The sequence below is a fragment of the Ammodytes marinus genome (genome assembly GCF_949987685.1).
Source record: "Ammodytes marinus genome assembly, chromosome: 13".
Taxonomy (NCBI): domain Eukaryota; kingdom Metazoa; phylum Chordata; class Actinopteri; order Uranoscopiformes; family Ammodytidae; genus Ammodytes; species Ammodytes marinus.
In genome coordinates, this window is record NC_137217.1 from 15,207,466 (window position 1) to 15,264,442 (window position 56,977).

The 56,977-nt window shown below is 43.1% G+C and overlaps 7 protein-coding genes across 13 annotated transcripts; 6 read left to right on the forward strand and 1 right to left on the reverse strand.

Annotated features, from left to right (window-relative positions):
• The first annotated feature begins 1,059 nt into the window (after positions 1–1,059).
• On the forward strand, positions 1,060–5,007 carry kdf1a (keratinocyte differentiation factor 1a). The gene is made up of 4 exons (XM_080040095.1): positions 1,060–1,376; positions 1,787–2,851; positions 3,256–3,330; positions 4,181–5,007. The coding sequence occupies exons 2-4, from the start codon at positions 1,807–1,809 to the stop codon at positions 4,264–4,266; spliced, it is 1,206 nt and encodes a 401-aa protein (XP_079896221.1). The 5' UTR covers positions 1,060–1,376; positions 1,787–1,806; the 3' UTR covers positions 4,267–5,007.
• Positions 5,008–7,254: 2,247 nt separating this feature from the next.
• Positions 7,255–8,154, reverse strand: nr0b2a (nuclear receptor subfamily 0, group B, member 2a; the record flags this gene model as incomplete). Its single annotated transcript, XM_080039541.1, has 2 exons — positions 7,255–7,496; positions 7,620–8,154. 2 exons carry the CDS (start codon positions 8,152–8,154, stop codon positions 7,255–7,257), a joined length of 777 nt encoding a protein of 258 aa, XP_079895667.1.
• Positions 8,155–12,809: 4,655 nt separating this feature from the next.
• Positions 12,810–15,690, forward strand: gpatch3 (G patch domain containing 3; the record flags this gene model as incomplete). The annotated part of the gene is made up of 7 exons (XM_080040026.1): positions 12,810–13,251; positions 13,731–14,185; positions 14,351–14,525; positions 14,804–14,863; positions 14,977–15,098; positions 15,192–15,319; positions 15,434–15,690. 7 exons carry the CDS (start codon positions 12,810–12,812, stop codon positions 15,615–15,617), a joined length of 1,566 nt encoding a protein of 521 aa, XP_079896152.1. The 3' UTR covers positions 15,618–15,690.
• A 314-nt stretch (positions 15,691–16,004) lies between these two features.
• Positions 16,005–19,927, forward strand: gpn2 (GPN-loop GTPase 2). 2 transcript variants are annotated; one of them, XM_080039332.1, is made up of 6 exons: positions 16,005–16,054; positions 16,384–16,951; positions 17,062–17,218; positions 17,366–17,526; positions 19,034–19,164; positions 19,353–19,927. In XM_080039332.1, exons 2-6 carry the CDS (start codon positions 16,532–16,534, stop codon positions 19,423–19,425), a joined length of 942 nt encoding a protein of 313 aa, XP_079895458.1. In that variant the 5' UTR covers positions 16,005–16,054; positions 16,384–16,531; the 3' UTR covers positions 19,426–19,927. The 2 variants fall into 2 exon arrangements, with proteins under 2 accessions (XP_079895458.1, XP_079895459.1); XM_080039333.1 differs by lacking the exon at positions 16,005–16,054 and adding an exon at positions 16,095–16,246.
• A 2,667-nt stretch (positions 19,928–22,594) lies between these two features.
• On the forward strand, positions 22,595–39,624 carry arid1aa (AT-rich interaction domain 1Aa). 6 transcript variants are annotated; one of them, XM_080038920.1, is made up of 20 exons: positions 22,595–23,771; positions 26,284–26,502; positions 26,627–27,244; positions 27,365–27,460; positions 28,137–28,377; positions 29,075–29,164; positions 29,259–29,429; positions 29,987–30,344; positions 31,164–31,309; positions 31,400–31,485; positions 31,608–31,817; positions 31,924–32,128; positions 32,297–32,450; positions 32,596–32,765; positions 32,877–33,090; positions 33,911–34,036; positions 34,541–34,637; positions 35,234–36,080; positions 36,232–36,362; positions 36,456–39,624. In XM_080038920.1, exons 1-20 carry the CDS (start codon positions 22,851–22,853, stop codon positions 38,343–38,345), a joined length of 6,990 nt encoding a protein of 2,329 aa, XP_079895046.1. In that variant the 5' UTR covers positions 22,595–22,850; the 3' UTR covers positions 38,346–39,624. The 6 variants fall into 6 exon arrangements, with proteins under 6 accessions (XP_079895046.1, XP_079895047.1, XP_079895048.1 ...); XM_080038921.1 differs by having other exon boundaries at positions 32,602–32,765; XM_080038922.1 differs by having other exon boundaries at positions 32,315–32,450.
• A 1,851-nt stretch (positions 39,625–41,475) lies between these two features.
• Positions 41,476–45,414, forward strand: pigv (phosphatidylinositol glycan anchor biosynthesis, class V). Its single transcript, XM_080039004.1, has 3 exons — positions 41,476–41,801; positions 42,520–43,683; positions 44,155–45,414. The coding sequence occupies exons 1-3, from the start codon at positions 41,733–41,735 to the stop codon at positions 44,440–44,442; spliced, it is 1,521 nt and encodes a 506-aa protein (XP_079895130.1). The 5' UTR covers positions 41,476–41,732; the 3' UTR covers positions 44,443–45,414.
• An 878-nt stretch (positions 45,415–46,292) lies between these two features.
• On the forward strand, positions 46,293–54,826 carry zdhhc18a (zDHHC palmitoyltransferase 18a). Its single transcript, XM_080039277.1, has 9 exons — positions 46,293–46,913; positions 47,141–47,301; positions 47,548–47,697; positions 49,503–49,640; positions 49,784–49,835; positions 50,753–50,855; positions 50,951–51,063; positions 51,166–51,271; positions 53,168–54,826. Exons 1-9 carry the CDS (start codon positions 46,681–46,683, stop codon positions 53,504–53,506), a joined length of 1,395 nt encoding a protein of 464 aa, XP_079895403.1. The 5' UTR covers positions 46,293–46,680; the 3' UTR covers positions 53,507–54,826.
• Positions 54,827–56,977: the final 2,151 nt, after the last annotated feature.

Below are 56,977 nucleotides of genomic sequence, written 5' to 3' on the forward strand. Positions count from 1 at the left end.
CCTAATTTGCGCGTGCTTACAGCATGTGTATGAATAAAGGGGAAAAGTCCCCTTATGAGAGTGTGTGTGTATTACAAGAATTTCACCTGCAGTTGCCGTGTTGCATCACACAGTACCAAGTTACACTTTGACTATTGAGAAATGAAAGTTTGTTTTTCCTGATCGGATTAACATCCATTTTCTCTCTTTCCTTCCTCTTCTATTACATGTAATCCTGTGTTGTTTTTATTCCCCTCTTCATTCCCTACCTTTCTCTTTCCTTAATTTTTCTTTATTGATATTACTCTTAACAATACAATGACTTATGCAGACAATAACAATGTACATAACCGTAGCCTACAATATATTGAGTAATATACAGTGTAATAAACCTTGCCTCTGGGTTAGAGAATATAGAGAGCACCTTAACAATTATGTAGAGGAAACAAAAAGAGGACACTGAAGAATCATTAGCCACACACACACACACACACACACACACACACACACACACACACACACACACATATGTTGACAAGTAAATAAAATTATTAACCGTAAGTAAGACAATTACAGCCAAAGTAAACTAAAAATAAACTAAAATAGACTAGAACAAAATATGCCAGGGGTCAACAAATAAATAGAAAGAGGTTTAAGTGAAGACATTCAAATGGAGCCTCACTTCTTAGCTTTTTTGCTATTTGCTGAGGATGTTATCTTAACACAAAGTTCAATTTATTTCTTAAATGCAAGGAAATTAGGTAGGCCTGTAACAAAATTGGCAAATTTACATTTGTAGATATACACCCAATTGCTACCAGTATAAATATTTTCTATTATGCCTACACAGCCAAAGACAAGTTTTGCAGTAGGCCTTATAGTTCAGAATAAGACATAGGCCTACTTTGTTCCAAGATAAATCGACAAATATCTTTCCATAATTTACAGGTGTGTAGGCCTACAATTCCCAGAAAAGATGGGCAATAGTTTCCGCATGGGCTCTCTTTCTGTGCTTATATCCGCCTCGCGTGACGTCACGACTCACCTGTGGGTGGGTGAAGTAGGATCTGGGATTAGCTGTAGCCGCAGGTAATAGCCAAACATTGGGAGACTTCTCGGCTACAGCGGGCTGAGTTTAACAAGAAAAAAAGGAGGAGACGATATACGAGTGAGTCGAGTTGTGTTCTTCGGTCGAGCCCCGGGACTTTAGCTCTGCAAAGTTTGTTGTTTCGTGGAAGTAAGTCAACTTTTAAAAGTCTGTGGGCGTTCGTACTCGAAGTCTTTCTTCCTCGGTTCGAAGCGCTAACAGGCTGTTTTTCTGTCCGAGACTTCCGCGGTCCGCTCCCTGAACGAGTCACCTGGGATAGAACACAACCACAAGTGTTTTCTCTTATGCGGTAAGTGGACGTTTTGTTTGTTAATATCAAAAACGGTGTAATGTTGAATGAGTTTTGGTCTGAACTGTCTTCATGCAAATTTTGCCTACTGTAGACCAAACAAGGGCGAGACGAAATGTGCCAAATGACTATCAGGCAAAGCAATCAATGCACTTATTTCTATTTACATTCTAAGTTTCAGTGTGGGGTGGGGGCACTGGAAGTTAAGTGCTTTCTTCATAGCCTACTTAAGGTGTGTGTGTGTGTGTGTGTGTGTGCGCGTGTGTGCGCGTGTGTGCGCGTGCGTGCGCGTGTGTGTGCGCGCGTGTGTGTGTGTGTGTGCGTCTACTGCTGCAAAGCCTGTGTGACAACATGCAAGTGTAGTCTTCCACCTGGTTGTCTTGTAAACATGCCTCTCCCACACACACCAGGTCCCAGGGGTTTTAGAGCCATGCCTGGCCACAGCACAGGGGCTCCTCAGACGTCCCGCCACCACAAACACCACAGCTCCAGAGCAGAGAGGTACCGACCCGCTCGGACTATATCCAGGGAGAGCACGGCCAGCCAAGACTCCTACAAGGACCCCCATGGCAAACAGCTCCACGAGCCCCACGCTGAACACCCCCGCTATTCTGAGAACAAGTACGGACGCAGCAAGGGCCACCCACGGAATGGCACAGGGACCCGGGGCTCGGAGACAATAGGATTTATCCCTGGCTCGGCGGACGTCCCGTCTGCCGGCAGACATGCTTGTGGCTCCTGTGCCTCCGTGGGCTGGAGCGGCTGCAAGGCTCTTATTTGCTGCGTACTGACCTGTGGATTTTATGGCAGTCGAGAGCCCTGCCTGCCCGTTAACGAGAGCTCCACAGACCATCCCCCCAAAACTAGCAGTGAGCCTCACCCTCCTAACGGCATGGCCTTGAACAACCCCACCTCCGGCGTCCCTTTGGAGTCCAGTAAGTCTCCCAAAGTCACCAAGTTGCCGGCGAGCGACAGCTTCCGCTATCCGGACGTGCGCATCGCAGGTCAGACAGTGAAGTACCCGGCTCCAGCCCCTAAGAGGACCCGTGTGCCGGGCAAAGGGGAGAGCCAGCGTCCCGTCAGCAACACCAGCCTGCTGTCCCGAGACGACTACGACCTGGACGACCTGAGCGACACCAGCACAGACATTGACTCGCTCATCACTAAGAAGCTGCTGGAGCTCTATGCCCTGCACCAGATTGACCAGCTGGCCAAGTGCACCTCCGACTCCTCCTTCTCCCGCAAGACCAACGAGATCAGCGAGCTCATCTACAGCATCGCCCAGGACTACAACCTGGAGGAGCAGGAGGCCGAGTGCAAGCTGGTGCACGGCGTCATCCGCATTAGCACGCGCAAGGGCAAGAGGAACAAGAGCCACCAGCCGGCGGGACAACATCGGCCCAATGGGAAAAACGATGGCACTCTCCCTGACAGCGGCAACGAGACCATGACCAACACTTTCATGAGCAGTGACTGTAAGAATATCATGCAACATTTCTTTAAATAACAATTCACATTTATAATTTCAGCAGTTATAAATATTAATAAGACACCAAGTTGAAGACTGCTTTCACCGCCACACAACATCCAAAATATAGCAATCATCTGATGTGTCTTCCCTTAAATGACTCATAGGCTTCTGAAGCTCTTTTGTTTGGCTCACAGTTTTAGGCCCTAATACACCAGGCATTCTACAGGCGGCAGTGACCTAATAATCACCGGTTAATCTTTGACAAGTTGATACAGGCGCACGCCGTCGTCTAAAACATATTGCACAATAGCAGTAGTGATGACCGGATTAACTTTGAAAGTGACAGTGTGTGTGTTAAAGTGTGCTTGCTTGTTTAAACTTTTCCCGTCTCTCTGTTCCCCGCCACAGATCCCGAGGTGAAGGTGTCGGAGCAGACGCAGTCAGACGAGCTGGCGAGGAAAATGAGACACTACAGCGGAAAATGTGAGTACATACCAGGATTATGGTTTGGGCCTTCGTTTTGGGTCCGTGTATATGCACGTACATACAAGGAATTAGGAGTTCAATTAGACCGGGGATCAATCAGGGCCAAAGCGTGCTAGCACATGATTAGCGGTTAAAAAGAATTGCACAATTTAATAATTTTTAATTTGCTCTGATAAAGCTCCAGTCCGCCTGGTCATTGAGGTGTAATTACTACCCCTGGCGAATCAGTGAACATGTGAGGCTCAGTCTTTGCAATCCATTGTACCTGCAGCAGCTGCAGGCATTTTCTCACCTAGTGCTCTGCTTGCCAGTAACATACCAGTGCTAAAACAGTGAAAGGCCTGCATTCCTGTCCTTTTCTCTGCATATTAAGCTCATTATTAGCTGCCTCCTCCTCCCCTCATTCACCACCTTACACCCACCTATCAATCCGCCTCCAGCTCAGCGCTCATGCCACACCACCTGCTCCAGCAGCAGATCTAGTCACATTAAATACATGCCTCATAATGTCCCGTGGTAGATTATGTCATTCGGGCAAACAACTTGGGTTACGCATGGACTTTTTCTTTCTTCTTCTTTTCCTTGTTGTTCGGCTCAGAGGCTGTGAAAAGGAGGGGTGTCCTGTTACATGTCTTTGAATGAGTGTACACCACATTGTGTTTCCACATCGCTCACTTTTCGGCCCTGGGAAAGTGTCCCGAGTCCCCGGGATTAAACTTTTACGTTCCCCGGTGATGTGCGTTAAAATATATATAGCATTTACTGCATTTCTTGTTATTTTCTCCCTCTTCAGTAATGCTCTGTGTTTTGGTTTTCAGTGCATTAAATAAAGGTCTTTGTCCCGCAGCGTACTCTTCCAGCAACGTCACAGCCTACTCGGCCTACCATCATGACACCGAAACAGATTCCTCGGGAGCACCTCTGCTTCTCTGAAGGGCACCATGGCAAACAAAAGCACATACACTGACAAGTGATGTAGCCAACTACATGGACAATGTTATTTTTCTGCTGTCATTGATTTAGCTGTTACTGCGGTTACTGACCGGAGCACCTTTTCCCCCTGGGCGGTTGTACTTTGAGCGGTACAGCTGATTTTGCCATCGGAGTGTCATTGAGATTCACAGACTTTTTTTCTTCCAGCCAATGTCCCAATGAGGACACAAATGTTTATTTTTTGTTTACACAGGGAAAGACCATGTACATTTGTATGCAGTGTTGAAAGAAACATGAATACACTCCATGTTATCTTAGCAATCACGCCAGAGGATAGAGATTGATGGTGGACCATGACCGTCCTCATACTTCTCTCTCTCTCTGTGTGTGTGTGTGTGTGTGTGTGTGTGTGTGTGTGTGTGTGTGTGTGTGTGTGTGTGTGTGTGTGTGTGTGTGTGTGTGTGTGTGTGTGTGTGTGTGTGTGTGTGTGTGTGTGTGTGTGTGTGTGTGTGTGTGTGTGTGTGTGTGTGTGTGTGTGTGTGTGCGCATATGCGTGTGCTTCCTGCCATTTAGACTCCTTCAAAAGCATGTTTTTACCTGAAACCTGCATGGTCAAGCCATATTTTGATGTAAATATATGATTGAGTTGATGTTACTTTTCCAGGTTGTTAAAACCATTTTTTTATATTCACAACAAAGTCCTGTTTTGAACTAAATAAAAAAAAAAAAATCTCCATGCTTTTTTTTTTACTCGACGTCATTGTAAATGAGGGTCACCCCTCAATTGGTCTCTCGAGGATAAATAAAAGTTAAATGAAAAATGAAATGAAATTTTGTTAATCTGTATTTGAGAAGAATTTGTATTTTACATGAATATTAATGATGTTTAAGTCATCTATTCTTCATTTTAGCTTGCACAGAAAACGTTTTTCTGCTTTCTGTTTCAACACAAGCCATAATAATGTGTATGTATTTTAAATATTTGTAGTTCCATTTGTTTTTATTAGTTATCACTCTTGTACATCAACACGTTTTTCCACTGCATAATTCTCTGTCTCTTTAGCCTACTTTTCCTCTTTATCTATCGGATTATTGTTGTCAAGCTCATCTCCCCGAGGTCACCGTGTCGTACCAGGCAAGCTTATTCCGCCCTCAGCAAAAGAAGGAACTCGTTTGGCTGGTTATCACAAAGGGGAAATAAAATCCTGGGGTTTGTCTTTGTCATTTAATGCAAAGGGAAAGAAGCATTGCAGAAAATCTGCTGGATTTCAGGAATTTATTTCGAAGTCCTGCTTTGGTCCTACTTGCTGAATTAAGCTATATTTAACAATTATGTGTCATTTTAAAATCTGCACCAATCTTGAATCAAGAAGTCTGGCGTTCAGATGGCAGTTCTGTTTTGCTTGGGTGTGTTTTTATTAACAGTTGACGGCTTATTCTAAATTCTTCAGAAATGCTTTTATCAGGGCCTTGAAACAGCAATGAATAAGGCAGGTATAGTATCCAACTATGTTATTTGGACTGAAAATAGGTGAATAGATTGTTCACATATTTGTGAACAAAACTTTTTTTTACCTGAAGTCTTCAGTGCCAAATGTTGAGCTTAGACTTGCTTTTTCTGTTTGTGGTGTGTCGCAGTAGCCCTGTGTAACCCCGACCTCTGGCTCTCTGCCCCCACCAGCACATTCCTGTTTTACCTGTATGAGGTGTCATGCAAAGGCTCCACTGTTTCACAACTAACATGCCAGAGGCAAGCGTGAATCAAGAGGGCCTGCATGTAGCTGGAAAATTGTTTGCAGAACGGAGTACACTTCATTTAGAATTGAAACACGTCTCCCACTTACTTCTGCGCTTGGAAGATGTGATCATTGCTTTTGTTGCGCTTTTATTCAGTTATATGCTTGTGTGTGAGAGAAAGAAAAGTGGCAGGGCCCAGTTTAAGTCTACTTTCATGGTGTCTGCATGTGTATGTGTATTCCCCTATTATCCATAAGGGGGAGACAGTATCACCTAGCAAACAAAAACATAAAACACTGCAGTGCTTTAACATTTGTGGTCATGATAGAGAGCTGAACTAACCATAAAATGTCTCTACTTTGATGTTAAGTGGTTTAACCTCAGATGACTTATCAAGTCTACAGTCTGACACATTCATCATACCACTGACGGTTGACTGTGGTTTTAACACAATCTGGTTAAACAAGAAGGAGAACATAGCCTGCATGAATCATATTTGGTTTCTCAATATTTTACAAGTTTACTGAACAAGACTGACTGGTCGTCTACTGGGTTGTAACCTCTCAAACTTTATGCCAATATATTTTCTGCATATGTATGCTTGTTCTAATACTTCACTGAAGCCATAACACATACTGTATATTATGGAGCACATTTGCTATCTTTGGAAATTCTGGCGTCCTGACAAGAATTTGAGCTAAATAGGCTTGAGCAATACTTGGCTGCAAAACATGTCAATAATGACCGACCTGCCAAATCAGATGTAGGGATAAAGATGTTCAAAACAGAGCATCATCATCAGGTGCACTACCTGGCTCATAAAGCATATATTGTGGCAGGTTTAGCTCACTGTGGGTCTTTAGAAATGATTGAGACAGAACTTCACGTATAAGTTTGTTTACAAAAATATATTTGACATGTTCTGTAAATACAGACAAACACACTTATTTACAACTCTGTAGCACACTTGAAAGATCATCAGCACAAAATGCAGTCATTCAACAGCGGGTTAGGTCTGTCTTCGTGCAGAAAAAAATCCTTCCACTTGAGGGGATAAAATCTTCTCAGGCTAAATGACCTAAGCTTCATTGTACATGGTGGTAATTCAGTCCCATGTTCACAAAATCACATAGTTTATTTCCCTGTCATGCATTGAGGAAGCATTTCTAGGGAGAGTTCTGCATCACCACTGTCAAACACATCGAATTCATCATTGTCCAAAACGTTGGCGTGAAGTCCACCTGCCCTTTGCTAATTGCAGAACAGCATGTCGACTAGCAGCTCCAGCAGATCAGCCTGGCCTATCACAGGCCTAAAGAAGAGTTCACAGATCAGGCTGGGCGTGATGCTCTGCAGCATGGAGGCTGTGAGGAGGACTCTGGCAAAGCGCTCCCGGTCCCCTGGGTGAAGGAGCTGGACCACCCTGCTGAGGGCGTTCTGGGCCTCACGTTGTAAGCCTTCAACAAAATCAGCTGCCTGTAAATCTGGGACATCTGTTGAAATAAATTAAGAAAATAGAGTTACACACGTGTTATTGATATTTCTCCATGGTATTTTGTTCTGCAGTGATAGAAAAATGGACCCGTTTAGAAGATTTCTTTACGTTGAGAACATACCTGGATTAAATATTGTGGTCCCTTTGAGGTATGCATACTCCTTTGGACTGAGATCCAAGCTCCAAAACTTTTCCAGACAGGACTTGAGTTTGCTGACACCGGCCATGGTGGGCTGCTCCCTCTCCGTCTCAGGGTTCTCCTGACGGTTCAGGAGGATCTTTTTCAGCATGCTGTCAGCAGGCGTGTCCTTCACCTCAAAGTCCACATGCTCCTGGGCCAAACCCAAAACGAAAAGCGGTGCCCAGCAGCTTTTTAGAAGTGCGAACTGGTCATTTGGTGGCATCTGGTTAAAAGCCGGTAGGTTCTTCATGAAGTGGATGGTTTTCACCAAAACTGCAGAAGCTTCTTTGCAAACCTCCGATGGCCATTTCAGGCACACTGTCCTTCGCAGCTCACAGTTGCATCTGTGAGGATTTGAATTGTAGTTTGTGCTGTTTAGGCTCGGTTTGCAGTTTTCCATTTGGCTCAGGATGTTGTAGAGTATAGGATTGGAAAGCCTCTCACTGGTGGTTGAACAATGACAGCTGTTATCCATGTTAAAGCTTGTAGAGATCTATGTTGTTAAATGAGACCTCTCCCGAGGATGGGCTCTTCATGAGCTTGTGAGTACTGCTGCTGCTTGCTCCAGTGCCCCTGTATTTATAAGGCCAACCCACCCCGCTGAGTGGACCTTGACTTGTCAATACACTCTCTGTGAAAAACAACCATGCACTCTGCCAGGTGACTGATGGAATAACCCTGGGAAAGCGATAAGCTTTTCTCAATGAAAAAGGAGCTGGTGGAGTAACCTGGATATCAAGAGGGTTGGGCCTTATCTCTTAGCCGGTGTCATTAACCCAGGCAGTACCAAGCTACCAAGGACTGTGGAGTGTCCCTGCCCCTGCCAGCTCACACCTGCAGAGCTGGCAAGAGGCCAAAGCAGAGAGGGCATTGACCTGTAAGTTAAGTCTTCGTTAAGTTTTGCAAGTTCTTTTTATTTATTTTTTAATACATGTATCATATTGTAGTCCAAGAAAAGCACTGGATATTCGACAACTGGTATAAAACAACACAGTCAAACCTCCTTACTTTATATCAACAAATCTGAAGCCAACGACAATGTATCCAATAGTTGTGTAGATATTTCATCAGGACCAACGTGGTGGCCCAACCATCTGAAGAACTGACAAATTCAAAACTGATGTATGCAAAGAAAGAAAAAAGTGTAGGGTCTTGTTCCTGTCGGTTTCTTTTATGCATAATTTCGAACAGATGTACATTTTGTGTGTGTGTGTTTGCTTGATGGTATAATAATAAAAAACAAGATACAGTACACATAATGTTAGTTACATTTACCACTGGGTCATTAGGTGGATTTTAGTTGCACTGTTAGATAGCTTTAAAAGAAATATACAGTACTATGCAAAAGTTTTAGGAAGGTGTGAAAAAATGCTGTAAACTAAGAATGCTTTCTAAAACGGAAGTTTCAATGGTTTGTTTTAATAAATTAACAAAATGCAGTAAATGAACAAAAGATAAATCTGTATCCAGCAGTGCCATCAGCTCAGAACTGGCATAAACCAGTGGGACCCAGGTACATGTTCTCAGCATTTAGAACACCATTAATATTGACCACATTTCCAACTCCATTTGCAGAAACTTGCAAGAAACCTCCGTTGCCCGTTTCTTTGTGCTTCTTCAAAAGAGCAGCGTATCTTCAAACCCCAGTCTGCTTTGAAATATTTGTCTTGGAGGGACCTTGCTTATCCAGAGTAACTACCTTGTTCGCTCACTTAGCATTTTTTTAAATTGATAAAAATAAACCATTATTATTTATATTTTTTAAAGTATTCTTAGTTTACAGCATTTTTCACACCTGTCTAAACATTTTGCACAGTACTGTAAATATAAAGTCGGCTTTGAAAATGTAAGGAGTTCCAGTTTATGGTGTCTGTAACAGGTAGTGCAATGTACTTCTGCTTGTCATTTAAATAAGCTTTGTTATCTTCCCGGTGCCTGGCACAGAGGCTTCCAACTGATAAGCAAATTGCTTTATTATTGTCACAAATAAACAAGAAGCCTAATACATCACTGGATGGAAGTGTCCAGAGGCAGATGTGAACCACAGAGCCGTAGAGTCAAGGTCAGCCTATAAAGTGAGCAACGGCAATAAAGAGATTACAGGCCAGACACTAGTGGCAGCACCAGTCACCGAATGTTTGTTTTACTCCATCCGTCTATGAGCTCATTTCTTCAAAGAATACTCCAGAGTAGCTTCATAGCTACATTTATTTCTTGGGGTGGGGTGTAAGGAATCTGAATATGACAAAACACTGTGATGATTTATGTGAGATTTGACATGTCTGTGCTCCAAGGAAAATCAATCAACGGGTTGCAGCTTCAAATACAAAAATAAATGCATCATCTCCGAGATATAGATCCTTTCAGCAAAGTGACCTGTAATGCACTCTGCAGTTCGGGCTTCATGAAGCATGCTGACAGTTGTAAATGCTTGTGATAAGGCTTGTGTTTATAGATGTTAGGAGCAGGCAGAGACGGACACGGAGGACAAACGCTTATCTCAGACCAAGACAGTAAAAATCAAATGTCCTTCATTCTATAAATGGAACAGTTTCTGCATTTTAAGATCAAGCTAGTGGAGCAGACTAGGTCTGAAGCAGCATGAATTAATGATCCTGCAGAATGTCCAAGACATTTGTTTTCCTTTTTACTATTAATAAAATGCATGCAAACTCTAAAATTGTTTTAGGTGATAGCAATATAAAGTTAAACTGCAATAAATGGACAATCATTAGAATTTCTTTTAGAGAACTGTGTGAACATATACCTCATCCACAGTAACCCAGTTTGCTTTACTTTTTAGGTTTCCCCAAAATATTGACTGTCATTGAACTCACAGTGTGTGGTGGACACCATGTCTGGTACATGACACTTGACCTCGACCTACTGCTAATACAGCAGCGGTTCATTTGCCTGACCGTGTTCCACAAGGTCATCAACCCAAAGGTGATGGTCATTCTAGTGCTGTTGGGTCATTTTAACCCTTTGGAAAAATCACTTGATTCTCTCGTAATTCAAATTTCTGGAATTCTTTTAAGATTTTTATAAAAATAGTTTGTTTCAGGTTCACTATAACAATAACATATTATAAATGTACACAGCACCACAAATTCATATAAGGTGACACACTGCAGGTGAATAGTGTAACATTTTTGACTTATGGATATCATCATGACACTTTGCCAGTTAATTACTTAAATACATTTTTTTTTTAAATGTTTCAGAAATGTTTGAATACTTATGGAAATTTGGCAATATCTAACTAAATTTGAGATACATTTGCATCTTTTTAAAAATCCAAAAACTAGATGTTGGATTAAGCTACATTTAAAATGCATTTATTTAATTTTTACAACATTAGCGTCCACATTCTTTACAGAACAGATTTTTGGATAGAATTGAAATGTATTATGGGCATGTTTTTAAGAAGAAAATGTAATGTATATATCAGACAATTAACAATTTAGGAACACATCCTTATGTAATAACCATCAGAATAGTGCTGAAGAAAATCCCTGTTTTTGCCTGCAGTGTCTGCTCTTAAGCCAGATTCAGAATGCAGTTTTTAAACAATACAATTTCAATAATGTTTCTCAATTACATTTTCATTCCTACAATAAAATTAAAAAACTTAACCCCCCCCCCCCCCAAACTTGTACAATATATTACTTTGGAAATTAAAGTGTGAACAATTAAATGGTGCCTCCTTTCCCAGTCTTCAAAATGACCAAGTTTTGATCATCTCCTGTACATTTCAGGGATGTGTGGTGCAAATCATATCTTTAATTTTTTTTTAAATTAGATACTGTACTACTGAACCGTGCTCTGATGTTGACCTACCCAGTTCTTTGAAAGCATACATACTAAACTAACATATTGAGTAACGTCAATACTTTTTGGGCACTGACCAAAAGGTTTCTGTAGCAGAGAGTATTAAAAGTAAAACTGAGTAAGGAAAGCTGGCACTGTTTCATTTGGTAACATATTTCCTGATTTGAGTTATATTTTTTTGCTAAATGTACACCATATTTTATTCAGCACTTAATATATGGCTTTCAAATGTTATCTTTATATTCCCCAATGTAGGGTATAAAAAACGTTTTATTATTGACAGCAGTAATTTTTGGTGTGCCAATTTATGAGACATGTAAAAAAGTTTGATTCTTTCAGGATGTTACAAAGACTAATGTTATAGGATTTTTAACCTGGAATAATAATTGTTTGACTGATTTCCTGAATAATCATGTCAGTCAATTTCTATCAACATTAATTTCTTATTCTTCCAAACATATTTGATTCTGTCGAGGATCATCATGGGCTCCCGCAAGCCAGAGTGGCTATGACTAATGCACAGTAGTGTGTAGCATTATGTGTAGAGTGATGTCAGGGTCCAGACACCCAGGTCTGGTTTACAGCCTATTACAATCAAAACACAAGGATAAAAGCTGAGTTGAAGGCCAAGAGAAGAGTTAGCCTCTGGGTTAATGAACTCTGACTGAACACATATCTTGGTTGACTTTCTGAAAGAGGTTAAAAAGACATGGTAATGTGAAAGTTTAAATCATTTATTAAAATACCTAACATTTTGTCCTTGGTCTTTTTCAATTTGTCTTATACCAGACGTGTTGCCTTTTTGCTTAAATCCAAAATTGTTTTAGCTTTTAGCATGTTTGAGTGTCCTTGACTCATTTGAGCACCTGAATTCATTCATGAGCTTGCAATCTTTTCTCAAATTAAATAATGAAAATAATATAACACATATGTATGCATACACAGTACGTATACATTTGATGAATAATGATATCGTATAGAGAGAAAATGATGTATGATAAACTCCTCCAATCAGTGGGAATTTAGACAAACAATTATGACTCAATTTTCCTTCAGGGATGAATTAAGTAGGCCTATGTATCTATTAAAAAAAGATATATACATCTATTTTTATTAGCATGACAAATTAGACATCAATTTTGCCAAAACAATACATCGCAATGCAATATAATAGAGGTATTAATAATTATATATAATTATAATTTTCTTTTTTTTCTCTCATATTTTTAAACGGATGTGACGTCATTTACGAATGTCGTGCTGATGACGCTGGCTCGCCGTCCAGGAAAAAAAACAATCATGGCGGACCCCGAAGCTGTTGCTCCAGTGTATTTTGCCATTAGCAACATCCCGGTGGCCCTGCACTCGGCGGACCTGAGAAATTACTTCAGCCAGTTCATAGAAAGCGGCGGCTTCCACTATTTTCACTACCGTCATCGACCGGAGACCCTCAGAGAGTCCGAGGGGACCGAAAACAAAGCGTGTGGTGACCATGGACCTATAATAAGAAGTGGGGACGGCGAAGAGGGCAGCTCCAAGTCTCCCGAAACTGTCCAAGAAACAACAAACAACTCTGCGAAGAGGCCGACTGCGAAGACCTGCTGCTGTGTCGTCTCTGTTACCGGTAAAGACGCGGACAGGTTCGTCAGGATGTACGCGGGGAATCACTGGATCAATCCGAAGGGGAACTGGCTGGCTAAACGCTGTATTATCAAAAGAGTTAAGGTTTCAAATGACAAAGGTTAGTGAGACAATCTAAATGTGCCTGCTAAACTGTTAAGTCCACCTAACGTGTATCGGGTCACAAATAGCCTACAGCATCCTTCTTCGTCTGTTTGCATGTTCACATCTTTTTGTTTTGCTATATTAAAGGGACAGGCCGCCTATTTTACACAGAGGTCAATTTACACTTCTTCAAAATCTGACTCTTGTCAGTAAATAAAGTAAAAAACAACATGCACGTCACAGGTTTCAACTAATCTGCTCACTTATTTAGTTTCCTGTTATTACAGATCGTTTGTAATTGTAAGAACTGCTAATGTGTTTATGAAGTTAGCCAATTAATCATAACTGCATTTGTGTAATTGTCAGTTGATTGACTGATTCGAGTTGAATTTCAGTTGCAGTGTAGGAATTATTTAACCCACATCATGGCTTCTCCATGTAGCTGGTATTGTTGAATACTGACACGTACATCTAACTGTTTTTTTTTTTTTTTAGATGATGGCTCATTTCCCTTTAAAACAAAACACGAGAGGCGGCACCGGGTGTCCTTAACGGAATGTTTCACAGAAGCTGACCTTAAAAGCTTATCAGAGCTGAATCCACCTGCTCTGATGCCAAATGGAAACGTGGGCACATCGGTGAAAGTCTTCCTACAGCTCATCCAGTCCTGCCGAATGCCTCCGCGCCTCATCCGGAAACTGGGCCTTGTTTTTCCAAAGACCAGCTCCAATCGCCGCTATGGCAACGTACCTTTCCAGTATCAGGACAGTTGGACACTTCCAGCCACAGAGGAGACAGTATTTACGGCTTCTGGACATGAAATATCAGGACCAGGCACTTTGGCTGCTCCACATTCAAGATGGAGGCGGCTATATGAAGACACAGAAACGACAGAGACTGATGAGAAACAGAATAAAGAAGAGGAGGACACCCAGTCAAATGCAGATGATGTGGGTTTGAATATAGTCGTATTTATTAGTTTTATTGTTATTATTTCAAATATAAATGCATTAAAGTTATGTTATATTGTTGTTGTTAGAATAAGTTGCATGGGCCAGCTGAATTGTCACCAATCGTCCCCTTCACTTTGTCGTTTGTTCATTATTAATTCATAGGATGATGACGGCTGTGAGGAGTGGGAGCGCCACGAAGCTTTGCACGAGGACGTGACGAGCCAGGAGCGATGCAAAGAGCGGCTGTTTGAAGAGGAGATTGAGCTCAAGTGGGAGAAGGGCGGCTCAGGCCTGGTGTTCTACACAGACGCACAGTACTGGCAGGAGGAGGAAGGAGGTATGGAAGACCGAAACATGACTCGTACAGTTTTTCACACCTACCAGAAGAAGCTGGTGTATTGTGATATAAGTTTAGACATAAAGAATCACACATCCAGTTCTATAATTGATGTTAACCACGTTGGTTATGGGATTCAAATTGAAATGGTCGTTTAGCATTTCAGAAATCATTGGTGTGAATGCCGGAGCATCCAGCATTCAACTGCAACTTTAAATAAACTGTATATGCACGATGAAACATTAATTCCATTTGTGTCTCCTCCTGTCCTTTTTTAGATTTTGATGAACAGACGACAGACGACTGGGATGTTGACATGAGTGTGTACTATGATAAAGGTATGTGAAGTTGGTTTTATACCTACGATTACTCCCTTGATTCACGAAGGGAGAAAACTATGAGATATTTCTTGAGCGTCTGATTTTCTTTAACCCATTTTTTCCGTTCACAGATGGAGGTGACATGGATTCGCGTGACTATGTCCGAATGCGATATGAAAAAAGACTGAGGGATGGTCTTGAGGATGGAACCGGGCACAATCAATCCATTGGCAGCTTTGAGAGATTCACTAAGGTGAGGAAGTGGACTGTATTATTATTTTTTTTGTCTCCCATCTCCTCTGCCATAACTTATTAGAGAAATGTTTTAATGCATTTTTCTTTTTAGGGCTTTGGTCGTCGTGTGATGGAAAAACAGGGCTGGAAGGATGGTGAAGGGCTGGGACAGAGTCAGGTTGGGATTCCTGATGCCCTTGAGAGTGAAGGCCAACACCCTAACTGCAAAAGAGGCTTTGGGTGTGTATGAACAGAAAAACAGAATCAACTAAACATAGTAGCTTGCATGTTTTTGTCAACAATCAGAGGATTATGTCATGCTCTCCTGATCCTATTGTACTTTCTTTTCGGCAGGTATCATGGAGAGAGATTGCTGTTACATCCTGTAAAAAAGGCCAGAACAGATGTCCATATAACCACAGTGTATGATAAACCCAAAGACATTGATGGAGGTGACACCTTGCTGAGACGTCAACCAAACACTAGTATGAAGTACAGAGGCTGGCAGCCAGGTGGCATCATTGGACCAAAAAGATGAGATTTTTATTTTTATTTTATTTTTTACATTTTGTAGTTTTCTATGTCTGACTGACTGTGCTATTAAAACATTTTCAAACCCTTTATTCTATGTGTGCTGATTTCATATTTTAACTTGCAATGTCAAATTGCTGACTCACTATCATACAAAAACTTCTCTCTTCCAATGATAATGTTCATGCTTTTATGTCATGGTAAGGTAAGGTAAAGCTGAAACTGTAATTAAATATATAAAGTATTACCACAAAGGGGTTTCACTATTGAGGTTGGTGTAGTGCAGTGCCGTGTTCACTTGGCTGTGCGTAACATTGCACCATGTGAAATGGTAAACACGGCTTTTATTTTGATACCTTAGTTACGTAACCCGGATGTACTTGATATTAGCCCAGCCGCTTAGCAAGCAGACGTACGCATGCAAACAAACAACGGCGGGAGACGGTAATTATCCATTGCTAGTTAGTTATTGTATTTCCCAATTAAAAACCACAACGTTGTAACACAAATTGTAGCTATTGTTGGACTTCTCTTTTGTCAAACACAATTGTTAATTAGATACAGTTAGAAAGTTAATTTAATTCACTTGTTCATATTGGTCCTTCTCATATGTATTTACCTCTCTTAATTGACGTGGTGAGTTTTTGCTTGAGTAGAAAACATTTATAAGGACCATCTTTCCTATTGCCACCTTCATGCAAATATCTCACTCTGTGTGTTTTTATATACTATCTATGGTGTGTGTGTGTGTGTGTGTGATGTGACCCTGCCAGGTGACACCTGTGACACCCTGGATGCTGACGCCTTGCATAGGTCAACTCCATAGACTGTAAATAAGGTCAACACATGTGGGCCCTTTGACACCCCGGTCCCACCTCATGTGAACCTCTACAGCTCCTAAACCCTTTTTTCAAAGACACCATGTCCAGCCAGCCTGGAGCAACATCCCCTCTACGCTTTGGCCAGGTGGTCATCGGACCCCCAGGTTCAGGGAAAACCACGTACTGTAGAGGAATGCAGGAGTTCCTCACTCACCTGGGACGCAAGGTGGTGGTGGTGAACATGGACCCTGCCAACGAAGGACTGCCATATCCCTGTGCGGTAGATATCTCAGAGCTGGTCACTCTGGACGATGTGATGGAGAGCATGAAGCTGGGGCCCAACGGTGGGCTCCTCTACTGTATGGACTACGTAGAAGCAAATCTGGACTGGTTGGAGAGCAAGCTGAAGCAGCACAGCGACTGTTACTTCCTGTTTGACTGTCCCGGACAGGTGGAGCTCTACACCCACCAGAGTTCAGTCAAGAATATCTTTGCACAGCTGGCAAAGTGGAACTTCAGGGTGAGGTTCTCAATTAGGTTTTTCTCCCCTGATACTTTGTCTTCAAGTATGTGTACACTATTAACATAGAATAAGCTCTTATCACTGTTGTTTTCTCACACTTCTTTAAGCTGGCGTCAGTGCACCTCGTGGACTCTCACTACTGCGCCGACCCGGCCAAGTTCATCTCTGTGCTCTGTACCTCCCTGTCCACCATGCTGCATGTGGAGCTCCCCCACGTCAATGTCCTGTCCAAGATGGACTTGATTGAGCAGTATGGCAAACTGGGTGAGTTAAAGGGGCTGTTTTATTCATGCGGAAGGAAAAAACAAATATCACCAAATCATTACCAATGAGGACTTTCTTCTTACATAATTAATTTTTTCAGGAAAAATATAGAGAGATAACATCTTTCCTGTCTGTATTCTTTCGCAGCCTTCAACCTTGACTTCTACACGGAGGTCATGGATCTGACCTATCTTCTGGATCACCTGGCCGCAGACCCCTTCTTTAAAAAATTCCTCCGTCTAAATGAGAAGTTGGTCGAGGTCATTCAAGACTACAGTCTTGTGTCCTTTGTGCCCCTTAATGTACAGGTATGCACAGTTAGATGTTTATTTTATTTTGGTAAAAACTCTTGTTGCATGTGGCAATAAATGATTTTCTCAGTAACTCAATATGTTATATTGCCGCTACATTTCAGCCAATAGGACACTATTATAGTAGTATGTTTCAGTAAATTAAAAGTTAATCACTGGGGATTTTTCTGATTCAAGCATGGCTGTCATCAACCTTCGGGACTTTAAATCAATGGAACTAACTTAACTGTAATTCACATAGGTTATATGGTATACCAGGTAGTGGTTATTCCAGGTATGTGTAATGTAACGCATATCTTCGCAAACAGCTCAGTTTGTATTTGTGCTCTGTTGCCATTTTGTGGCAGACAAGAAAATGCATTCCTCGCTATCGGATAGTCTATCCATCTCTACGTATTTGCTTTCTTGCCACAGGAATTATGAACACTTATAAGTTCCCATTTTTTAATAGGTTCAGTGACTACTGGGCATCGAATGACTGGCTGAAAGTTTAAGGCATTTACCTAATGAAACTTCAATTATTAATTAATTCTTAAGTAATTGCTGTATCTAGGTTTTGTATCATGATGTATTTATTTTCTGTAGAGTGATATATGTTGGGTCCTTAATTATATTTTTGTAGCTAGGCCGTGACAGAGTTAAGCTCCCACAGAACATTCTTACCGAGTAAAAGTGGCCCGAAGCCCCGAACATGTTAAACCCCAACATTAGTTTTTCTATGCCGAAATGGCCAGAATTCCTTAAAATCACCCACCTCCACATTTCATCTCAACAGGTAAAACCATGAATAATTTTTAGCATTGGAGATTGAACAGTGGATCAATTTTGTGCAGATGGATTGGACTGTTAAAATGGAGTGCGGCTGTCAGCACACTATATTCGTTCCCTGACATTATGCCTTTATGGAGACTGATAGGATCATGTGTGTGTATCCAGAGACAGGAGTATAGACTGCTGTGCCATCACTGCATACTGGAATAGAAATGTATACAAATGGCAGGTTGGCGCTTCTCTTGTTTCCATAATGGTAAAAAACAACAACAAAAACGCAGCATTTCTGTTTTTCTACCCCATATAGGTTATTCATTAGCTGGTTTCTTTAGTTACAAATGTTACTAAGACAGCTAATTTAAAAGGTAAAAAACACTTTTAACCTGAATGAAGGAAGTTTGGGGATTTATGGCTTTGTATGCATGTGTAGCTTATCTGAAAAGACCAAACCTTGAGGACTACACCAAAAGCTGAGCTGGCTGCATTAACACATTTCCAAGAAGGTTTCCAAATCCTTTCAGTTGGAGAAGGCTGCTTGTAGGCTGTTCATGCAACAGAGACAAATTGTTTAGCTATTCTGAAATCAGATATACTATTGGATCTTAAGTGCACATTATTAGAGTTTCTGTGAGAGTTTTATCTTGAAATGTTTTGTCACTGGATAGTTTCAGGGAAATTTCTGTGGGGAAAAATCACTCCCTCTGATCAAATGCTTCTCTGTTTGGCTCTGCAGGACAAAGAGAGCATGATTCAGGTCTTACGAGCAGTGGACAAAGCCAACGGCTACTGCTTTGGAGACCTGGAGGAGAGGAATCTGCAAGCCATGATGTCAGCTGCTGTGGGGGCAGATTTCCAGTTCGACTCGTATCCTTTCCTTAGCACTACGGTGACTCACTGTGACTCATCTGGTTTAAATATCAAACTGTAAGTTTTCTGGGAGGTGGCTGAAAATACTCTGGAAGAATTGTGTGTGAAAAGTAACATTTACAACATACATGTGCACAAAATGGGTTTTGTTCTGGTTTTTGTAAGTTTCCTTAACCATACTTCAGTACTCTTGGAGTACAAGAGCGGTACGTTGAAGCCGGTGGAAAGACCGTGGAGGATGAAATGATGGACCTGTGAATTGGGAAGCCCAAATAAAAGGACAAAACTGGGTGCCTTTTTAGCAGCAGTATATCAGCCGAGTCTTGGCAACATCCATATCACTTGGCCTGAATTCTGAGCCTCTCTACAAAAGCATCGGAGAGAGGGGAACTAAATTTGGGTCCTTTAAAAGCTTCAAGGTTGCACCACACGTCATAGAAATCACATTGAGGATGACTGATGTGAATAAAGTTTTCAGTGAGAGCGCCAATTGCAAGTATTTCTTTACAGCTTTATGTATAGACGACAACAAGGATGTGTTCAATAAATACATTTTCTTACCTACTATATTTTTGAGAGAGCTCTGGTATGGTATTGGTCTTGCTTGGTGCAAGTTTACGCAGACGTTTTCAGTAGTCTACAGGAATGAAATATAAGCATTATGTTGATTCGCCTTTGGGTTTAATTTTGATTTGTATATAAAATCATTAAGAAGTGTCCCATGCTGTTTTTTTTTTCAAATTATTATTTGGTGAAGAACAGTATGGCAAATATTACGTAGAGGACTTTCCTCCTGGCTCCACTTCTGCCATGTTCATGTATCAGTGAGCAGTGTGTCTAACGGAAAGATACAGAGAACAGACATTGTGTTTTCCCTAGATACGCAGAGGAACGTAATGGTACTTGACAATCGACAGCACCTCAGAGATGCCAGTGTAATTTGAATGTCTGTGTGTGTGTGCTTACGCAGTGAATGGATAAATATAAACAAGAACATTACATATTTTATTTTTATTGAACATCTTGTGTAATGGGTCAAATATGAGTTTGGGTGTGTGAGCAAATACTATAATGCAATGTAGGCTATAGCCTAGTGTAGATACAACACTTAAATATTTTTATTTTATTTCACTTAACTTCTGCAGAGCTTACTTTTGATTGATAGATGGGTATGGTGAACCAAACTAGGTAAAATGGAAAAAGGTGTTGAATCCCATAAATATAATGCAGTCATAGGCCATGTAATTGCATATATATTTTTTCAAGAACATCCCCATCATAACAAAAGTAGCAATGACTTAGGCCAAGAGCGAGTCCTTATGTGTTCGTCCAGCAGATGGCACATGTGTTTGCAAATCCTCCTCCTGGATCCGCGAAAGTCTGCTACAACTTTTCCCATCAGCCAGAGCAGAAAAATTAAGTCAGGCGGGGAGAGGAAGCTACATTAAATCTGTTTCTGCACAACTGGCCCTGTGTCTGGTCTCTGGGATGGAAGAGCCTCTTCTCTTCTTGTCTTTCTAATAGGAAACTAAAACTCTGTGTTGAACTTTTACAGGAGATGGCTTTTCCCTCTACTGTTGTGCTGTTATTGAACTCCTCGTTAAGCCTACTGTGAAAACCAGTTTTGAATTGCAACATTTTAGAATGTCCCTATCCCTCCCCAACATTCAAACACGAAGTCTAGACAAACCTCACATCGAATGATGCGTACGTGCACTTTTCCTGCATCGTTGCAGACTTGACTATAATCAAGCGTGATGTCCGCTAGGGCTAGGTCTACTTCACGAACCCCGCACTGACGTGGGAAATTACATTAACCCTGAGCGGTGCGACGTTGCCGTAAAACGATATGTGGACAGTTTCTTGCCTGCAAAGCTCCAAAGCTCTCAGCGCGTTGGTAAGGGGGGTGTGTCAGGCTCGATGTTAAATTGTGTAGCGATGTTTGTACATGTGATCAAGTATGCCTTCTCTCACTGGAACTTCCTGCCGCTTTCCCCCTCTCTCTATAAGCCCCATAGAGGTTGGTGTGTGAGTGCGTGTACGTGCTCGTGCATGTGAGCGAGAAAGAGCGCGAGACAGTTTCTGTCGTTCTGTGTGTGTGTCGATAGTGAGAGAAGGAGCCGAAAGCAATCTCCATGTAGCCTACTGTAGGCCTTCACCCCTCCGAAAATATTTAAATTTGAATCAATAGCCTACCCAATCCAACTATGAAACGCCTCACTAACCTTCATGTAGGCTAGGCTATTACAATGTCATTCATTCTTTTTTTTAACACACACACACACACACACACACACACACACACACACACACACACACACACACACACACACACACACACACACACACACACACAGTTCTCATTAAAATCCCACCCTTGCTCAATGCTGTGCACACACCCTGCGCGGATGCCAAAGATGTCTGCTTCATTTGACTGATGAGAGACAGAGGAGGGAAAGGGGGGCAAATGCTCCATTTTTCTAATTGTTGGGAGACTTTGAAACTGTTCATGCATCCTCTGTCTGGTAGATAAGGTCTGGTGTTTTTTTTTCTTCCCTTCCCCTCCCTGTGCGGCGTAGTTCAATGTTAGTAGAGTGAGAGCGGGAGGGAGGGCTGGAGCCTGTGTGTGTGTGCACCCATCCCCCCACACTCAGCAGAGGAGTGCTTCTGCTGGAGTGAGAGACAGACAGAGAGGGGGTGGTAGAGGAGAGCAGAGCGAGGCAGAGCAGGGGAGGGAATGTGCATTGCTAGTCTCGTTTGCTGCAAGGCTTACTCCTGCTGCTCTGGAAAAACCAGTGTGTGTTGCCTTTACTTGACTATACGCCACTCAGAAACACGGGTGGGAATGTATTCAAAGCACCAGTGTGAAAAGGCAATATTTTTGTTGTTGGATAGGCCTATATATTTATAGACATGAAAATCATTATTATTTATATGTTGTTTTTTCCAAGTAAGAATCACAACTATGTATGGCAAGGCAGGGTATGACTTGGTTTCATTGAAGTTCCACCTTGCAGTGCGCAGTTCAGCTCTTTACACTTGCAGCTGTGGCATTCACATCTACACAAACACTTGAAAAACAAATATTTAATGTAGGCTATTTATTAATTTCTCCCTGCACTAATCACTCATGATATTCACCATGCATAGGCTACTCTTTTTTTAATGCGCAGCTTCTTGGGCGTTGCATTAAAAGTGTAATGTTTTCTATATCACAACAGACTTTCTTCATGTGGAGAAAATATTTCACTTATTACGAGTGGGGGGGAGGAGGGGGGGAGAAACAAAATTAGGTTGTAAGACAAAAAGTCCACCCCGCCTTTGAGTGGATCCAGTCCATGTTTTACCGCCATCTGTGCGGCTCAGTAAAATGGCTGGATGTAGCGCCTCGTGTTGGTTGGGTTCGCTCCCTGCCTCTACCCGGGCTCAGTAACACAACTCCCACAACAATTTCTGTCGCTTTTTTTTCTTTACGCATTGTATGGAGCCTCCATCATATCTCTAACCCATTTGCGGAACCGGAGGGATGGCAGCCGGATTCGGTCCGGTGTAAGGGGTTGGGAATGAATCGGCACAAGGATAAATGGTTATAAACAATTATTTACATTCAATGCTAGCTTTTGATTGTGACTGACTCGCCGAGAGAGGGAGAGAGAGGAGGTGGTGGTGGTGGGGGGTATATCATGGCCGCTCAGGTCGCCAGCGCCACCACTCTTAACACTAACCCGCCTTCCGAACTCAAAAAGCCGGATCGAGAACCCAAGGAGGAGTTGGTACCGGGTGAGAAGCAGTCAGACAAAAAGCAGCCGGGCTTGGACAGCGGGTCACCGGGCCGCGGGGAACTGCAGGACGGGGCCGACGGTGGAAATGCAGGGGGAGGAGGGGAACCTGAGATGAAGAACGGGAATGGGAACCCGCCCAGGGCTAACAATAATAACCAGAATGACTCTGTCGGACCAGAGGGAAATAACCACCCCGGTTTGGTGCATCACCACGGCCCCGCTTTTTCTCCGCCTTCTTACGGATACAGTCAGCACTACAGTCGGGCCCCTTTTCATCAACATGGCGGACAACAAAGCCCTGGCATGGCAGCTGCTGCGGGTCCGGTCGTGCAGTCGAGCAACATGATGGACCCGTATCAACCTAATTCACATGACCATGGCTTTTCGAACCACCAGTTTAACAATTACAACCCATTCCCGAACAGGACTCCTTATCCCGGCCAAGCGTACGCCATGAACTCCCCTCGCAGTACCCAGGCGCCGACAGCTGGGGGGCAGCCAGCTAACGTTAAGCAGCAGCCACCAGCGGGAGGACCCACGGCGATGGCTGGATCTTACAATAACCAGAGATATAACATTGGGAACCCGCAACCTACGTCCACGCCGACACTCAACAAGCTCCTAACCTCCCCCAGCTCTACGCGGGCATACCCGAACTACCCGTCCAGCGACTACAGTAGCCAAGAAGGAGCTAGTAAGGGACCAGCAGACATGGGCAGTAGCGGGCTGTATGGAGGGAGCAATCCGGGTTGGCAACAAAGAAGCCAGCACCCGTCGCCCATGAGCCCGGGAAGCACAGGGCAGCCGCTAGTTAGAAGCCAGGTAAAAGCACAATTTTACAAAAACACGGTGTGGGCTTTTGAACGTCTCCTTCCCTCCTCCTAGCTAGTTCACAACGTAGCAGGCCAGCCATTGTCTGATACTAGTTCGCAAAGACTCTAAAATGGCTGCCTCTCGTGTGTGTTTTTTTTCTTCTTTTACACCATATAATTAAATACTTTTTGTTTTAAATTTATTCACAGGCGTGTAGCAAAGCAAGAGTGCATCTTGAGGGAGATAAACGTCGTTGAAACAATGTTAGAACGTTCAGGGAGCCACGAAGGCCCGACTTTGAAAAGGGGGCGAAAATACACTCACCGAAGAGACACGGCTCGTTTTTTCTCTTCTCCGATAGCTTTTATGCTCGCTTAACACGTTTTAAATGACTGCTTATTCCGTTTTAAATGTTGTTAAGCTATACTGGTGTATAGAAGGTAACGTAGGCTACGTGTTTGCATACATATTAGTTTGTGATAGTTGTGTAGGCCTATGCTCTTGTGTTTTTAGGCTACTGTTTTCTTGCGCGTAAAGCTGTAATCTTGTGGCCATACGACGGGAGGAATGTGTTGCATGCCGAATCAGTCTCTCACGGTTAATGGCTCGTGTAGATTCAGTTTAAATCGCTTAAATGCCCCCTTTGAAGAAGTCATAAACTATGAAGATGATTTAAACATTTTGATCACATGTTGATTAAACTAGTTTCGTCGTGCTGAAAAGCCACGCATGCTGCCTGTAAACAGTCAGCCCAGCCATATTTAAGGGAGGGATGAGTGAGTGCAGCCTGCAGATTGCCGATTGCACAGGGATTTGAATTGTGGAGGTAAAATCCTGCTGTCAAAGCCAGGAGATAGTTGGTCTTTGGTTGACTTGCTAGCTGAGATCTGATTGGCTCCTCATCTGCTGCTCATGGCCATTTATAATTACATGTGATGCAAGGAAACAGTTGCTGATAAGAACACGCAGCATTAAGTCATCACTAGGTTAACAGTGGTATTACTTGCCTACTTCACTCCTCTGCCCCACTTTCCACATTAAACCAAACCTGCTGTGATGGAGCAAGAAAGACAATGATAATATGTGTTTCTTATATGTTTCACTTAGTCTTTCGGTGAATATTTCCCTTAATGAGAAAAACAACTATTTATTAGCGATTTGTATGTTGCTTTCATGCAACATGCCTTTGATGTCACCATCAGAAACGGTCCCAAACCATACAATTGCACACATTGTTGCTTATTGGCTGATGCACGAACTGAACATCTGCCGTTTGCATCATTGTATATGTCAGGCTGAGTGTTGTTTGTAGCAAACAGCATTGCTACAGTCATAAACTGTTTACCACATAATGGCTTAGGGTCACATCAGCTGTTCTATTAGTCTTCTCCTTATTAATTCACATACAACCTTATTTTTTATCCTTGATGTCCCCCCTAGATAAACTAATTATAGAAACCTTTTGTTTCTTCCTATTGTAACCTGCTCTGCAGTAGTATTTGACCTCTGTCTGCTGCGCCTGGCATGCCACACACAAGTTTGACTGTTTGACTGCAAATAATTCCCCCTCAATCCTCCCCCCAGGCCAATCAGAAGGCAGTCCAACATCTCTCAGCAGCCAAGGGAGTTTCCTCTATGTCTTATGCAGATTAGCCATGTGCTGCTCTTATTTATTTCACTTTATTATCTTGGATCTGCGAAATGTCACGTTGGGTATTTTGCATACCATTTGTAAAGGGCCGTTGTTAAGCCGAGGACGCCCACTCAGGAGAGTGCACATGTGGGAATTCACTGAATGCAATGCAAGGGGATACATCTTCTTTAGTTGATTTATAATCATGAAATACCCATAATTTTAGTGCCAATTATGTTTGGTGGATGTGATTAAACATTTGGATCCTAAACGTGAGGCACTGGCACAGTGCAACAGTAAGCGGCTTTGATGATTTAGATAAAGCTAGCAACAAGTGGTTACCTGAGAATGAATTGTTGTACTAACTGCTGGACTATAGTCATAGTATGCGCCGGAGCATTTTTCACTCTCTCCGGCTGTTGTGAAAGTACTTCCTTCATTTCTGGTGTCATTCATCCAGAGCCAAACGGTCGTCTCTGGGGAAAATAACTACTTGGACCAGGCTCAAAACAGGAGCACAGCTGGGATATGTTTAAGATTGGGCAGACTGCCCTCCATTCGAAAGTAGATATATATAGCTCTCTGGACTTCCGAAACTATTGCAAAGTGAGGTGAAAAAAAAAACTGGGTAATGACCGTGGGAAATAAGGTCAAAAAAGGCACACTTTCCTCATTCATTGAAGTTTGTTTTTTCAATTTATGATCTGCGAAAGTTCCCCACTTCAGCCAAGGATTTTATGAACTGAATAAAGCACTGTAAAGGCATAATTAAGTTGCACAAGAAATAGGAAGGGTGCTTGTAAGCCCTGTATCCCTTGCTATTGAGATGAATCCTATGCTACTTGGTTGTCGAATTTATGTATTTTCTCATGTTCTTGTTGTGTCCAGCCACCTGGTCCCATTGACCCAATGGTAAAAATGAGAAGTCAACCTTACGGGCCAGGCAGTCCATACGGTCAGCAGTCGCAGCAGGTGCCTCCCACAGGTCCACAACAGGGACCCGGATACCCCGGCCAGGGTTATGGCCCCACAGGACCCCAGAGATACCCAGTGGGAATCCAAGGACGAACCCCTGGAGGCATGGGTGGCATGCCGTATGGTCCACAGGTATTTCACACAATTTATCTGATTCAAAAATAAGTGTCCTTAATTTTTGTATTTGTTTTTTTATCAGTATTGCTCTTTTCTCCAGTTGTATTTGAACTCTCATGTGTTTGTTTGTTCTGTTTAGATGGGATCTTATGGACAGCAGGGACCAGGAGGCTATGGATCTCAGGGCCAAGCACCATATTACGGGCAACCTGGCCAGGCTCCTCATCCAGGCCCGCAGCAGCAAACCCCCTACACCCAGCCCCAACCAGGACAACCGATTAGCCAGACACCTTACCCAGGGCAACCCCACCCTCCGCCCACTTCTGCACCACACACCCAGGGAGGACCACCATATCAGCAGCAGCCCCACATGCCTCCACAGTCCCAGGGGCCACTGCCAGGCCCGTCCCAAGGGCCCCCACTGTCCCAGCCACCTTATTCCCAGCCCTCGGCTCCACAGTCCGGCCAATCTATGTACGGCCAGCAGCAGGGTCCACCCAGCCAGGCCCCGCAGCATCCCAGCCCCCAGGATCCCCCTGGACCACAGGGTCAGTCCAGCTACCCGGGGCCCACACAGGGGCCTCAGCAGCCCCCTTCTTCACAGCAACAGCAGCCGCCGTCCCAGCCTCCACAGCAGCCACCGGGACACAGCCAACACCCACAGGGTCCGCCTGCAGCATATACGCAAAACACTCAGCAGCAGCAGCAGCAAGCACAACAGTCACCTTATCAGCGCTTTCCTCCTCCACAACAGCAGGTACTACCCTCAGTCCGGGACTATACTTATATTTAATTATCTTTCCCCCGTGTGTGTTCACATGCATGCTTTCCCCGTAACTCGGCCAGTGTACTTAAGTTGTGTTCTGGTGTCTTTTAGGAGGTATCCCAGGACTCATTTCAATCCAACACCCCTCCATCCACTCAGCCTAAATCAGGCCCAGAGGACAGTCAAGGCCGCCCCTCTAGCCTTCCGGTCAGTTATGCTCGTTATGTCACTCAATATGTAAGAATAGGAAAGGCAATTTAATTTATTTTTTTGCTTTTCACTCCCATGTAAATTGGCCAATATCTGTTTGGGTGTTTTAGTGATTATAACACATAACACACAAAATTAACTTCTAATCAAATGTATGGCAACATGTCGTTCATGACATTTAGATGTCCCTATGTATCACTTGGTATGTCAGGTGTTAATGCTTAAAAAGCTTTAACTTAGCTGCGTGCCTGTATTGCGGCTGCTGTGTGTGGCTGGACGTTGATGGTTAAGGAGACAAGGCTGTTAGTGCGATACTTTGTTAGAGCTGCTGTGTAAGTGGCTAAATCTGAGACGGGGAGTTTGTTTGTGTATTCAAGTCACATGGCAAAAGCTGCTGCTACATGCTGACTCAGCTCGCATCCTACAAACCTTGGTAACCATGACAACCCCCAGCAGTAGCGCACACTTGTTCTTCTTTGATATAAGGACAAAGGCCTCTGGGTCTTTGTGTGTGTGTGTGTGTGGTATTTGTGCCACTCGGAGTTGCAACTTGCACAGTAAATGCACAACATGTCCAATTGCTCATGCCAAATATTGTGTAATCATAAATTGTCCTTTTAATTGAATACACCACATTTGTTGACATCAGCTCCTTCTGTTTGTGTTTTCTCAGGACCTCTCTGGATCCATTGACGACCTGCCTACAGGTGGAGAGAGCGCCCTGAGTCCCGGGGTGAGCACGTCGGGCGTGTCAAGCAGCCAGGGCGAGCAGAGTAACCAGGCTCAGTCGCCCTTCTCTCCCCACACATCCCCACACCTGCCAGGCATCCGAGGGCCCTCACCCTCCCCGGCTGGCTCCCCCGCAGGCGCCAGCACACCTCGCACAGGACCGCTGTCACCCGCCAACATGCCAGGTGGGCTGATCCCTCACAAAAATGAGAAATATGATAACAGAATCCTGACATTGGTGATCCAGACACCAAATTACTTTGTGTCGTGTTTAAACGCTTACTGTGTAGATTTTGCATTTCAAGGGAGGAAATAAAACACACTATAGCAACTTAAATTCATCGTGAAGTAAATGGATTTTGTCTTCATTTTTAATGGAGCACACAAGGAAGAACACAATTATAATATTGTGCTTCATCGATAGTTACACATTCTTAAACCCAGATTTTCATGATTTTAAAAGTACACCTCAAGTGGCTTAAAAGTTAGGAATGAAATAGATCAACAACACAATACCATTCTTTGCCCTTTTTTTAAAATAATTGTACCTCAAATGCTCTATATGTAAAGTTCTAGTAAGAGGTCCTGTAATCACTTTTTCTTTTGATCATCTCTGGGTCTTGGCTGCTGTTTAGAAATGAAGTTCTGTCAGTTGGCCCATGCCCATTCACAGAACATGCATGATTGAGCCAATGGGTCCTGCAGAGTTGAAGATGTAAATTATTAAACGCCTGATCATAAAATAGAGGAAAATAAATTACTAACCAAAACCATACAAGTGTTATTTGGCCTGGTTTTCTTGTTTGCTACGTTATAACCACAGTGAAACTACTCAGTACACACAGCACACACTAACAACTTAACGTAAATATTATTGTTTAGGGACCCAGATGCCTCCCAGACCATCAAGTGTGCACTCAGACGGGAGTCTCCACCCTGCAATGAGCCAGTCTCCTATGGCCCAAGACAGAGGTATGCTGCAGTCTAAATGCCCTCATAGAGATAACTGTGTCAAGAGAATTTGCCATAGTCTCTGAGCGCTCTCTCTGCTTTCCGTCCTCTTTAGGGTTTATGCAGAGAAACCCTCAGATGCCTCCTTATGGTTCCCCGCAGTCTGCCTCTGCACTGTCACCACGCCAGTCCTCAGGGGGACAGATGCATCCCGCAATGGGCCCATATCAACAGAACAACTCCATGGGTGGCTATGGACAGCAGGGAGGACAATATGGCCCTCAAGGTGTGTACTTAAAAAGGTTCTCTGTCTGTGTTTGACTTGATGTGAGAGAGAGTTTTGTCTGTTGTTGAAATTTTGGTTGTGATAAGAAAACAATGACATTTAATTTGAGGTTTATGGTTTCCTCTTAAGTTACTATCCTGTTTGAAGTTTTCTCATTTTAGATTTAAGATTAGGCAAACATATGGAATATATCTCCCTGCCGGATAGGAATACCATGCTACTGTCGCTCCCTCCCTCTGATTCTGCTGCAGCTATTTATAGCGGTGAAGTAGAGAGTCAGCTGACGTAGCAGAGACGCTGTCAGTAGAGCTGAGACTGTGAGGAAGGTTTGTTGCTCAGGCTGCATAGCTCTTTGTGGTAGCACACTGTGGGGACAAGGTCTTCCTCACACAGCTCTAAAGGAAAATACTCTGTCATAGCTTCAACAATCACAGTTGTAATGTTTAACCCAAATTAACTTGTGGGTGTTGCAGGGATTTAGTTCAGACCCATATACAATTACAGTCAAATTATTATTTTCACCTGATTTTTTTCTTGTCACAATGTCATCCTTAAAGGTTATCCCCGGCAACCTGGTTATGGCAACATGCCAAACGCAAACTACCCCGGGCCGGGCATCGGCCCAATGAACCCCATGGCAGGACAGGGTGGCGGACCGCCATATTCTGGCATGCCTCCAGGAAGGATGCCTCCTAATCAAATGGGGCCACGTCCCTATGGCCCTAATATGGGTCCAAACATAGGACCCAATATGGGTCCAAACATAGGACCCAACATGGGTCCAAACATGCCTCCTAACATGGGCAACATGCCACCTCAGGTAGGCTCTGGAATGTGTCCTCCCCCAGGCATGAACAGAAAGGCCCAGGACCCTGCGGCCATGCAGCACTCTGCCACCAACTCCATGCACAACAGGTTAGTTTAGTAAGGATCCTCAAGTGCCTTGTTTCCCTTACCTCTCACAAGACTTCTCAGTCATGCTTAAATATGTGATACCTATACCCAGAGCCGACCCATGCCTTCATGGGGCCCTAAGCGGAATATGATTAGGGGAGCCCCTCTTCATTCGTTGCGCTGGCCAAATTATTGCCCCTTGTTAGATGTTATCCACACACCCTTCCGCTAGTGCATCCAATGTCCAGCTGGGTGGAAATATATGACAGGCGATATCCCAACCCTCCAAAGGGGGTCCGGGGGTATGCCCCCCGGTAGAGTTTTTTTACGTTTTTAAAGTGAAATGCATGAATCTGGTGCACTTTGACAGAAAAATGAAGAGGTTAAATCTGAGAATGTTTTTGTGAACAAATAATTGAGACAATCGGTCGGATGAATTAGAAGCTATTGAAGAAAGACACATGGATTTTGCATAAAAATATTAATTTAAAATAAAATATTATGGGGGGTCCTCTGGGGTGGGCTTTGAGCTCTTTTTCTTTTACGGGACTCTGTAATATAATGAATGCATTTAAATTCAGTGAGAGGTGCAGTGTCCAGCTATCTTTTTTTCACAAACAAGGCTGAAATAGGCTATAGACTATACATGGGCAACTGAGGGCAGCCCCATTTACAAATGTTTTTAAATTAAGTCAATACATGCTGTGCATGGATGTGAATGTCAATATCAAACACACAAGGTAAAAAAAGTGACAATGTATGGGTATAGGCTCGGCCTATACCCATACATTGTCACTTTTATAAATACTAGTTGGTCATATGTTTTCTACTTCATCCCAGGATGCCTGGTTACCCCAACATGTCTCCAGGCATGATGGGGTCCGGCCCACCCTATGGGCCTCCTATGAACAACATGCCTGGAATGATAAACACTCAAGGTGGATCCCCTTATCCAATGGGGCCAAACATGGCCAATAACTCAAGTGGTAAGTTGTACAGAAACGACTGTACCTAGCCTTATTCTCTTTGTAATGTTGGAATGCACAGCTAATTCCAACCCCTTCCACTGTGTGTAGGTATGGCCCCCAGCCCAGAGGTGAACAATAAGATGAACAACAAAGTAGATGGGAGTGTAACGCCCAAGCCAGAGCCCAAACCTAAGGTAAGCTGACTACTATGTGTTCTTCAAGCAATATTTTCCAAAATCCTTGAAAGTCTGAACAACTCGCAACTCTTCTGTTGCTGCATTTGTAATAGTCCCCACTCTTTCCTCTGGCAAAACAGAAGTCCAACTCTTCCACCACAACCAATGAAAAGATCACACGCCTGTATGAGTTAGGACCAGAGCCAGACAGGAAGATGTGGACTGACCGTTTTTTGTCCTTCAACGAAGAAAAAGCACTGGGCATTACCAACCTGCCCGCTGTGGGACGCAAACCCCTCGACCTCTTCCGGCTGTATATCGCCGTTAAAGATATCGGAGGCATGGCACAGGTTAGTATGGCACTAAAAAACAAGAATTAATACAAAAGCACATTTATTGCTTGCCTCCTATTGTAATCACTATTCTACATATGTCTCCTTGTGCATCTCTTGCCAGGTGAGTAAGAATAAGAAGTGGCGTGATCTGGCCACTTCCCTGAATGTGGGTACGTCCAGCAGTGCTGCCAGTTCTTTGAAGAAACAGTACATCCAGTGTCTGTACGCCTTTGAGTGCAAAATTGAGCGCGGTGAGGACCCTCCGCCTGAGATCTTCACCGACAACAAAAAGAACCAAGCTGCTAAGGTCCAGCCCCCCTCTCCAGGTTAGAGCCGTACTCATCTTTTCAAATGAACTTGTTTCAGCGCCGTTCCAACTGAGTAACCCACATCTATGCATTTGAAAACAAACCGAAATACAGAACTTGCTGTTTTTGAGTGTCATTAATGTCATGTGCGATGTCTGTCTGCTCCTCTCTTATTCCAAACTGAAGCGTCCCTCTGCTCCACAGCTGGGTCAGGCTCTTTTCAGGGTCCTCAGACACCCCAGTCCACTAGCAGCTCCATGGCTGAGGGGGGAGACCTGAAACCTCCCACCCCAGCCTCCACTCCTCATACCCAGATGCCCCCCATCCCACCTGGGTCGAGGTGACACTTGCTAAACACATCTAACTTTACCATTTAACTTAAGCTTCTTAAAGTCATTTGAATCAGAGTAGCTAATTTCTTTCTGCTTTCTCCTCTGTCTCTCCCCACTCCCCTCCCCCTCCCCTTCACCTCTGCTTCACTGTAGGAGCAGTGTTAACCTGACGGACCCCTTCTCTGAAGGAAGTGACCCTGCTTTCCCCAGGAAGAACATGACGCCCAACTCTGCCTATCAGTCTGGCATGAACACACCAGACATGCCAGGGCGAATGGGCACATACGAACCCAACAAAGACCCCTTTGGTAACATACGGAAAGGTGAGCTCACTTGAATTTATCGTGTTATCCTAGAAACTAAAGTAGTTCCTTAATTACCCATTTGGTTAATCGGTTCTAAATGGGCTTTAATTTTGAATGCCTTTCCAATAGGGGAGCAGTTTCTACCTGCCAGCCAGGGCCCTAACAGTGGGGTGGGTGACCAACCGCAGCAGCAACCGCCACAGCAGCAGCAGCAGCAGCAGCAGCAGCAGCAGCAGCAGCAGCAGCAGCAGCCTCCATTCAACAGGGGACCGCCCGGGGCCATGGGCACGATGCCAATGGGGCCCAGACAACAGTATCCTTATGGACCAGGCTATGACAGGAGGTAGGGATCATTCAATGGAAGATGGCATTCTCAAGGTCATTGAATACTGCTGATTAGACCAAGCAGCTATTTTCATGACCAGTTAAACCTTAAAGTTCCTAATGAAGGTCAGAAAAGGTGTCCAATTAACAGCACTGAATTTGTGTCAGTTTTCATTGCATTTCAAGGAATATACAGGAATTGGCAATGTGGTTGGCTGGCTTCTTACACATTTAAATATGCTCCGAGTGGATGGTACACTGCCAAATGTTGACATGTATTTGTTTTGGAAACTATATTAAAATTCAATAAACACAACTGAAAAAGGTTGCAGTTACTGAAGAGAAAGATGTAGTTGGATTGTTGTCCATGTTTCTGCCATGAATTGGTCCATCTTTCACACTATTATTTGTTTAATTTCCTAATAGGGTCCTGATAATTTGTCAATATGATAGAGGGGGTGCACTTGATCTGTTCTCCACTAAAAAATAAATCTGCAGAAATAACAGTTTGGAAATAAAATATTTGAGTAATTTTGGGAAGTTTTAAGCTTCGTTCCCACAGATGGTAGGAACAACAGCAACAAGTACAACCCATAGTTGACCTCCTATTGTGCATGTGAGCAATTCATTCTTTAAACAGCAGTTAATGAGTGGGGAAACAATTTAGAAAGTTACTTTATTTTGGATACAATCATAGGGTTTAATTTAAACATCAAGGGCCTTTTTATAGTGTTCTCATTTCTCATCATTTCTATGTCTGTGTGTAGCAGAATATGGGTAAACGTTATGTTCGTACATTTTTCATGACATATTCATCATACATATTCTGATTTCCCCAGATCGGAGCAAGGAATGGCTCCGGAGGGCAATATGGGATCCGGTGCTCCTCAGCCAAACCCTATGATGCCGGCCAACGCCGACACGGGGATGTATTCGCCAAATCGCTTCCCACCGCAGCAGCCACGGTCAGTTCACACAGCACTTATTTGCCGAGCATCTTAGGTTTAGAGCAACTTGTAAGTGGAGACTGATCATGCTTCATATGAAATAAATATATTGCTTTTATGAGTAATAATAAATGAATGTGGTTTATAATAATGTCCAAGAGGGTTTCAGAAATGTATGTACATGTACAGGATTTCTTCAGTGTCGTTACAAAATACCCTGTATCATATAATGTACATTTACACTCGCATTTATATTGGCCCTTTATGTATATTAAAGGTTTTATTGCTTGGGCAAAAGTGAAGAATTATATAGATCCAACTGAACCGGTATAATGGACATGTACAATATAATTGAATGTGAAGCTGTAAATAACACTGATGGATGAAAATCCATCACTGTGTGCTATAATTTGTGTTGTTTTTGTATGACAGTACATGTGTAACTGTGGGCCAGACTTAATCCAGTGAACTCCGGATACATAATATTTTCATAGTCAAACTGACAAGGAATTATGTTTACAGGCTTGATTCCTATGGTAATCAGTATCCTGGACAAGGAACGCCCCCTACTGGCTCCTACCCAAATCAGCAGCCTGGAATGTACCCTCAACAACAACAGGTCAATGATCCATCTGCACTCTTAACTATTCTCCATACACTGGGATCAAATAATCACTGCGTTACAATCCCCATACTATCTACTATTAAGTATGGTAGAAAAAAGATTTAGAATGTGCTAATTCTTGTGGCCAGCTTTAGAATGGTTAGAAATACCCAGATGTCTACTACATCTGGCCAAGATTTTTAGTGTTGAAAACGGCATGCTATTTGGCTGATCCCGACCCATAATCCAGTGCGCACCTGAACATCGACGGAGCCTCCAAATGAAAACAAACGGGGATGCGACGACTATAAAAGCAAGAGGCAAGATCAAGGCGCAATGTTATGATGAAATTATAAAGTAAAAGTATGTCCCAATTGTATGCCTACTGCATCCTAACTAGATTATTTTTATCGTCGGATGTAGTATGTAGAATAGAAAAAAGAAAGAGTGTGTGATTCGGAATGCAGGGTAGGTCAACGTTTTTTAATTTTTTTAGTATATTTTTGTTGGCAGAGCTGCTTTCATTTTTTAGCATGTTATGAAACCGATGTATTCATTTCTACTAAAATGGTGTGAATTAATGGTGTTTCTTTTGCTTATTTCATGTGTAGAGTTACAAGCGTCCTGTGGAAGGGGGTTACCCTCCATCAAAACGTCATGAGGCGGAGTACAGTGGGCCCTTCCATGGTGGACAACAACCATCACCACAGCAGCAACAACAGCAAGGAGGAGCCTCTGTACCCTCTGCAGGACAGCAGGAGTCATACAATCAGTACAGCGGCAGTGGGCCCTTCCCCGGCTCTGATCGCCGCCCACCTGGCCCAGGCAATCAGTTCCCTTTTCCCTTTGGTCGCGATCGGATGCAGGGAGCGACAGGGCCGAATGCTCAGCCCAACATGCCCCCTCAGATGATGCAGTCAGGCCCCGAGGGTCCTCAGGGAGCTATGTGGCAGGGGCCGCGAGAAATGAACTATCAGAACTACCCCGGCCGGCAGGGTGGTCCTGCGGGCCCACCCCAGGGACCTGGTTACCCTGGCATGAACCGCCCCGAGGAGATGATGTCATCAGAGCAGCGGATGAATCATGATGGCCAGTGGGGGGGTCAGATGGGCCCACGGCAGCCTCCTTATGGCCCAGTAGGGCCAGGCCAGCCCATGCCTCGTTCTGTACAGCCCAACTACCAGACCCCTCAGGGAGTGCAGAACCACATTCCACAGGTGTCCAGCCCGGCCTCCATGCCCCGCACCATGGATAGCAGGACATCCCCCAGTAAATCTCCCTATATGCACGGAGTAATGAAGATGCAGAAGGCCGGCCCTCCAGTGCCTGCATCTCACATAGTGCCCCCTCCGATGCAGTCGCCTCTTATAAGGCGAGACATGCCTTTTCCCCCCGGCTCTATAGAAGCTAGCCACCCTATCCTGAAACCACGTCGGAGACTCACGGTGAAAGAGATCGGTATGTGTACATTACAAAAATCATCCTGTGATTTTGGCTTTCATTATCATCGACAGAATTACTTCATGTGACTTAGTCCATTATTATTGTTCCAAGTTTTTGCTTAGACAATATTTGGTACTAATTGTGTTTTTTTGTCCTGTCTTCTCAGGAACTCCGGAGGCATGGAGAGTCATGATGTCATTAAAGTCAGGTTTATTGGCTGAAAGTACGTGGGCCTTAGACACCATCAACATTCTCCTGTATGATGACAACAGTATTTCCACCTTTGATCTCAGCACGGTGAGACTTCACATTCAGCCCTTGTCAATGGTTTATAACAATTATGTGTGGTGATCATGTCTAAAATGTTGTGTATTTCTGCTCTTTCTTCAGTTACCTGGCCTACTAGAGTTGGTGGTTGAGTATTTCAGACGCTGCCTCATTGAAATCTTTGGCATTCTGCGGGAGTATGAGGTGGGAGACCTTGGCCAAAGGACATTACTCGATCCTGATGCCTTGAAACGAGACTGGGACAGCAGCACAGAACAAGAGTCAATGCAGGCTGAGTACATGGAAGCAGAGGAGGAAGATGAGGAGGATGAGGAGGAACAGGAAACTGAGGGGCCAGCTCCTGTTAAAGAGGAGAAAGGGCACGAGCAGTGCTCCGTGTCTCAGGGTCGAGATGAGAAGACAGAGGATGAGGACAAGAAGAGCAAGGGTTCTTCATCTGAACAGACAGACACATCGCAAGCCTTGGCTGCCCACGAGAGACCCAAACAGTCCAGCAAGTTTGACAAGTATCCCCTGAAGGTGGTACGAAAGAGGGACCCATTTGCAGCTGCCCAGTCCAATAGTCACGGCAAACTACAAGAGTTTGACAGTGGGCTGCTTCATTGGAGTGCTGGAGGGGGAGACTCGACAGAACACATCCAGACCCACTTTGAACCACGCAAAGACTTCTTGGAACATCGAGAACGAATACCTGTGCCCCCGACCCTCCTGAGGCGACGGATCCCAGAGGAAGAGATGCAGGACATTGATTTGCCAACCGAAGAAGAGAAAAGTAAGCAACCGGATGACGAGGAAAGGCCAAAAGAGATATCTTCCTCAGAGAAAGCAGCAGTCGCAGAGAAGGCAAGCCCCTCAGTCAGCAGTGAGGAGGAGGGGAAGAATGATTCAAATGAGACGAAGACAGTTGAGAAATCGGCTCAAAGTCCCCAGGAGAACAACAGACCCATTCCTTCCTCTGGTGGCGTTTTAACCCAGAAGGCTCAGCAGAAGGGCACCATACTGGAGGACGAGCCTCACAGTAAAGACGAGGGGCCGCTCATTGCACTGGCTAGCTGGCAAGATTCTTTAGCCCGCCGCTGCGTTTGCGTCTCCAATATTGTCCGCAGCCTCTCGTTCGTGCCAGGCAACGACCACGAGATGTCCAAACATCCAGGGCTGCTGCTGCTACTGGGACGCCTGATCCTGCTCCACCACAGGCACCCCGAGCGCAAACAGGCCCCGCTCACCTACGAGAAGGATGAGGACTCCGAGGAGGGAATGGGCCAGAGGGACGAGTGGTGGTGGGACTGCTTGGGACTCCTGAGGGAGAACACGCTGGTCACTTTGGCCAACATCTCGGGCCAACTGGACCTCTCCATCTACCCAGAGAGCATCTGCTTTCCTCTGTTGGACGGTCTTCTCCACTGGGCCGTCTGCCCCTCAGCAGAGGCCCAGGACCCCTTCCCCACCCTGGGCCCCCACAGCGCTTTGTCACCTCAGAGACTGGTTCTGGAGACGCTAAGCAAACTCAGCATCCAAGACAACAACGTGGACCTCATCTTGGCCACTCCTCCGTTCCGTCGGTTGGAGAAGCTGTACGGGAACCTGGTGCGGATGATCGGAGACCGGAAGGTAGCGGTGTGCAGGGAGATGGCCGTGGTCCTGCTGGCCAACCTGGCCCAGGGTGATACTATGTCAGCCCGGGCCATCGCTGTTCAGAAGGGCAGCGTGGGCAACTTGCTGGGCTTCCTGGAGGATAGTCTGGCTGCCACACAGCTTCAGCAGAGCCAGAGCTCTCTACTGCACCTACAGGGGATGCACTTCGAGCCCACAAGCCCGGACATGATGCGGCGAGCTGCCAGGGCTCTGCACGCCTTAGCCAAGGTGGCCGAGAACCACTCTGAGTTCACACTACACGAGTCCCGGCTCCTCGACCTTTCTGTGTCTCCCCTAATGAACTCGCTGGTTTCGCATGTGATCTGTGACGTACTCTTTTTGATTGGCCAGTCATGACAGCTGTAGGGAGCCGTGGCTCCACTTTTTTGGGGGGTATTTATCCCCAATCCCCTCTTCCCTGGAAACCTGGCTTGTATTGTGTAACAGGGGCAAGGAAAGTTCAAGTGACTGTCTTTAATTTATGAAAATCCTTCAGATTCCATTCTCTGAGCGTCCCCCAAGCCGTCCTTGCTGGAGGAGGGGAGGGGCAATCACAGAGCTGTGGTGGATTATAAACCAGAGAGATGCCCACAAAGTGACACTACTTGCAACATGAACGCCAACTGGATGACACAGCAGAGCACCACGGTTTGAAGACTGTTCTGCACTTGGGGGGAAAAGTACTTTTTTAATAAAGATAAATAAATAAATAAATAAATAGCTGAAAAACAAAAACTGTAACCAAAGTTGCTGTCTCGTTTACAGTGAGTTTGGGAGACACAGCATGCCCTAGCTCTCCCCTCGAGGGCACAATGAGTCTGTAACTGGTTGACGTTCACAGGTGAAGCAGACTGACAAGTGGCCTACTGGTTGTAGTTGGACACTCAGCAGTCAGCCCGACAGTAGACTTAGTGCTGTCAATAGACACCTTCACCGGGGAGGCCTGTGCAGTAGATTGTAGGACATTTTCTGTACCGTACTGCTCTTGAGTGTAAGCATTCTGTAACACACGTTTCACAGAGAAGCAGAAGATGCAGCTCCTCTAGAGTTTTGAGGTCATTTTAGTTTGGTGTTAAACAACAAATGGCTTTCTTCCCCAAAGTATCATGAACCTACAACACCCTTACCTCCTCTTATCCCTTGATTGTATGAATACCCTTATGAAAAGAAATCAAGACTTAGGACTGGTTTTCAACTTAAAATACAGCTTTGCTGTGGTGTGTATATATAATGTTGTACATTACACTTCCTTTCTCTGTGTCTGTCTCTGTCTGTGTCACTATTCTCACACTTGTTACTGGTGAGGGATTGAGGCTTGACATGGGAGTTTGGTCTGTGACCTCCGGTCCCCTGCTGATTAGACCCACTCCTCTGGTCTCTTCACAGCTCCATAGTACGGAAGACACGGCTCAAACCTGTTATCTCCTGGTACAACGAAAAATAAACTAGATGAAGTACACATTTGACAATTTTTCTTCAGTCATGAATTCTGCATATTTGTATTTCAGACTATGTAGCTAAGACAACATGTAAATTCCTCCCTTTCCCTTTTTTGGCTCAATGAATATCATTTATTCAGTATGAAATCTTTATACTATATGTTCCACGTGGTAAGAATAAATGTACATTAAATCTTGGTAAGCTGTTTGATCGTTTTGTTCTTTTGGAATAATGGACATTTCAAACAAATGTGTGAATTAGCAGAAAACTTTTGTTAAAAAAGATTTCTGTAATGCATGCGCCTTCACACCGGTGCTCAAATGCTAGTGCATGGTCCATAGTAGTGAACTAAAATGTTGACATGAAGCTCACTGTTTGCATTATCTTGGTTACTGTTTCAGTGAAAGAACTATAGAAAATAGGAAGTGCCGTCAGTGACATGTTTTATTAAAGGTGTACTATGTAATTTTGGGGTTGTCTGAGAAGTGAAACATTTCTAGGATATTATTCTCATAACTAAATAAACAAACGTCCCTCCTGGGAAAATTGGAACCCTAAAACACTGAAGTTAGAAAGCTACCTGAAAATGTTCAGTTTCACTGTTAACAGCAGCAGGGCCTACATTTTTGTTTACAAACATTCTAATCTTACTTTGGTTCCAGGCGCTCAAAATAATTGTGAAAAGAAGTGTCTTGTTTTATGATAGAATTTTTCAATACTAATAATATAATGTAGAATAACTATGTTTTGTAAACTAACTGCAGCAGACTGCAAACGTGAGCAAATTCCCCCTGACGAACTGCATAGTGCACCTTGAACTGGCTTGAACAGGCTACTTAAAGGTGCTGTAAGCGGAATGGTTCTTTTAGCTAACTTCCTGTCAGTTACTGCAGTTAGCAGTCCCTTCGCTCGTCCCTACGTCACCACATTAATGCACTGTGGTCTTCAAGCAGCGAGTTATCTAGCATTATCTCAGATCCATAAGTGTGATAAAACATGATAAAAACCATCAAAACAGACATTGGGAAGGATTTTTACCTGCTCGCATAAACATTCACCCATCTGTTGCTCTGGCGTGCACCGGCAGTGAGACCATGAGTGAGACGGGTGTCGGTTCGTAGCGTTTTCTCCTGTAATTGGATAAAGATTTCGGGATCCTCCAATAAGTTTATTTGCCAATTACATGTAGAGCAGCTGACTGAGAGATCGGCTTTCTGAAACGCACACATTATGCAAGTGATCACTGCATGAATAAAGAGCGATTTCACACTTAGGCTATATTAAAGGTGCTGTAAGCGGAATGGTTCTTTTAGCTAACTTCCTGTCAGTTACTGCCGTTAGCAGTCCCCTCGCTCGTCCCTACGTCACCACATTAATGCACTGTGGTCTTCAAGCAGCGAGTTATCTAGCATCATCTCAGATCCAAATGCAGAGCAGCTGAATAAGAGAGATCAGCTTTATGAAACGCGCACATTATGTAGGCTAAGTGATCAATGTATGAATAAAGAGCGATTTCACACTTATAATAACATAAATAAACCGCTTACTTCACCTTTAATAAAAGATTGAAAGAGGACTGCATATGGCTACCTTCAACAGGGGTCAAACAAAGAATGGGTAAGAAACGACTTTAAGCACATCTAGCAGATGGGCAAAAAATAAATAAATAGGCCTACACAATTTTAGGGAAGATTAATCACAATGACGTGTGGAGATATAAGCCAATCGATAAATATAGGAAAAAAATCAATAGAAGCTACTTGCGCCATTTGAAAAACTAATCCATAAAACAATCTGGAGCTCCCCCTGCTGGAGGTAATTTTTATTTATTTCTCACATGATTTGAAAATACATACCAAAACAGATCCAAAGGACATTATGTATAAACTAATACATGCTTAGCGATTTATACATGTTTTTGTTCTATAAAAAAAGCGATAAACTACACAAGGGCTTGTCTCAATATTGACTCGTGAGCTTTTATTTTTAAACGTATCCTGCGGTTGCCCCGGAAGTGAAGAGTTCTGTTCGAAAGGACTGCTGCAGGATGAGGATGTGAGGACAAAGATTGCACCTGAGCGAAAACAAACGATGCTTGAGGACGGGTGACTGTCGGGTAGAAATCGCGGTTTACCCTTTCCTAAATCTTTCAACCCAACAAAAACGCCCATCTCATAGAATCTTTATTTATTTCCTTGCTAAGTATGATTTATTGTAAATATGACGAATCGGTGACCGTGTCGTAACCGCGACAATGCTCACGTCTGTCAAAACTGGCTTGTTGAGATTTTGTCCGTCGCATCAATGACTATGGATGTCAAAGCAGTTGTGGAGTTTGCAACAGTCACCAGGGGTCTGTCACTTATTTTGCAGGTAAGTTTTGGCCAAAGAGGATGTTGTGAGTGTCTGAATTTGCTGATCTAGCTTGTTGGCTATATTTATCAACATTCAGCTCCCCGGATATTTATGTCTCTCTTTTGCCAATTAGGTTTATGTGTGGTAGCTAATGAGTAGTTATCAGGAAAAAGAATACACACTGTACGTGGCGAGTAGGTCAAAGACAAAGTGGCTTGTACCCCTATGCAAGATCCTGATTTATTTTAGAGGTCACATATTAAGCACATTTTAAAGGTTCAAAAACGCAATTTCGGTTTCTACTACTTTCATCGTGTAGTGTCCAAAAATAATTTTATCTTTGACAATGTCTGAATCTCCTCTTTTCATCATTTGTCTAAAGCGCATTGTTTCAGAGCCTGTCTCTTTAGCCCTTTGGGCTCGCCTTCCAAAAAGCCCAGTCTGCTCTGATTGGCTTTGAATCTAATTGCTTGTTTGAATCTAACTGCCAGTTATATTCAGGGTTATCTTGGGTGTGCTTATCACTGGTAGAGATAGTGCTGATTTAGGTTGGTAGGGGGAGGTTGTCAGACAAATCTAACTGGGGTTTTGGAAAACAGGTTTTCTGAAAAGAAAGAAAGGAGAAAGAAAGGTTGTTTTAAATCGGATTAATTTATAATGATTTATTTTCTAGTCTAGAAAAAGTCAATTTTGGTTAAAGTGACCTTTTTAATGCTATAACATATTTCCTCCTCAGGCTGTCTTTAACGCTGCCATCCCTGACCACGATGCCGATGCGTTCAGGCCCCCACGGACAGAGGAGCCTCTATACTTGGACCCTGCTGTGGAGTGGTTGCTGGGCGGCCTCTCTAATTGGGACGCAGAGCATTTCCTCTTCATCGCCGAGCAGGGATACCTCTACGAGCACAACTTTGCTTTCTTCCCCCTCTTCCCCGTGGTGCTCCGGGGCCTGGCCGAGACGCTGCTGTGGCCCCTGAGCGGCTGGCTGAGCGTGCGGGGCCGCCTGCTGGTAGCTGTGGCCCTGGGGAACAGCGCCCTCTTTCTGCTGAGCGCGGTGGCCCTGCACGCGCTCAGCAGGTCAGTGCTCCAGGACAGACGTTTGGCTCTCCTCTCCAGCATGCTCTACTGCTGCACACCAGCCAACGTGTTCATGACCGCCGGATACTCGGAGAGCCTGTTTGCCGCGCTCACGTTCGGCGGCCTCTTCCTCCTGGAGAAAGGCTTCACGTTCCGGGCCTGCCTGGCCCTCAGCATAGCCACGGCGGCGCGCTCCAACGGACTGGTCAACGTAGGATTCCTGCTGTATCTTCCATCGCTGCACGCCATTTCCCAGATTCGTGTATACCGAGCGACCACCAAAGGCCACACGAAAGTCTTCCACTATGTCTGGGTCGTCGTCCGTCTCCTGCTCACCTCCTTCTTGGGAACTGCAATCATCGTGCTTCCGTTCTGTGCTTTCCAGTACTACGGTTACAGGACGTTTTGCACTCCGTCTGTCTCCTTGGAGCGGATCCCCCCTGCTCTGCTGTCACTGGCCGAGCGGAAGGGCTACCGGGTCCCCGATGAAAATGGCCCACCGCCCCTGTGGTGCATGAGACCAATGCCCCTGCTATATTCTCATATCCAGGATGTGTACTGGGATGTGGGCTTCCTCCGCTACTTCGAGCTGAAGCAGATACCCAACTTCATTCTGGCTCTACCTATGGCAACCCTTGGCATAATGGCGGCTTATGCATACTGTCAAACTAATCCAGAACTGTGTCTGAGACTCGGGCTTTGGTACTCTGCAGATAAAGGGTTGGACAAACCCACAATGGGACTGTTCAACCCCAGAGTGTTCGTGTATGTTGTACATTCAACAGTGCTGCTGGTGTTTGGAACATTGTGCATGCATGTGCAGGTGAGAATATCAAACAATATACCCTATTCTTGTGGAATATTAACTTATTTTTTTTTCCTATACTACATACTGCAGCTGACCATAGCATTGCGTAGTTTGTATGCAGTAGGAACACAATTGGGACGTACTTTTACTTATATATTCCATCATAAAACTGCGTCTTGAACTTGTCTATACGTTGCATCCCTGGTCGCTTTCACTCAGCCGATATGACGTTACAGTGGATTGTGGGTCAAAATTGCCAAAATGCATGCTGGTTTGAACTCTAAAAATTGCGACCGAATGTAGTATGGCATCCGGGTATTTTTCAGCATGCTGCATTTGACCTTGTGCATTGGGACATCGTAAATATTTTTCGTCATACTAAATGGCAGGGAAGTATGGGAACACCTAAATCTGTCTGGATGTGAGGAACAACCTTTAACCTATCCACTCATTTACCTTTCTCTTATCTTAATCTATAATCTCCAGGTTCTAACCAGATTCATGGCCTCCTCGTCTCCCGTGCCCTTCTGGATAAGTGCCCATCTGCTCCTCCTCAATGAACCGCTCCTCCATAGAAGGAAATCGTCAAGCCCCAATGTGCAGCTGCATGCGCATTCCAGATATGGATGCAGCCACATATCTCAGAACCCCATCATTGCTCTGCTGCCACACTTTACAACCTGTTCTCCAACCACGCAAAGCATCCTGGGATACTTCCTCTCCTACTGGGTGCTGGGCCTCGCCTTACATTGTAACTTTTTGCCATGGACATGAACTAGGATGTTACCCTGAGCTTTAAATGCATTTTTCTATGCAGGACTGGGCTATATAACATATTTTGGATAGTATAAATCCACACATATGGGCTTTTACAGAACATCATCAAAAGGCAATTTTTTTCTTCTTGTTATTGTGGAATCGTTCATTGCAACAGAGTTAAAAAGATTTATTTGTGAAAATAACTGCATACGTGAATGCAACATTTTATCAATGTCTCGTTTACTTACTTCTATTTGAGTGAACTAATTGAAACTATAGACAAATAGAAATGTGTTGCCTCATATTATTATTATTATGTCGCCCAGTCCAGCACAGAACCTGCTGACATGATTACTATTTTTCCCAACACACAGGATTTATACATCTCCATTAAATGTGTTTGCAACGGTTTGAGAACAAACACAAATGTGTAATATTACTCGAAACGATTTGGCTGTAAATATTGGGAAGACTATGGTTGTACTTGAAAAAAAGGATATTTTTTTATTTTATTGTTCGAGCAATACATTTTATTTACTCAGTTGGATATTGCACTGCATGTTTGGAAGACTTTTTCCAATTGATTATTTGGGATTTTTAAATGTGAATGGGAAAAATGTTAAGTTTTTGCTTCCGTAAAAGGATCCTCAATTTAGTTTTATTTTCATGTTAAATGTTATCCTTTCTCTTGAGGCATTTGTGTAAAAACGGTTTTGTTGTTAAGAACATTAGCTGCTGAAGTTGCAGCTAAAGTAGCCTTGAAATTAAATGTAACACCTTAACCACAATGAATTCAAACACGAGTTGAGTTCATTTTTTCCACACACAAAATATTTTCTCTCCTTCTTTGTGCACACTGTTTACACAGTTAGTTTTTTTGTCTTCTTTCATAATTTACTTACAAAACAGATCCTTTAATGCACTGTAATTAGCACATACATGTCACGTCTATAATTTAACCTGAAAACATCTCTTTAAATCCAGCGGAGGCTGCTGTTTAGTCAAAAAAATATTTGGTGCACCATCACAAAGCTTCAGATTTGTATCTTACGGGATGTTTAATAAAGAAAAGCATAAATGAAACACGAAAATCGACAATTTAAGTTGTTTCCTGGGTCATTTCTACATATTTAGTTCCAAATAAACATAATCAACGCAAGAGCTCTGACAAACAAAAATGAACCACTACATGCAATTAGTTTAATATTTGATAGCGTTACATTCTTTGACCGGTATGAAATAAATATTTTGATTATGAAATACTTTCCATGGGCCAAAGGCTTAAAAAACTGAGCGGTGGCTATAATTTCACATCCCTAGTCTAATAAAATATTCCACTAGAAACACAAAATAAACCGATATACTCATTTTACCATGAATTCAAATGATTCCTGTCCATTTTTGGGTCCCTGGTGACTATAAATGAGGCTACCTTACATAGCCTAGAAAATACCCACAATGCCTATGCAAATCCACCCTGTCTGTAAAGCTTGAAAAAGAAAAACTCAAAATACTGGAACCCCCCTCAAAAGGACTGAGCCAAGAGTTCACAATGAAACCTACAGAGTGACATAATGATTATCTATTGGTTTAACTTATTTCGCTTTTTTTATGTGCTTTAATTAATCGATATGGGGTAAACACATAGAGGTAAACAACAGCACCTGCAGTAGCCTCTGCCAAGCTAAACGGATAACCAGTGCGCATGCGCTGATGGTCGCCACTGATCTACAAATCATCTCCTTCCATTACCGGCGTGTACCTATTATAACCGGGAGCCCTCAAGCCGTTACAAGTCAGCGGTGAGTCCTGGCTGAGACGTCAACAGACACCGTGACGTACATTGGCTGACGGCAAAAGAAAAAGAAGAAAAGAAACGTGAATTGATTACCACAAGAAGCTCGAGTCGAAGTCTGTCTTTTTTTCTTTTTCTAAGGAGCCTGGTTAATGTGACCTAATGTATGAATGACTTAAATCCAGCGTTCGAAGATGGTAGTTAACCTTGAGTCAACTCGGCAACTGATTCAGATCGTGAAACTCGGGGAAGAATGCCTTTGCCGGGTCCGCTAGCTTAGCCAGCGTTAGCTTTCAGGATGGGCATCTGAACGCTGAACGGACAAACAATACATGTTATGTACAATTACATTATCCTGAGACTGCTGTCTCTCCCAAACGCGGCGACAAAAAATAGAGGAAGACTTTCGTGTGTGTCTTAGCTACCTCCGGGACCGTGTCGACACCGTCTACTCCGTGATGAAGAACTGCGAGTACCAGCAGATCGACCCGCGCGCACTCTCGGTGTCGCCGGCGTCCGCACAGAACCACACCGAGAAGAAGGTGCAGCGGCAGCGGAGGAAATGGGAAGTGTTCCCGGGGAAGAACAGGTTCTACTGCGATGGACGGATCATACTGGCCAGACAGAGCGGCGTCTTTCCTCTGACTATGGGCCTTATTGTTGTCACCTGTGGCCTTTTCTTTGCATTCGAGTGAGTAACTAGACATTATCTTTTTGGGTGTCTTTTTTTCCTTCTTTTTCTTCCAGTGATCCCTGAATGCAACATGAAAGGTCTTTGCAAACACTCATGTGGAAGTAATACATTCCTTATCCTTCATTGTTTTTAAACGGATTTTCGTTTGGATATAATTGGAGAATTAAATGTGGTTTTGACTAGGGCTGACTGAAACTAATATAACTCGTGTTTTTCTTTGACAGTTGCCCGTTCTTGGTGGAGCATCTCACCGTCTTCATACCTGTGATTGGAGGGGTGCTTTTTTTGTTTGTGTTCTTGTCCCTGTTGAGGACCAGCTTTACGGATCCAGGCATTTTACCCAGAGCAACCCCAGACGAGGCAGCAGACATAGAGAGGCAGATCGGTAAGGCACACCCTGGAATTTCATACCTGCTGTGGGGCAGATGGAGGGGGGGGGGCGCTTTGCCATATGGGGCATCTCTGTGTTTGTCTGCAGACCTAAGCAGCTTACTCCCAGTCATGCTTCAAGTGTAGCTTTATTTGTGTTCATTTATTCCTGGTTATATCATTGGACGGCTTTTTGGGTGAACTGCTTTGATCAAATGTGCACGTTGGTGTATTGAGTCTCTCCCCTTTACTCTATTTTTAGATACCTCAGGATCCTCTACGTATCGGCCCCCTCCGCGGACCAAGGAGATCCTCATCAACCAGCAGGTGGTAAAGCTCAAATACTGCTTCACTTGTAAAATGTTTCGCCCTCCTCGGACCTCCCACTGCAGCCTGTGTGACAACTGTGTGGGTAAGGATTTAGCGGGAAGTTACCACTCATCCCAACTTAAGTAATTAAACAACCTAATGTCATTGCCCAGAGTAATATCATGCTGCTTGGTTGGGTTGTTTACATAAAGTTTGCTTCATGCTTCCAGCTTCCTACTGATCTACGTCTCTAATGTTCGATTCTGAAATGTAACAATATCAAAAAGATAAATAAAACTAGTGGTCGACAGATATGGGGTTTCAATGGCCAATGACGATACCGATTTTAAGGGATCAGGTCTACCAAAGGCCGATATATAATGCCAATATCACATTGTTTTATTTTGCATTTGATAAAATACAAAAACTTTAATAATGAGAAACAAAAATAAACTGAAATTAACATTTAAACGTAGAGAGAAAAATATTGGAAAATATAAAATGTGCATTGTCTGTTGCCATCTGTTATTAATAAAATAGAAAAAATACATTGGGTTAAAAATGAACACGGATTACACTGCAGTGTCTGCAGACATTATTTGTTTATTTTTTAATCGGCCTCGTGTGCCCAGGATTATTTCAAGATGCCATTAATCAGCTGACCTTTTCATCAGTCGACCTCTAGATGCAAATATTACATACATTTATACTCTTACTTTTTGAGGATTAGAATTTATACTTAACCAACAACCTTTATCAAAAAATAAATTCACATAGAATATATGAATGTCAGTTTTTTTAAGTGTGCAGTTTTGTATGTGCGTGATCAAGGTAGTTTGCCATAAAGTGGGTGGATACAAGCTGCAGAGTGACTCTTTCAGAGGCCTGAAAGGTCTGTCCCGTTAAAGGAGATTATTTCAAGTCCGTTTTAAAACAAAACTGAGGTATCCATAGTTATGTACTGTATGTGCTTGCTGTAATTATTCATACTCCCTATACTGGCTGTTAAAAGATCCCTCCCTAACCTACTTCCAATGGAAGAGATGGGAGACAAAATCCAGAGACATCGCTCAGTGCAACTGGCGCTGTATGAGGCTTCAGCATTCTGCAGATAATCAAATCAAGTGTGTCTCTCACAAAGTTACTCTATTTTTAAAACACAGTTCTCTCTTTGTGTTTCCCCTGACACTGTTTACTTGCTGGCCTGTGGTACGGAAACACCAACAGAGGGGAATTTTGTACTTAATCGTCTGTAAACTTGGAAGATGACCACTTGATTACTTAGTCTAACTCAGCCTCCTGGAGCCTCACATTAACTACAGCTTCTAACTAATTAATTAACCAGCTAATTAACTACTTCAATTTGCTTTTGCACAGAACGAGGACTCACATTAGGAAGGGATCTCTTAAAGGAATAGTTAAATTTTTTTTATTTTGAGCTTTTTGACTCACTCTTCTAGAAAAGGTGACAGAAACCGTTCCTGTAACTGTGCGTGCATTTTTGATATAGAAATGGGCAAAGGTCGCTCATCCAGGTTAACTTAGCTCAAACACCGGTAGTTAAGGGGAGCAGTTCAAAAGATACACTTTTCTCTCACTAAACAGTAAACACTACTTTCTGCTTGTTGGGACTTGTTTATTTACCATGTTATATTGTGTTCTATATTTATTATCTAATTTAAAAACAAATTACATACTGAAAGCCCTTGCCGGCAGTGGGCAAAAGCTAACCTGGATAAGCGACCTTTGCACATTTCTAAATAAAAAAAATTCATGCTCCGTTGTAGGAACGGTGCATGAATAGATGTTAAAGATGTTAGGTGTCAAGCCTTACTATTAGTATCATACTTTACAACTCTTATAATGGTGCCTGTAATCTCTGCTATGTATTGTTTTTTTCACCCTCAGAACGATTTGATCACCACTGCCCATGGGTTGGGAACTGCGTGGGCAAACGCAATTACCGCTTTTTTTACAGCTTCCTCATCTCTCTGTCTTTTCTGACGTCATTCATATTTGGCTGCGTCATCACACACATTACCCTGCGTAAGTATTCTCACTGAGTATAAAGGACACAAATGCACTCAGCAGTTGCCTTGTTGTAATGTTGTAGGAAAAATTCAACTTGAGACAATTTTGTTTTAAGTTATCTTTGTTTTTAAGATATGCATTTTCTCTTTTCTCTCCAGGTTCTCAAGCCGGTAAAAGCCTTGTTCAAGCCATCCAAGAGAGCCCTGCCAGATATCCTTTACACATGCCACATTTTCACACAACCAGCCTGTTTATCAGATCTATTTACTGTTGACAAGGCATTTCCCTCTGCTCCTCAGTCTAAGCCTACAGTTAATAGGATCAGAGAGTTAGCATCCACCAGAGCAGTGCAGTTAGGCACATGGCTGTCCAGGGAAAGGTTTGCTGCCTCATGTCCTTGTGAGATGATGTCAGGGGCTGGACAAATATAGACTGCATGACTACAGAGTGGATTCATTCATTACTCACAGAAAGGGTGCGGGTTAATCATTTCCTTGTGGTACGCATGATGTGCATGATGACCGTATGTCGTCTTGCTGAAATCTGTGCATATCTTTTTAACTCTAGAAAGAATTCATACACTTTTGTTCCCCTACTAGTTATCACATAGAGCAGAGGATTTAACTAGATTGTTTCCGACTTATTGTGTAATTTTTTTTAATTGAAATCAGAAACCAATACATTCATGAATCTTCTGTGACTGTTAGGCTTTAATTTGGAATTTGTTGGCTGTGATGGATAACATATCTCGACACAAACCGAAACTAAAATATTGAAATAATTTGACTTAGCGACAATAAGGTGGTAGTTCATATTCACATCACCCATGTGTTATATGTAAAACATTGATTCTATGCCTATCGCCGATTCTATGACATAATCACATGACAAGTTTTACTTTACAATTCATGACGGAGACAATAGATAGCAAAGTACCTCTGTCAGATGTTGATCTTTGTGCAGGGAACAAGCAGAATTAGTTAAACAGTGGGAGGAAATTTGGCACACACACACACACACACACACACACACACACACACACACACACACCCACACACATTGAGTCTCGTCATAGTGTAATGATCATTAATGGACATATTATCATGCCTTGACTCTTCCTTGTGCACTGTGGTGGAGTTGGTGATTTGTTTCTTCTCCATCTGGTCTGTTCTGGGCCTCTCAGGCTTCCATACTTACTTAATAGCCTCCAACCTCACAACAAATGAAGACGTAAGTACTCGCACAGCTACATATGATCCAGTTGAGTTTGTGATTGTTGGAATAGACCCAACTAAAACCGCTTGCTTTATGTATCCACTGTGCAGATAAAGGGCTCCTGGTCAAGTAAAAGGTGTGCTGAGGAGTCTGGGAACCCATACAGTTACAACAGTATAATAACCAACTGCTGTGCAACGTTATGTGGCCCCATGCCCCCAAGGTGACTTGATGTTGCTTCATGGATATTTCCTCAGTGATAGGATCACTTGCAATACATGTTAAAGTGCTTCATCATAACACGATCATCTGTTCTGTTCTGTAGTCTGCTTGACGGAAGAGGTTTCCTGTCTCCTGATGAGGCTATCCCTGCAGCTTCAGCCTCGGACATAGAGCTGCCTGCTTTTGTGGCCAAGAATGACGCGCACATGGTAGGATGAACCAGCTTGTGTGGTCCCTCCCAAGTCCTGACTGCCCCCAAAACCCCTGTTTTGTTGTTGTTGTTGTGGTGGTTAACACGCTCCCACCCCTAGTGCCTTCTCCACTCTGTGTGTTCCCCTCCTTCGTTGTCCTGCTGACTTCAAGCGTCAATCCCTCAAGTAGAGTCGCCCACATGCAGTAGTTTGAATCTGTACTCAGTGAAATTAAAGTTATACATTTCATACATATTGTTTATGTCGAAAAAAGGCAGATCATAGATTTTTAATCATGAATGGCTTATTGGGTAGCCTCTAACTGGACTGGAACAACTTTACCAGACCAGGCTTTGATCTGACACATTATTTCAAGCCAAATATCCACAGTAGAGATGATTTTGAACCAGCTTATTAGAGCTGGCATTCCACAGAAACTTCAATCGAAGAAGCAGTTTATCACAATTCTGAATAATACTGCTGTCACACATTCTGCATTATTAGCATTGGAAACACACATCTGTAACTGTTTGACATCAATATTTACAGCCAGTTATTAATCCAGTTACTTGGTTATTAACTCAGCAGGTGATATGTCACAGTCATTTGATGGAATTGTTGCAAACTTTTACTATTTTATTTGTATTTATGTTTTTCGTATTTTGAGTTCAATGGGCTGCTGTATCTACCGCATTGTTACTGTACTACTGGGGTTGCCTATATGTTGGTGGAAGGTGTATGCACACAAAGGACTTAATTACTTCTTGTAAGTAGGACATAAAAATGTCAGCACTTTATCACAGATCATTTGTCACAAGCATTTATCTTATTTTCTTAAATCTACATATATTATTTTCTATTTTTACGTACATATTTTATATACCTAGAATAAGTGCTCTTTTATGTGTTAAATAAACATAATTTATTTTTGTATTCTGGTGTCTGTTTTTTATATTACATTGGCTCTTTATTTTTTCATTTCATCATAAGCCTTACCAGAGAAAATAAAACATTTTTGGAATTTTCTTCCCTTTTCTTCTGAAGTTATATTATATAAAAGTTAGTATAACCATGGTTGTATTCATCATGATCATTTGCCTCGTATGCCTTTCGTAACTCAATTGCTAGATGAAAGATCTGACACTGAGTGTTGTACTGTATCCATTCCACCCTGCTAGGAGGAGAACTGTCAGGATTTTGCTTTGTCCTGCACAGCCTGAAGGGCACTGCTGCATGTAGACGGTTGATGGTAAGAGTAGGGTTCAACCTTAAACCAATCACAACATCTCTTCAACTGCCATCCACTGTGTCGTCTCATCCTCACGCTCATTTAACTTTCTGAGTTATTTGATTTTTCCCCCGTACATGAACCCAAAAGCAGTTGGGGGCAGATCTTGTGATTGGTGGTGTGGATGTATCATGTGTGCACCGCCTTATCTGTGAGTGCATGATTCACTGCCATTTATTCTCCTCTCATTAACACTCGCTCATTCAGTATGGGATATAGCTCACAGCTGGAGGCTGCTGAGCTTAATCTGGTCCTCTCTGTTTTTCTAGTGTTTCTGGGGCATTGTTGTGCGTGCATGTTGACGCTCAGCAAACACAAGTCTGCATAACCTCTATCTCTCCTTTCTGCTTTTATCAGAGCCAGAAGAAACACCTGGAGAAGAAGAAGCCGCTTCTTTCACTTGTCTGCTTCTTAACTCACTTCTTCTTCCATGCTTCTCCATTTGAACCTGTGCTGTCATTACTTTCACTGTGCTTGTGAACTGAGATCATTTGAATCACATTGCAGAAGTTTCTATACATGTTCGTCCTCCTTTCTGCTGTACTGCTTTTCATAACAAACTGGTGTCGGTTGCCGATTTTGCCCTTTAGCTTGACTTTTATATTTTCCCCCCTTTGCTGACACAGTGCACACGGAGCACCAAGGACGTGCTAGAGAGGATGGTCCACTCCTTGGACTCCCATGTGCTGTGCCCCCCCGGCTCCCCAAAGACCACCCCTCTGGGCCTGGAGGTTTCTAGTACGACAGCGACTTCCACAGAAGAGTCAGACACTGCCGGCTGCTCACGACAGCACGCCCGCCTGCCTGGGGCTGCTCCATGCCCCACGTTCTTCACAAGCAGTAAGAGGGACTCGCTGCACTCCATCAACCCGGCATTCCGTCTGGCTTCTCCCTCCCCGTCGCTCAGCCGGGCCACCTTGATGCTGACAGATGCACCAGATGTCAGCTTCCTCCCGTTACCATGATTGGTGTAGTCATGGTAACCATAAGAGACCTTCTGCACTCAAAAGAACAGCTTTTTCCCCCCATAGGCCTACCAATGGTGTTCATGCTGTGTCCGTGTTGACATTTGGTTTGTCAAGATGTCATTCTGATACATATTGTTGATTAAGCGTCACTCTTTATGTTCTGTGTTAAGCAACAATATCTGACCATACTGAACGTGTCCTTCAGGATGGAGGGAAACCTTAGTAATGCGTGGAAGCACAAATAGAGAAATATTTTTTTAACACGCTTTTACGAAGACGCCCAGAACATGCCTCCACACCTTCCACAGAACCTCAAGCCATAGGCCTACATACACATCAACAACCATTTTATGTTTTTGCTAATATCCTATGCAAACAGGTCTTTAAATCTGGGAATGTTGACAATGTGACACTGGATGCTAGAAGTACGTAAGCAATGGAGTTGAGATTTTCTGAACTGGCGTGCTCTGGATAGCTTGCCGTCCCCAGGATTATCAACTCATGAGTTAGCCTTATGTTATGTCCTGTGATCTATTTCTAATCTACACCATCCCAGTTTCACCAGGTGGATTCAGAAGATAGATTTAAATGAATGAGCAATGCGAGTTTGAAAAGTGGTGACGGATTCGTTATTTTATTTTTTTAATGTCAGCATATCAGGGTTGTTACTGTAGTTTGTGATCAGTTCAGTAAATATCTTTTTGTGGGGTGAATCACTGTAGGATATTTTTCATGTAGCCTATGACTGGAACTGGAAAATAGCTCCCCGATATACTGTAGGTCTATTTTACATTGTCCATTTTTTTGCTTTGTCTGATTTGTTGATTTAAGTATTTAAATCACAATCACATTTGCTGCTGCCTTTTAAGGCTTTTGGTATTTATCACCGTTTTCCAATTAACGTGATCAACTGGGATGTTTAAAGTCCGAGCGACTTCATGCTTTTCGGACTGTTGCTCGTCATGAGCGTCTCTGTGGTTACAGGGTCGTGTCTAGGACAGTAATGTTTTCGAGTGGTTCATGATGAGGCCTGTTTATAAGCAGGACAAGCTGTTATTTTGGAGGATGTGACCTTTTCCTCTTCTTACAGCATGAAACCTTACCCTCCAAGGGGTACAATTTCACATGAGAGTAAATGGCAGGGCATAGTCTGTGCCACTAGGGGGCAGAATATGAATGGTTTGCAGCCTAGACAATTCAGTCCAATGTGAAACATTACAAGGCCTTTTGATGTTTTTTTTGTTTTTGTTTTGTGTTTTTCATTTTTAAGCGTTGAAGCTGTACATAGGTTGTGAGTCTGTAAAGAACCACTTTGCCATAGTCGGTTTTGTAGGATGTAACAGAGGAACTGTAACATTTGGACAATAAAAATTATCAGTTTGGTTGATTTGGTCTCTTATTTCATCAAGGTTTATTTTAACAAATTTTTTAACAATATTTATACTTACCAAACAAAGGCTGACTGACTTACTTCATTTAAAGTATAATGACTTCAAACAGACCTACGTATGTAAAACGAGTATACTACATACAATCATATGAAAAAGTTTGGGAACCCCTCTCAGCCGGCATTATAATTGACTCTGCTTTCACAAAAAAAAGATAAAAGTGGTATGTCTTTAATTTACCAGGAACAGCTAAGTACTGGGATGTTTTCCAAACAAAGATTTTTTGAAAAGAAGTATTTGGTTGTATGAAATAAAATAAAATGTGAAAAACTGGCTGTGCAAAAATATGGGTACCCTTGTGGTTTTGTTGATTTTAATGCCTGTAACAGCATGTAAAACTGATGACTTTAAACGCAAAGTTGGTTGGATTATGTTGTTAAGCCTTGAACCTCATAGAATTGTCTGTTTAATCATGAGAAAATTTATTTTAGGTGCCTAAATGCAAGTTGCACTTCTCTTTGACTCTCTGCTGAAGTGAGACAGAATGGGATCATCAAAACAGCACCCAAAAGATCTTAAAAACAAAGATTATTCATTGTCATGGTTTAGGGGAAGGCTACAAGAAGCTTTCCCAAAGGTTTCAATTGTCAATTTCTACTGTAAGGAACGTTGTCAGGGAATGGAAGGACACAGGCACAGTTGCAGTTAAACCCAGGTCTAGCAGACCAAGAAAAGTACAAGAGCGGCATATGCGGCGGATTGTGAGAATGGTTGCACACAACCCAAAGATCACCTCCAAAGACCTGCAAGAACATCTGGCTGCAGATTGTGTATCTGTACATGGTTTTACAATTCAGTGCAATTTGCACCAAAACATCTGTATGGCCGGGTGATGAGAAGGAAGCCCTTTCTGCGCCCACGCCACAGATACAGTTGCATGGAGTATGCAAAAGCTCATTTAGACAAGCCAGCTTCATATTGGAAGAAAATGCTTTGGACTGATGAGACAAAAAATAAGTTATTTGGTCTTTATAAAAAGCAGATGTTTTGGTGCAAATTGCACTGAATTGTTGAACGATGTACAGATACACAATCTGCAGCCAGATGTTCTTGCAGGTCTTTGGAGGTGATCTGTGGGTTGTGTGCAACCATTCTCACAATCCGCCGCATATGCCGCTCCTGTTTTTTTCTTGGTCTGCCATGCCTGGGTTTAACTGCCACTGTGCCTGTGTCCTTCCATTTCCTGACAACGTTCCCTACAGTCGAAATTGACAATTGAAACCTTTGGGAAAGCTTCTTGTAGCCTTCCCCTAAACCATGACAATGAACAATCTTTGTTTTTCAGATCTTTTGGTAGCTGTTTTGATGATCCCATTCTGTTTCACTTCAGCAGAGAGTCAAAGAGAAGTGCAACTTGCATTTAGGCACCTAAATTAAATTTTCTCATGATTAAACAGACAATTCTATGAGGTTCAAGGCTTAACAACATAATCCAACCAACTGTGTGTTTAAAGTCATCAGTTTTACATGCTGTTACAGGCATTAAAATCAACAAAACCACAAGGGTACCCATATTTTTGCACAGCCAGTTTTTCACATTTTATTTTATTTCATACAACCAAATACTGCTTTTCAAAAAATCTTTGTTTGGAAAACATCCCAGTACTTAGCTGTTCCTGGTAAATTAAAGACATACCACTTTTATCTTTTTTTTGTGAAAGCAGAGTCAATTATAATGCCGGCTGAGAGGGGTTCCCAAACTTTTTCATAAGACTGTAATAGTAAATTGGTGATAGTAGGGTTCATCCATGCTGGCAGCTGCCTCACGGAAACAAAGAAAAGATGCATGTTGAGAGCATGTGTTCAGCAGCCACAGATCCAATGTAAGATGAGAGTGTGTGTGTGTGGTGTGTGTTGGTCAGATACACACAGGCTAGACAACACAAACCTGGAGGGGAGGTTTGTCCATGATGGATTTACAATGAGGTGACGGTTTCAGTCAGGAGAATAGAAATTGTGTTAGCTAATAGTACAGTATATATAATTTTCATCAGAGGTCAAAATAAAAGTTAAAGAGTAA

What these genes read in the sequence shown, in the direction of transcription:
- gpn2 (XM_080039332.1), top strand. Translation starts at nt 16,532, where the DNA reads ATGTCCAGCCAGCCTGGAGCAACATCCCCTCTACGCTTTGGCCAGGTG. An exon ending in TTGTGCCCCTTAATGTACAG is followed by an intron (nt 17,527 to 19,033) that starts GTATGCACAGTT and finishes TTGGCTCTGCAG; the next exon opens with GACAAAGAGAGCATGATTCA. An exon ending in GCAGATTTCCAGTTCGACTC is followed by an intron (nt 19,165 to 19,352) that starts GTATCCTTTCCT and finishes ACCATACTTCAG; the next exon opens with TACTCTTGGAGTACAAGAGC.
- pigv (XM_080039004.1), top strand. Translation starts at nt 41,733, where the DNA reads ATGACTATGGATGTCAAAGCAGTTGTGGAGTTTGCAACAGTCACCAGG. An exon ending in GTCTGTCACTTATTTTGCAG is followed by an intron (nt 41,802 to 42,519) that starts GTAAGTTTTGGC and finishes TTTCCTCCTCAG; the next exon opens with GCTGTCTTTAACGCTGCCAT. An exon ending in CATTGTGCATGCATGTGCAG is followed by an intron (nt 43,684 to 44,154) that starts GTGAGAATATCA and finishes TATAATCTCCAG; the next exon opens with GTTCTAACCAGATTCATGGC.
- kdf1a (XM_080040095.1), top strand. Translation starts at nt 1,807, where the DNA reads ATGCCTGGCCACAGCACAGGGGCTCCTCAGACGTCCCGCCACCACAAA. An exon ending in CACTTTCATGAGCAGTGACT is followed by an intron (nt 2,852 to 3,255) that starts GTAAGAATATCA and finishes TCCCCGCCACAG; the next exon opens with ATCCCGAGGTGAAGGTGTCG. An exon ending in GAGACACTACAGCGGAAAAT is followed by an intron (nt 3,331 to 4,180) that starts GTGAGTACATAC and finishes TTTGTCCCGCAG; the next exon opens with CGTACTCTTCCAGCAACGTC.
- zdhhc18a (XM_080039277.1), top strand. Translation starts at nt 46,681, where the DNA reads ATGAAGAACTGCGAGTACCAGCAGATCGACCCGCGCGCACTCTCGGTG. An exon ending in CATCACACACATTACCCTGC is followed by an intron (nt 49,641 to 49,783) that starts GTAAGTATTCTC and finishes TTTTCTCTCCAG; the next exon opens with GTTCTCAAGCCGGTAAAAGC. An exon ending in TGTGGCCCCATGCCCCCAAG is followed by an intron (nt 51,064 to 51,165) that starts GTGACTTGATGT and finishes TCTGTTCTGTAG; the next exon opens with TCTGCTTGACGGAAGAGGTT.
- arid1aa (XM_080038920.1), top strand. Translation starts at nt 22,851, where the DNA reads ATGGCCGCTCAGGTCGCCAGCGCCACCACTCTTAACACTAACCCGCCT. An exon ending in GGTCCAGCCCCCCTCTCCAG is followed by an intron (nt 32,129 to 32,296) that starts GTTAGAGCCGTA and finishes TCCAAACTGAAG; the next exon opens with CGTCCCTCTGCTCCACAGCT. An exon ending in GGACCAGGCTATGACAGGAG is followed by an intron (nt 33,091 to 33,910) that starts GTAGGGATCATT and finishes TGATTTCCCCAG; the next exon opens with ATCGGAGCAAGGAATGGCTC.